This window comes from Amia ocellicauda, unplaced genomic scaffold (assembly GCF_036373705.1).
Source record: "Amia ocellicauda isolate fAmiCal2 unplaced genomic scaffold, fAmiCal2.hap1 HAP1_SCAFFOLD_26, whole genome shotgun sequence".
Classification (NCBI taxonomy): domain Eukaryota; kingdom Metazoa; phylum Chordata; class Actinopteri; order Amiiformes; family Amiidae; genus Amia; species Amia ocellicauda.
In genome coordinates this window covers 769966-830913 of record NW_027102823.1, presented here as the reverse complement: position 1 = coordinate 830913, position 60948 = coordinate 769966, and the positions used below count along the sequence as shown (strand labels likewise).

Genomic DNA, 60948 nt, shown 5'->3' with positions numbered 1-60948 from the left:
CCTCTCGCCAAGTCCATTCTTGGATGGAGAGGCAAGGGTCCATGGTCTGCGATAGGTTTCAACGCTTGTGCAGAGCATTAGTTAGGGACTATTCCAGGTTCATTGATCCAGTGGCAGCAGTGACTGCCGCACACCAGATCAAACAGGGTAAGCATGAGTCCCCCCGTGATTACTATGAAAAGCTTAGGAAAACCTATTTTGCGGGTCAAGATCGACCCGGGGCCGAGGAAGAGGTGAGCTTTAAAGGGTTGTTTGTTGCTAATTTGTTCCCAACGATTAAGGAAATGATCATATTACATGCAGACGCAACGTATATGAACATAGCTGAAATTCGAAAAAATGGCACAGAAAGCTTGGGAAAGCAAGTACAATAGCACCTCTGATCGTAAAGATTCAAGCACCCAAGTACTGGCAAGGCGCTCTGAGAGCCCTATTTCTCCACTGGAGTTAGAGGGGACAGAGATTCAAAGAAGGAAAGAACCTCCCAAGGATGGAATCCAAGACACCCAGGCTTACAATAAAAAAAAGAAATCTGCTCCTAGCCTAGGTGGGTTAACTCAGTCTCTGAGCAATGTTGCAGTTTCTGAGCTACTGCTACGCTTAGCTCTGCTCCCTTTGCCCCCTCTTCCCAAACTGGAAGTTAGTAGCCAGGGTAAAGGGCCGGACTCGCCACCTAAGGAATGACTAGCTCTGGAACCACCCCCTGTCCCCGCCTCTGTGTTTTTGATTGGATGTGAGGAACAGCAGGGGGGTTTCTCTGACACATCAGCCCACTGGGACCTCCCAGTGGGGGAAGTTGCCTGCAGGCAAGCTGAACCTTTGGTGATGTTACTGGGTGATCTGACACAGAGAGGCAGAGCCAAGCAAGTTTACATAGAAGTGACCATTGAGAATGTGTGGGAGTGAGGAGCCTTGTTGGACACTGGGGCTGAAATTTGTTTAATGTCTGCCACCACAATGGGCAACCTGAAACAAATTATGGAAACCTCAGACCAACGACTGAAAGTGGAAGCTTGTAGTGTGAACATTACAAGTTACACAGAGACTAAGGCACAGCTCACTCAAAAGGCATTGTTAGAGTTCACCTTTGGGAAGATTAAGTTGGTTCATCCAGTTTATATTTCCAAATTTGAAACAGAGAAGTTGATCATTGGTCAGGATCTATTGAACAGGTTGTGGGCTCAAGTTGAATCACCAAAGCCGGTGGAATTGAATGACAGATATGATACAGCCACCAAGGTACAACTTCCCAATGAGACCATTTTTTGTGCATGTCCCTAAAGGGGGCACCGGCTTACCATGTAAGCCAACCATTCGAACCCAGGTCCCTACCAACTATTATAGACATAGTGAAGGTCAGGTGCCTGAATAACACCTGAATTCCCAGTCACCTCCCTCTGTTAATCAACTTCCACCTATTGGTTACCGTCAGTAACCATACTCAATACTGAGTAATACCAATTGTTTTTTTGTTTTAATGTACTTGTGTTATAATATGTAACCTGTATATGTGCTAGTATAGGATTGTCAATTTGATTGGAATACATTCTGCTTAAATAATGAACTATTAGTTTGTTTTCTTTGATTTCTCGGGGTCATGAATGGTGAAGTCCACTGTTGAATTCTGTTACATAACTTTGAGATAAATGCTTAACGTCTTATTTTGTCTTGAAGGGGATAACGTCCCAGTCGACCTCAGTCCCATTCAAGAAAGGGGGTATGTAGCGTTATGTTGGGTGTATTTGGATAAGAGTATTTGGGCTCTGAGCTGAAGCACGGATCTAAAGAAGACCTCTCCCCCCCAAAGTTATCAGATTTCCTTAGCTCATCAGCTTGGAACTGGTTTGCATCAAAGTGACAGTTTTGGGGAGGATGGCACCGAGAAGAGGCCAAATAGTTTGTTATTCTGCTATGAGATGTCTGGAGAAAGGGGCCTGTAGGTGATAAAAACTCTTTGAAGTGGATGAGAGCCGAAATCCCGACATAGAGCTACGAACCCAGGCCAACCGGCATTTCCAAAAGATGGCATGGATTGACATCAGTCATAAATCAAGCCCCCCTCCAATAGGACACTGGGGGCTGAAACCGAAATCCAATCTCAAGAACTCAGGAACCAATCACCTATTGATCTGACAGACTATAAAGGACAAACACGGCCTTTCTTTCTCTCTCTCTCTCACCTGAACCAGTAACTCGCTGCCACAGCTCAACCTGTAGCTCTGTTGCCCGAACCGGAACCAGAAACCAACCAAGTCTTTGCCGGCAACAGAAGAGTTAAACTGGGAGAAGGAGATTGAGCCGTACAAAGAATTCTTTTAAAGGACTTTATTAAATAAAGAACTTTACAGACTGCGCTGCCCGCCTGTGCCCACCTGATCAGTGGAGTTTTACAGCTGGACAAATGACTAAGTCGACTGAATACGAAAGTGTCAGTCATTTAAATAGCTATTTGAGTTTTAAGAAACTTGACCCTTGGAACAAACAGGGCCCTGCTTTCCTCAAAGACTTTGTCTTCAAGTAACTACGGTGGAACCCTGCTTACAAAGAAGATTTTGTGCACAACCTTGGAGCCTTCAAACCAGTGGAAAATCTGTTTGGAAACGACTCTACTTTCGCGAAACCCCAACTTCCAGGTGCATCGACTGAGTGGAAGTTCTTGGACAAAGCCGAACCGGACTGCCTTTGTTCCAAACCACACGGACCTCGTGCCGTGTGCTGTTATCTGAGCCCGAAGGCAGAGAGGCCTCTCTGCGACGAAGTTCAGATAAGTTTAACAGTTTGGAGTTCATGATTCATGACATTTGAGAAATCAATTAGAAATGTTAATCTGTGATTCATAACTCTAGAATGTGTAATATCATTTAGTTTTCTTAAATATAAATGTGTGTTGCATTAAACTGTTTTGTTGATAATTTTAGAAATAAAATCTGTCAACGCCGAGAAATATCTTCTCATTCCTGTTTAACTGTTTAGTCTGAAATTGACACAAGTTAATAGACACCAGATTATAGGTGGCCCTGCCTATCCTTAATCATTGAATAATAATCAGTTAAGGGAAATTGTGGTAACAAGTAATGATAGGATCTTTCTCTCCACCTAAACGTTAATGAGACTGATATATATATAACGAGAAGTTACCTGACATAAATACTAACCTGCGTAGTTATTTAATGTCTGACTAATAATACTAACAAGAGACTCACCTTCATCTTACTAACTGGTATTGTAGTCAATGTGTTTATAACCTCTTTTGTTTAACGATTTGTGTTATCATATGCGATCCCATGGTCTTTGATTTGGTCACGGAAGTGATTTGTCTTTGATTTGTTGATATAGAGTTGAATTTTAATTAGTTTTTCCCTTTTGTATAATTAGTGTAGTGCTACATTTAGTCTTTGTTTTGAATAAATTTGACAATTTATATCTTTGGAATTGGTGTCTGCGTCCAATTATTACAGAAATTGAGTTCTACAAGATTCCAGGATTCGTGATAAGGTGATACTATAAATTCACTTCTTTAATTGAAATTTATAAGTGTACCTTACGCTACAGGTGGAACGGGAGCTTCGTGCCCTGGATGTGCATCCCACAAATCTCCATCAACTGCAAGATGCTATCCTATCAATATGGGCCAACATTTCTAAAGAATGCTTTCAGCACCTTGTTGAATCAATGCCACGTAGAATTAAGGCAGTTCTGAAGGCGAAAGGGGGTCAAACACAGTATTAGTATGGTGTTCCTAATAATCCTTTAGGTGAGTGTATATGGAAAAGGAACAATATGTGTACATCTCTGCATATGGTGCCCTAACAGATGTGCAAGTTACATGACAGACAGACACTCACACACACTTTCAAAGACAGACAGACAGACAGACACTCACACACACTTTCACACACTCACTTTCACAGACAGACAGACACAGACACAGACACACTCACTTTCACACAGAGACAGGCACATTTTCACACAGAGACAGACACACAAACACACACAAACAGACACAGACACACATACTTTGACAGACAGACAGACAGACACATGCATATTATGGGTCTTTGGTGGGTAGTGAAATGGGTAGCATCAGTCGCAGTGTGGGTAATGTCAGGGAGCCAATCATAGTCCCTGTTATTTGCATATCGTGGCGCAAAGCATTCTGGGAAAAGCAACTAAACACGTTTAGTCATGTATTTGTCCATAGTTTACACATGAGATGAAAGAGACAGTATGACGTATTGAGCACCTAAGATTCCTCATGTGTATGTGAGGGGCAGAGGAACCGGATCCCAAGTGTGTGTCCCAGGTGCTATAGGTTTCAAAGCATGCAGGGGAATAGGCACCCCACCCTGACACCTATAGAAGACTGGATAGGGAGATATAAATAGCAATAGGGAGACTCTTGTACTTGGTGTGGCTCTATCCATATAGTGGGGCCAGCAGCCACTTAGCAGGTGCAGCAATAGAAGCTCAGCCTGGGGAGACTGGATTTAGCATTTCCTCTCCATTTTGATAACTATCCATAATCATTTCTGCAAAATACTTCTATGATACCTATGTATGTTTTTTACTTGTACTATATTATACTATCAAGTATCAGTGTACACATACAATGTGACCTGTTACATTAATACAGAGGCCACGGAAGGCCAGATCACTAATAGCCACTGTCCCCTGATATTACACTTTTTTACAATCACTTTGGCACTCATTTCAGAACCTTGATGTCATTTTTCAAAACTCTAGACACTAAACTCACACCCGATGATCAAAATGCACATTTTTCAAAACTCTAACACTTTTTTACAATTGCTTGGATACAATACACATCAACCTCAGATCATTTGTTCATTGAACTAAAATGACACAACTTAACATCAAAGTATTACCATTTCAAAATGCAATTCACACATTACATCTGAGATCACTGTCTATTCATTTCATTACAAAGATCTAACTATCAATTGATACAGCTGCTCAAAATGATAAGTGACTGTTGCATTACTCTTAATGCATAGTTTTATGGAAACTGACAAACAGTATTCCATGTTTCGATCATGAAAGTTTCAGGATAATGAGATCCATTGACACCAATAACCGAGGAGCATGGTTTCTTAGGGTTACCATAGACTTGACTGTGTCTTCTTGTTTGTGAAGGAACAGGACTGTGTTTTCCTGTCTGGGTTCCCGCAGGCTTAAGTGTGTTTGTAAACTGCAGCGTAGGTTTGACCTACTATAAGAAAAAAAAAAAAAAAGGAGCGCTAATTAATTGTTCAATATCTGATACGCCGGTGATAATATAAAATAACGTGTTTATAGTTTATAGAAGTTTATAGTGTTTATGGTAAATGAAGAAAAGTCATTAAGTTATATACAAGTTCTATAAATGCAAACATTGAAAAGCATGTTTGTTGTTATTCCTATATAGGATTTAGTATTATTTGTGTTTTCTTGTTTTTTGCTATGTTTTCTCCCCTGTCGTTTATTGTTATTTTGCGGGCTTGCACGCCTTGGTTGTTGTGTACAAAACGATACATAGAAAATGGGAAAACGTGTTACTGTGTGGGAACAGCTCTAGTAAGACGGGCGACCCGCCACTTAAAGGTACACATGTAAGGTACATGTATGATAACTATGGAGTGAAGCGGTGCGTTTGACTGGACAATAGGTGACAGAAAATTAAGGTTTCCAGAAGATGGGACTTTTGATTCAGATAGACTTGAGCACCTAAAAACGGTTTTGCAAAATAGGAATACAAAGCATTAAGAAATGAGAAACCAAAGCTAGCTATCTTAAAACATTTGTTAGAGAAAAGAAAGAAAAGACAACAGGCATAATTCAATCTGAATGCCCCGAAGACAAATTAAAAATATATATATATATGTTTTTCAGTATAAATGACAGTCCTCAAGATACTGAAGGAAAATTACTAGATAAGTAATAAATAAGGGTAGTTTGAGACACTGCAGGTCAATATAACATGCCAACCAAAACCATGGTATCTGAATTTACTATGGATATAAATTAATATGTGTCTCTTTGTATGTTTGTACGTTTTCAGTTTGCGCAAGGTAAATGTCCATATTTTGACTTTTTCATGTACTGTATAGTCCAGAATATGACTAAGAGAGTCATAAGTCACAAATAGTTACAGAATGATAGCTAAAAAACGCCAGTTAAATATGTTGTAATAACAGACCTACAAGAAAGTCAGCATTTAACTGTACACAGAATGCTATTGCAAACAGAAATAATAATACAAAATTAAGTTATTTAAATAGGTCTTACGAATACAGAAGTTAAAAGTAACATGTTAGAAATGGAATTAGAGCCAAATTTAGAAATAGGAATCCGAGGCAACCACAAACATTCGGTGAAGGTTTCTTACATATTGATAAATAGATAACCAGATACTCCAGGAAATTAACGATGTGCTCATTTGGAAGCTATGAGTTCCACAATGAAGAGTTTTTAAATCCCTAGTAATAGATCCCTAAATACAATGTGTAGGTAAGAAATTAACTATTGATCAGTTCAATCTGGATTCGGGAACAGTTCTTCTGAACCTGTACTGGTGTAGATTGGACTTCAATAGGAGGAAGTGACACAATAAAGACATGAGCCGCGCAGGAGGACAGTCTTAGTGCCCACGCAGGTTCTTAGTTGGGGAAATCATTGACTGGACACATTTTTTGAAAATGTGCTTTCCTGAAGTACCTGGACATCATTATTCAGATCAATGAAAAGGCTTATTTTCCAAAGATTAAATACATTCATTAACTACAATAATGTAGTGAAATGTATATAAATAGTAATAATACAAATCGATCAAATATAACTTGCATTTTCTTGTAAGAAATTAGGAATAGGAGAAAGAACAGCTGTTGGGATGCAGTGCGATGTTATCCAAAATTGAAAGCGGTTGAGAAAGGAGAGTTTGTTCTGTGTGAGACAAATGTACTGCCACGAGAGACTCTGATGGTGATTGACTGGAATATGAGGGAAAATAATGAAGTTACTACAGGTATAACTAAAGGTGTAACATAACTAATTTAATGAAACATAGTCATGGCAAGTTATAAAACTGTTTGGAAATAGTCCTTTCACAAACAGAAATACCCTATCAATTAGGAAGAGGGGGGCAGGGGGCAAGGGCCGTATGTGCTCCTCTGCTCCCCCTGTTCGCCTGAGCAGACAAGCAGCCTGAGATGAGAGAGAGAGAGAGAGAGAGAGAGAGAGAGAGAGAGAAGTCAGAGACAAGGCAGAGACTGTAAGTACGTGTAAGGGTTCATAACTTATTACAAACAGAGCAAGAGTGTAATGAATGGTAATTTACACTGCTTGTATTAATAATGATAATAATATTGATGTTGATACAGACGAATACATCACATACTAGATGACAACCGCATAAAACTAATAATAATGAAAATAGGAATAATAGGAGTATGGAAATAATTTCAAATTATGGTTTATTGGTAAAAAATGAATTGAGAAACAAAGATTAATAACTGCCATCATTTACCCAACTACTATTAACTATGGTGTTGAAGGAGCTGCTGTAATAGTTATTGTAATGTTCTCAGGTATTTAAGTTAGATAAAAGGACAAAGATAAGCACATTGTTTTGAAACTTTGACAACTCCACACAAAAAGAGTATCTACACTAGGAAGTAAAGCTGATTCAATAAACACAGGAGATATGATGCTGCTGACGACAGCTGAGTGCTGTACTGAAATAATTTGATAAATGAGATAAATTGGAATCAAGATTATTATTATTTTGAATTGTCCCTTTACTAGAAACCTTATAGATTGTGCGAATGTCAACTAATGTGATAGAGATGCCTTTTATAAGGACGATCTCTGATGTTGTGTGAACCACACATTGTGTCTTCAGACTGATTTATTCCACATGGCAGATATGCATATTATGAATCGTGTCCTGAAGGAACCGATGTCTGACCCATATGGAGAAGATGCTGGTGTTCTTGTTGAGACACAGTAGGCCGAGGGCGCGGCTTTAAAGACAGCCTCACAGCAACTTGAACAGACCAATGCTGAGGTCCACTACGCTGAAGTGATGCTTGACTCAGTGGAGAAATAAGTTAAAATACTATAATTAAAGGTTTTCCAGATTATAGGAATCTACAATATATTGTGAAACTGCTCAGATGACGTCCGCAGTAGCACATATTCTTCTATTGATAGTTTAATTTATAATGTACTATTAGTGGAGATGTCACATTATTCAAATGAATAGAATGACAGCCATGAAGTCAGAATCAGTCCATTGCCCTTCACTTAAGATTTGTACAATGTATAATGTTTATAAATCAAAACGCAACAAATATATGTACAATACAGTTTACAAACTGAATTTGTAAAAAAGAATGTTTTGCTGAATTTTGTATTCTCTTTGAAGCAACAAAATGTATGTGTTATGTATGTCGTAACTAGGGTTTGACTTTTATGACCTGGGGCTGGATGAAATTTAATTTGAGATGCACTGTAAAAGCTCCAGGAAATTGCAACTGGCCACTGCACCTTCCATAAGAGAGCTCAAACATTTGCTAATGCATTGGTTGCCTCACAGGCACTCTTTCCCTGGTTTGCCCATGTGGCGCATGGTGTTGGCCACACGGGCAATGGGGGGATGTGTGCATCAGTCTTTTAAATTGGTTTGCCCCAGGTTTTATAGTAACAGCTTAGCAATATTGTAGAACTTGCCACATTTGTCAAGCTCATAATCCTGCAATATGCAAATAGATTGTGTTCAAAAGCTTAAATGTTGTGGATATGAATATATACTTGTAATAATATATAGGTGTTCTAAATGGGTTGAAGCCTATCCCGTAGGAAGGCTGAAGTAGTAAAAGTAGCAAAAATACAGTTAAGGGATGTTATATGTAGATTTCGCATTCCAGGGAAATTTCCAGTGATAGGAACACTCACTTCACTGGGACAATAGTGCAGGAACTATGCAAAGCCCTGCGAGGTAAACAACATTTTCACTGCCCCATCAGGCTCAGTCAGCTGGAGCAGTGGAGAAACAAAATGGGATATTAAAGAATAAGCTGTCTAATATATGCAAACAAACAGGACTCAAACGTCCAGATCCCCTTCCTATAGTCCTAATGACAATGAAATCGTCAGCAAATTGAGAAAAACAGGTCTTTCTCCGTGTGAGATTATTATGGGATGACTTATGAGACTCTCCATCACTCCTCCATTGTCTGTAAGGGAAATGGACATCCACTTGATGGATGATGCTATGTTGTCTTTTTGTATGGGACTAACACGTGCTTTCGAAGCTGTCCATTCACAGATGAAAGCCGCCCAGACTGAACCATCCCAGCAGGTTTACCACCCCTTCCAGCAAGATGACTGTGTATATCAAAGCACACAAGAGAAAGTCCTCCCAACAGCCCAGGTGGACAGGGCCCTACCAGGTGCTCCTGACCACCCACACAGCTGTGAAGTGCCTAGGAACGACGACATGGATCCACTCCTCACACTGCAAACTTGCCAATCGAGGCGATCAGCACAACCCTGGTGGAGAACAGAGGGATAAAGGAATTGTTCTTCCACATCAGATTTGACATTACTGTATGTATGCAGGCCCTTGTAATTGCTTTTCCAATACTGCCAACTGGTTATTGATGATTGATTTCACATTGTGGTACGAGTATCGAGTGAAATGCGTGCTATCCACCTCAACAACACAGCGATAACATGGAGCCGGCAGGTGATCCAGGTCACAATAGAGGTCAAGCAGTGGGAGGAGGAAGACGTGGTGGTCAAAGGTGTAGCGTAAGGTACACTTATAAAATTCAATTAAAGAAGTGAATTTATAGTATCACCTTATCACGAATCCTGGAATCTTGTAGAACTCATTTTCTGTAATAATTGGATGCAGACACCAATTCCAAAGATATAAATTGTCAAATGTATTCAAAAACAAAGACTAAATGTAGCACTACACTAATTATACAAAAGGGAAAAACTAATTAAAATTCAACTCTAGATCAACAAATCAAAGACAAATCACTTCCGTGACCAAATCAAAGACCATGGGATCGCATATGATAACACACAAATCATTAAACAAAAAAGGTTATAAACACATTGACTACAATACCGGTTAGTAAGACGAAGGTGAGTCTCTCATTAGTATTGTTAGTCAGACATTCAATAACTACGCAGGTTAGTATTTATGTCAGGTAACTTCTCGTTATATATATATCAGTCTCATTAACGTTTAGGTGGAGAGAAAGATCCTATCATTACTTGTTACCACAATTTCCCTTAACTGATTATTATTCAATGATTAAGGATAGGCAGGGCCACCTATAATCTGGTGTCTATTAACTTGTGTCAATTTCAGACTAAACAGTTAAACAGGAATGAGAAGATATTTCTCGGCGTTGACAGATTTTATTTCTAAAATTATCAACAAAACAGTTGAATGCAACACACATTTATATTTAAGAAAACTAAATGATATTACACATTCTAGAGTTATGAATCACAGATTAACATTTCTAATTGATTTCTCAAATGTCATGAATCACAAACTCCAAACTGTTAAACTTATGTGAACTTCGTCACAGAGAGGCCTCTCTGGCTTCGGGCTCAGATAACAGCACACGGCACGAGGTCCGTGTGGTTTGGAACAAAGGCAGTCCGGTTCGGCTTTGTCCAAGAACTTCCACTCAGTCGATGCACCTGGAAGTTGGGGTTTCGCGAATGTAGAGTCTTTTCCAAACAGATTTTCCACTGGTTTGAAGGCTCCAAGGTTGTGCACAAAATCTTCTTTGTAAGCAGGGTTCCACCGTAGTTACTTGAAGACAAAGTCTTTGAGGAAAGCAGGGCCCTGTTCGTTCCAAGGGTCAAGTTTCTTAAGACTCAAATAGCTATTTAAATGACTTTCGTATTCAGTCGACTTAGTCAATTGTCCAGCTGGATGGCTGGGCACAGGCGGGCAGCGCAGTCTGTAAAGTTCTTTATTTAATAAAGTCCTTTAAAAGAATTCTTCGTACGGCTCAATCTCCTTCTCCCAGTTTAACCCTTCTGTTGCTGGTAAAGACTTAGTTGGTTTCTGGTTCCGGTTCTGGCAACAGAGATACAAGTTGAGCTGTGGCAGCGAGTTACTGGTTTAGGTGAGAGAGAGAGAGAGATGCCGTGCGTTACCCTTTATACGCCTGTCAGATCAATAGGTGATTGGTTCTTTAGTTTGTGAGATTGGATTTCGGCTTCAGCCCCCAGTGTCCTATTGGAGGGGGGCTTGATTTATGACTGATGTCAATCCATGCCATCTTTTGGAAATGCCGGTTGGCACGGGTTCGTAGCTCTGTGTCGGGATTTCGGCTCTCGTCCATTTCAAAGAGTTTTTATTTCCTACAGGCCCCCTTCCCCAGACATCTCACAGCAGGGATTCCAAGCTATTTGGCCCATTCTTGGTGCCATCCTCCCAAGACTGTCACTTTGATGTAAACCAGTTCACATGCTGATGAGTTAAGGAAATCTGATAAATTTGGGGGGGAGAGGTCTTCTTTAGATCAGTGCTTCAGCTCAGAGCTAAAATGCTCTTATCAGAATACACCCAACATAACGCTACACTGGTTAATTCTGTTCTGGGAAAACCACAATCCTGCAGGTTTAATAAGTCTCTCTACACATCAGTCCCTGAGTACCTTCAACCAATGGTCATTTTGACCAATTAAGCCCAAGAATTGAGTCAATTAAGTTGTCAAGGACTACCCAGTGAAGACGTGAACTCACGACTAGGTCACACTGTGAGCTCACCAGAGCAGACATTACACTGAGCTCACTGTGAGCTCACTTAGCGCTTTTCCAGCGACATGGTGCCGGTGCTGGAGCCGGAGCTGCTGCTCGGCCTGGGATCCAGCTGATCTTTTTTGAACCGGCCCGCTTTTCCACCGGTTTTGACGTCACTGGATGTGGGCGTTCCCAAGCATGGAGTAGAAGTGGAGAAACACAGCAATAGTAATCAGCACCGAGGCGACTGCGTCTTTAAACCCCATTTAACATCACAATCAAACTCATTCCGCGTCTATGGCAAATCGTAACCCTAATGTTACAAATGTTCCCTAAACACCTATTTTGCAGGATCAATAAAAAATTATTAGGATTTTTTAAACTTTTACTGACACACATAGTTAATAGCAATGTGTTATAACTTTACCGAAAATAATAATCTGTATATCTTTAATTGTTTAGACGTTATTAAGATATAATGCATCTTTCACATAGGGAACATTTGTAACATGTTAGGAAAAACAAACAAATGATTTGAAAATATTCATAATTACAGCATACAATTTGTCAGGCTTCATAACAATGGTATTTATAACATACTCTGTAAAAATCAAGCAAATAGCATTTGTGGTTCACGAGAAAATATGTATATATAATCAAAGCTATCAGACTATAGCAGCCGGTGTATGAAGACACATACGATTATACAGCATTATTTGGCAGCTTCGCAAGACCTAATTTGAAACGTTGTTGGTAAGTTAGATAATTAGTGGGGACCCTCTATTTGCAGTTCTTCCCCTCCATAATTGCTAAAATAAAGTTTTACTGACATTTTATTGACCCTACCACTGCATAGGGCACATCTGTAACATGAACGCTACTGAATGGCACATACATTGAAAACTACGGAGAACTGAGACAAATCCACTTTACACTTCATAAATAATCTTAAAACGTTTCCAACCAAGGCAACACCCACTTGAAATACGTTCATTCTCATTTTTGGTAAACAAAAAGAGAGATTGTTACATATGTTCCCTATGATGCATCTACAGAGAGAGAGAGACAGACAGACACTAACACTCTCTCTCTCTCTCTCTCTCTCTCTCTCTCTCAGCTGGGAGTGTGTGGGAGGGGTCTGCAGTGAGCGGGAGTGCTGCTGAGAGCTCTGTCCTTTGGCTGCGTTTTTTTGTTGCTTTACTTTTTTCAGTTTGTTTATTTTGTCTTCTGTTTTCAGTGCTTTTCTTATTGTGGGGGAACAGGGGAGGGGAGGGGGGAGTACCGGTAGTTCTTCCCGGGTCGGGGGGTCGGACCCCCTGAATGCGTCTTTTGAAAAACTGACCCGACGCCATGGAGTCAAGATCGCTCCGGTGCAGTTCTGCCCCCTAGAGCAGTGTGTGTTAGCGGTTGGGGAGGTAGCAGGGTGTGAAAATATCAAGTCTGCTGCCATTGTTATCTTCTTAAAAACCACTGATCTGCTCAATCAGCTAGTGGCTAATGGCACAGTGTTAGACGACACTTTCACCCCGGTGTTGCCGCTCGCTGCTCCTGCCCGGAAGGTAACGCTGTCTAACGTCCCTCCGTTCATCCGCACCGGCTCGGGCAGCTGATGTCCGGCATTAAGAGGGTCCCGCTGGGCTGCAAAGCCCCGCAACTGAAACACGTCGTGTCCTTCCGAAGGCAGCTGTATATGATCCTCAATAACATCAATGAGGATCTTAATGTCTCCGAAGTTGGATCTCTCTTGCTGCCACCACCACGAAGATTGCTCTTTAGTAATGTTGGAAAGTCAAAGACAGCAACCGTCAGGGTTCTTGCATATGACGTATTCGTGCTGCACCTCTCTGCAAGGATCCAGGACAGTTTGTCAATGTAAACTCCAGTGCCTGGGAATATTTCCACCTAAAAGACAATGGTAAATAAAAAACAAGTTTATCCCCAAACTATTCTTATATTATGTTAAGTGGAATACATTATCAGTAAGGCTGTGATTTTGTTACAGAAATGTGTTATTAAAGACCACAGTATGTCTCAATTCTAAGTTTATTAATTTACAGACATAATAAAGTCAGTGAATCTGTGACACCCATAATTCAATTACATTCTTATTATCAACTATAACTATGAATATAACTGATAATGTAGCATCATTAGATTGTTTACAACCAATATTTGTTTTCAATATATATATTTTTACCTTGTCTTTGTAATATTGTAGACCAAGAGTGTTATACCTGTTTTGGTGATTCTTTGTCAGATTCAGAACAATTTGCTGTGGGGCTGTCAGAACCACTTGATGGTGACACACTTTTGTCTTCATCGCTGATAAATGTGGCTTTTGTTACAATTTTTTTCAGATTGTCCAAAAGGTCTGGAATCTCTGGAGAAAAAAACCTTAGTATTAAATGATAATCATTTCTAGTAATATATTTAATACAAAGTGAAAACAAAACCATCAATGCCTGCAATTATACTTGAGAGACTTGCTCTATGTTATTGGCAAACTGACCTTTTTGTGGGTCATTAACATTAGCTACGAAAAAAATAAAAGAGATAAAATACAAGAATTACCAGGTCTAATGTAATGCATATAGTCATTAATGTAGGATTATGAAGTTATGTTGAAAAACTTTATTTAATAATCAGTATTATTAAACTATTAGACAGTGCACATTAAGAGTCTGTATTGTGGTTCTAGATTACTTCAGTATGATCAACTATAATACATTACTCTGGAATCTAAATTACTGAAGAATAACATTTATCAAGGTAAGGAATTATTTGCTATAAATAAAAAAACTTACCATCAACCATACGGTTTCGAAGACATTGGTTTTCATTTTTAAGTCTTGTGTTTTCCTTTTCGAGCTGCTTAACGTTTTGCTGTAGCTCAACTTCACTGGACTCTTTAAATGTCTGTAGAATATGACGGGATCTAATTCTTGAAGCTCCATCGGTTTTCTTTCTTATTTTGTGCTGTATTCAGAGAGAAAAAGAGTTTAAAATGAACTGATAAAATGATATATATATATATATATATATGAAAATGATTTAAAAAACACAATCCTGCAATACATTTATTTAATATTTGCAGTAATTATCTCACCGGTAACTGTGGTTCATCAAGGTCACTATCATCTGAAATTTGAAGTTTTTTGTTTGGTTTAGGTACTGTCTTCATTTTAGGACAGGGCATTTTTGTTAGGTCATTAAGTTTTCTTCTTAGTTCGCCTTCTTTTCCTAAAATAAAAATAAAATAAATAAAACCCTGCATTATGTCCACAGATATTTGGGGATTATATTTATTTGTCATAAAAATACTGTGCTTTGACCATACAAATTAAGATGAACAGCCAACACTGAATCAAAACTGAAGTTAAATTATATCTGGTTTAATTTATTTTGTGATTTGGGGGATTTTATTGTAAAGCACAACACACAATAAATCGTTCTTACAAATGCCAGTCAAGTATGACGAGTTTTTAGCGCCCTCACCACCACCTACCATGTTATAAGAGTATGTTAGAAGTACAACACATTAATAACTTAAACATTCATTTCAAATATACTGTGATTGTATATATCAAATAGCATGTAAAGACTTTAATGTTTTTTTTTTTTAAATAAACATTGTTACCAGTCATAATGATCTGCGCTTCATGGACAGGCCATCCACCTTTTGGAGGTTTGTTCGTGTCTCTCCACTCTGCTCTGAAGTTTCGAGTCGTCTCTTCGTCATCATCAGCAATGCTGAATAAATCAAAATTGCGAAAGCAAGCAGTGGGAATCACGCTGTAAGAGTCTTTGTCGACCCCGCTTTCCCACTTCACCAACGCGTGCATCACCGCCATACTACCTTCACCTTCTCGTCCGTTTTTTCTGCGCGTTTTTCCCCCGACAAGTCACGGCACAAAAAACAGTCCCGCTCTGCATTCTGGTACTTGGCGCTCTTAATAACACCAACAGGGTGTAATCGCATAGACCACTCGAGTATAAAGTACTACATATCTCATCTGTTACAGTTTTTTTTCTTCTTCTGAAACTGCAAGCGCACTACATAAAGTTTGGCAAATGAAGAAATTTGGATGATGAGTTTACAATCTTATAAACAGTATTTAAGTAAACCTAGATATGCAATTCCAAAAAGAACAGCATCGAGATGGAGAAACAGGATACAAAAATAATAATACAATGTTTATACTTTTTGTATTTTAATTACAGTATGTAATTATTGCCTTTTGATTTACATTTACAGAAAAAGAACGGCGGCAAACGTGGACTACCCAACAAGAAGCAACAAAGTTACTAAAATATCAGATTCTCAGGTAAGCTTCATGCAGCCATACATGTATAATTATAAAATCAATCCAAAAAATAGACCTTGTTTACCCTACAACTGATTTGAGTGTTAATTCTATTTAAGATATAAAAAAATATTTTGTTTTCTGAACTAATAATCTGTGAACATTCTATTATCTCTATAATTTTAATTAATACATTTATTTTATTATTGGTGGAACATTATATTTTTCAGCTCAGATGATTTCACGTACCATCAATTTTTCTGTTAATAAATGTGCAAAAACAAATCAGATGGATAGGCCCCTACATATGAACATTAAGTTAAAGGCCTAGAGTGAGTGTTCTTCACTTCCAGTCATGGCGGGCCACAATCCAGCTCTTTGTAACTCATCAACAACCAAAGACCTGGGAAAAGGGTTAAATGGCTTCAGTTAAGCCAATTAGGTAATTAAGAGCTCAACTGGAAAAAAAACAGCAGGCATAGGGGTACTTTAGGACCACAGTCACTGACATAACCTACAATGTTGTTGTAATGAAAATCAGCAGACAGTGGGCCTCCTCCAGGACTAAGGTTGAGAAGCACTGGTCTTGAAGACCACAATAACAATCGACCTCAAGGGCTAGGGATATTCGAGGTGATGCTAAACCAGTCCTGAATGTTTAAATATAATGTTATTTTCTTGTAGTGTGCCGTTGCTGTTAATGCAACCAGTTATATTGAGCCATCAAATACAGAAGCTGACGAAAGACATCAACATGTAAATTTAGTTGTAAATTTAAAGTGTGTGTGAAAAGTATTTTGTATATGGAGATTAACCCATAGTTTCACAGATAAATTGTGGACCAGTGATATTCAGGATCTTCAAAACAAGTCCTGAATGCTCAAACTTAACACTTCTTTTTTTAGAGTGTCGTTGCTGTCAATCCAGCCAGTGATGTGGAGCCATCAGATACAGAAGCTGATGAAAAACAACATGTAAATTTCCTAAATTAATATGGTGCATCAAAATACTTATTTAGCACTTTCAACTGTTTCTTTGTGATTCCTAAAATTACTTTACAGGCTGGGGCTGGGGGAAGACACTGCGCCCGCCTGGAGAAGCCTGTACAAGCCCCCCTCAATAAGAGAGCTGGCAATCTGCAGTGGAGGGTGTTACACACCATTATTGCTGTCAATTCTTTTATTACTGTTCTTAACCCTGCTGTGTCCGACGCCTGCCCATTCTGTGCTCAGAGAGAGACCGTGTTTCACTGTTTCAGCACTTGCTCTCGGCTGTCACCCATTTTTAGTCTTTTAACTCGTCTTTTTACTGATCTTAACCTGATTTTTAACACAAAGGTTTTTATTTTAGGGGCGCGATACACCAGAAAGACCAAACATGTGGACCAGCTGGTAAACTTCTTGCTGGGCCAGGCTAAAATGGCCGTCTATAAGACTAGGAAGAACAGAGTGTGTGGGGAGGGCAGTGAGGATGCAGTGAGAGTGTTTGCCATGCTGGTCAAGTGCAGAGTCAGACTAGAGTTTAACTATTACAGGCTGATGAATGATTTGGAGAGTTTTGAACAGGTCTGGTGTATTAATGATGCCCTTTGTGAATTGTATGATGGGGAGTTGGTTTTTATTATGTAATTCATTTATAGGGTTTAGTATTTGATGGTTGTTTTGTTGTGTGTATTGGGTTGCTTTCTTTAAAAGTGTACAGATCAGTGGCGGAGTTAATGCTTGTTGGGGGGAGACAAACAAAGGGGAACACTATTTTTTATTTATTTATTTATTTTTTTTTGTATGAATTATTGCGTGTTGCAAACAGGCAATGAAGTCTGATAAAAGTCAAAAAGTCTCTCTCTCTCTCACACACACACACACAGCCAGCAAGACACACAGAGCCAGCCAGCTCAGCGATGACATCACAAACATCTCTCTCAGGTGACTCCTATGACATCACAGAGCACGTACATTCCGTTGCTTGCCGTCTGTCAACCACTCAGTCACTGCCAGCCAGACTGGCTGGCTGACTGGATGGTGGGGCTGCTTGCTGCTGCTGCGTACCTTAGCAAGCTTATTTGCTTGACCGGCCTTCCTCCTCCGCCCACATGCCCACCTATGTCCGATCTGCTGTTCACCTGGATCACAGCTCCGCCCCAACAAGGCAGAGCCTCCCAAGAATGGTACAAACTCACCCACGTTCCCTCCACGGAAAGCTATAGCAAAAGGCAAAAGCATTATACGTAATGAGGAGGAACCCGAGTCCAAGACGCATCCGACCAGCCATACATATTTGTGTGTATTAAAGATCACATTTTATTACATTTAGATTTTCTGTACTTTATTACATCTTTTTGTGATTTTTAAATGTATTGTTTCTTTTCCTTATATATGTATGTATGTATGTATGTATGTATGTATGTGTGTGTGTGTCTGTGTGAAAGTGTATGTGTTTGTGTGTCTCTGTGTGAAAGTGAGTGTGTGTGTGTCTGTCTCTGTGTTTGTGTGTCTGTCTCTGTGTGAAAGTGAGTGTGTGGGCGTGTGTCTGTCTGTGAAAGTGTGTGTGTGTGTGTGGGTGTGACAGTGTGTATGAGTGTCTGTCTGTCATGTAACTCGCACATCTGTGAGGGCACCATTTTTGCAGAAAGAGATGTACACATTTTGGAGCAACATATGCTGCCGTCCAGACATCGTCTTTTCCAGGGACGTCCCTGCATTTTTCAGCAGGATAACGCCAAACCACATTCTGCCCAGATTACAAGCGCATGGTTGCGTAGGCAGAGAGTGCGGGTGCTAGCATGGCCTGCCTGCAGTCCTGACCTGTCTCCGAATTGAGAATGTGTGGCGCACTATGAAGTGCAAATTAAGACAATGAAGGCCCTGTGCAGTTGCGCAGCTGAGGAAATGCATAATGGATGAATGGGGGGAAATCCCACTTGCTAAACTTAACCAAGTGGTGTCTTCAGTGCCCAAGTGCTTAATAAGTGTTATTAAAAGAAAAGGTGATGTTACATAGTGGTAAACAGTCGACTGTCCCAACTTTCTTGGTTTCTTTTCACTGCTAATGAGATGCTGTAGAGTGAGTTAGTTATATTGCTTTCAGGAGCTCTAATCGTATTGATGAGTTCATGCAGCATTTGTAATTGAATTTCAAAAAGAAATCCTTGCTGTCTGGCCTGTGTGTATGAGATGTACTCTGTCAATCTTTGGCTAACAACTGAAACATTGGTAGAACAGAAATGGCAACATAAAAAAGAAAAGTACATTTTAAAAGAGCACATTAAATAGGATGAATATACAGTTTTTTACAATCACTTTGTCACTAATTTCAGAACCTTGATGTCATTTTTCAAAACTCTAGACACAAAACTCAAAACGGTCATCACTTGTAACACAGGCTGTCCAATGTTCAAAACATTGCATTGTGCATTCATATCTTTAAAGAAACCTAGCACTTGCAGACTTGTTGGTTCAAATAACTCATTTATCATGAAATACCATAGTAACATAGTAACACAGAAGATACCGATAGTTTCACTGTGTAGTTGTTCGTACAATCATTAAATATTGTAGTACAAAATATGTGATACATGTTTCATTATGGTACTACACATAAATACATCACTGTAAAAGGACTAGTAGAGAGAATACTACAGACACAGTGGAATCATTGAACAAAATCTGAAATGTATTGATGCAATACAATCAAATCACACCATAGGTTTCTTTGAAGCCATGCAACAATAATTAGCTACAAAAAAGAACAAAACTACAGTAAAATGTCAACTGCAGTGTTCCTCACTTGGCTTAGTGTAAAACAAAGGATTGATTACTGTACTTCTGAATTTCCATCAGCCCTGTGTTCAGGTTCAGGTTCTCACAACCATTTTTCACAAGAGGCATCTTGAAACTGAACATACCTGAACATACTCAGTCATCAGCTGCTTCACTCTGTCTGCATTTCTTTCAAAAGGCACACTATACTCTGTGCTACACATTGGTATGCAGTATACAGTCATTTGACAATTGAGAGTAGCCTAATGTTTAGTGCATGCTGAAGACTTGCCGCTTCTCAGTACGGACATTTCTGATGATTGAGGCCACAGTTGATCCTGAGTTGATTCTGAGGTTTGATTGAATCATTGTAGCTGCCTCAGTCATGGTCATGCCATGATTTACAACATGCTCTACAACTATTTCTCGGATTTCACTGGACACTATTTGCTGTTGCTGCCGCTGTCTGGTCCGTGGCCTTGTCCTCTACCACGTTCCCCCAACACCTCTCAAATGAGGCCCATGGCTGCCTCTCTGGTGAGGCCTAAGCCCTCCTCTATGACGAGGCCCACGACCACCTCTCAGAAGGGGTGCATGTCCCCTTCCATTCCTTTGACCACCACGTCTTCCTCCTCCCACTGCTTGACCTCTATTGTGACCTGGATGACTTGCCGGCTCCATGTTATCACTGTGTTGCTGGGGTGGATAGCACTCATTTCACTCGATACTCGTACCACAATGTGAAATCAATCATCAATAACCAGTTGGCAGTATTGGAAAAGCAATTACAAGGGCCTGCATACATACAGTAATGTCAAATCTGATGTGGAAGAACAATCATCTTCAACCAGGTTGGAGCGTTAGTTGCAATGACTTTAATACACGCAGCGTGGAGAGGAACAGTGACTCAAGTAGATCCCAAAGTCGCTCTGCCTTCATTTTAACAGTCAGAGCTTTTATACACAAAAATCAAAGAGCTGGTTATAATCAGAAAGTCATTACTATGTTATCTTAAAAGTTAGCTAAGCAGAATTTATATCATTATAGGACAGAGTTCATAGATCAACACATGGATTAGGGAGCAGGCACTTCAATCATACTGTTTGACATTGTCTCCAAGATTCTCATCGTAAATAACAAACAGAAATCAAACTACCTTCTGGCCTGACCTTCTAGCTTGACCTTATCTTTCTTAAGTATACAAGAGAGAAAAACAGGTATTAGAGAAAAAATTTCTAACTTTCCTTCCACACTGCAAACATGGTGTGGAAAAGTGCTACATGATGATGAATGATGATGAAATATTACATCCATAGATAATGTAGTCCAACTGGTTCATGCTCCTCGTTTATTGATGTCAATGGATCTCATTATCCTGAAACTTTCATGATCGAAACTTGGAATATTGTTTGTCAGTTTCCATAAAATTATGCATTAAGAGTAATGCAACAGTCACTTATCATTTTGAGCAGCTGTATCAATTGATAGTTAGATCTTTGTAATGAAATGAATAGACAGTGATCTCAGATGTAATGTGTGAATTGCATTTTGAAATGGTAATACTTTGATGTTAAGTTGTGTCATTTTAGTTCAATGAACAAATGATCTGAGGTTGATGTGTATTGTATCCAAGCAATTGTAAAAAAGTGTTAGAGTTTTGAAAAATGTGCATTTTGATCATCGGGTGTGAGTTTAGTGTCTAGAGTTTTGAAAAATGACATCAAGGTTCTGAAATGAGTGCCAAAGTGATTGTAAAAAAGTGTAATATCAGGGGACAGTGGCTATTAGTGATCTGGCCTTCCGTGGCCTCTGTATTAATGTAACAGGTCACATTGTATGTGTACACTGATACTTGATAGTATAATATAGTACAAGTAAAAAACATACATAGGTATCATAGAAGTATTTTGCAGAAATGATTATGGATAGTTATCAAAATGGAGAGGAAATGCTAAATCCAGTCTCCCCAGGCTGAGCTTCTATTGCTGCACCTGCTGGCCCCACTATATGGATAGAGCCACACCAAGTACAAGAGTCTCCCCATTGCTATTTATATCTCCCTATCCAGTCTTCTGTAGGTGTCAGGGTGGGGTGCCTATTCCCCTGCATGCTTTGAAACCTATAGCACTTGGGACGCACACTTGGGATCCGGTTCCTCTGCCCCTCACATACACATGAGGAATCCTAGGTGCTCAACACGTCATACTGTCTCTTTCATCTCATGTGTAAACTATGGACAAATACATGACTAAACGTGTTTAGTTGCTTTTCCCAGAATGCTTTGCGCCACGATATGCAAATAACGGGGACTATGATTGGCTCCCTGACATTACCCACACTGCGACTGATGCTACCCATTTCACTACCCAACAAAGACCCATAATATGCGTGTGTCTGTCTGTCTGTCTGTCAAAGTATGTGTGTGTGTGTCTGTGTGTGTCTGTGTCTGTCTGTCTGTGTGTGAAAGTGTGTGTGTGTCTGTCTGTCTGTCTGTCATGTAACTTGCACATCTGTGAGGGCACCACTAATGCAGAAAGAGATGTACACATATTGTTTATTTTCCATATATATGTATGTATGTATGTATGCATGTCCAATTGCTTTGACAATACAAATGAATTGAATTGAGAGGGAGAGAGAGAGAGTAAGAGAGAGAGAGACAGACAGACAGACAGACAGACACACACACACACACACACACACACACACAGAGAGCCAGCCAGCCAGCTCAGCGATGACATGACGAGCCTCTCTCAGCTTACTGCTATGACATCACAGAGCACGTACATTCCGTTTAACAAATCGTTAAACAAAAAAGGTTATAAACACATTGACTACAATACCGGTTAGTAAGACGAAGGTGAGTCTCTCGTTAGTATTATTAGTCAGACATTAAATAACTACGCAGGTTAGTATTTATGTCAGGTAACTTCTCGTTATATATATATCAGTCTCATTTACGTTTAGGTGCCGAGAAAGATCCTATTTGTTACCACAATTTCCCTTAACTGATTATTATTCAATGATTAAGGATAGGCAGGGCCACCAATAATCTAATGTCTATTAACTTGTGTCAATTTCAGACTAAACAGTTAAACAGGAATGAGAAGATATTTCTCGGCGTTGACAGATTTTATTTCTAAAATTATCAACAAAACAGTTTAATGCAACTCACATTTATATTTAAGAAAACTAAATGATATTACACATTCTAGAGTTATGAATCACAGATTAACATTTCTAATTGATTTCTCAAATGTCATGAATCACAAACTCCAAACTGTTAAACTTATGTGAACTTCGTCGCAGAGAGGCCTCTCTGGCTTCGGGCTCAGATAACAGCACACGGCACGAGGTCCGTGTGGTTTGGAACAAAGGCAGTCCGGTTCGGCTTTGTCCAAGAACTTCCACTCAGTCGATGCACCTGGAAGTTGGGGTTTCGCGAATGTAGAGTCTTTTCCAAACAGATTTTCCATTGGTTTGAAGGCTCCAAGGTTGTGCACAAAATCTTCTTTGTAAGCATGGTTCCACCGTAGTTACTTGAAGACGAAGTCTTTGAGGAAAGCAGGGCCCTGTTTGTTCCAAGGGTCAAGTTTCTTAAGACTCAAATAGCTATTTAAGTGACTGACACTTTCGTATTCAGTCGACTTAGTCAATTGTCCAGCTGTAAAACTCCACTGATCAGGTGGGTCTGTGAAGTTATTTATTTAATAAAGTCCTTTAAAATAATTCTTCGCTCAATCTCCTTCTCCCAGTTTAACTCTTCTGTTGCCGGCAAAGATTTGGTTGGTTTCTGATTCCGGTTCTGGCAACAGAGCTACAGGTTGAGCTGTGGCAGCGAGTTTCTGGTTCAGGTGAGAGAGAGAGAGAGAGAAAGACTGTCCGCTGTTCCTTATAGTCTGTCAGATCAGTAGGTGATTGGTCCCTGAGTTCTTGAGATTGGATTTCGGTTTCAGCCCCCAGTGTCCTATTGGAGGGAGGCTTTATTTATGACTGATGTCAATCCATGCCATCTTTTGGAAATGCCGGTTGGCCTGGGTTCGTTGCTCTATGTCGGGATTTCGGCTCTCATCCACTTCAAAGAGTTTTTATCACCTACAGGCCCCTTTCTCCAGACATCTCATAGCAGAATTCCAAACTATTTGGCCTCTTCTCGGTGCCATCCTCCCCAAAACTGTCACTTTGATGCAAACCAGTTCCAAGCTGATGAGCTAAGGAAATCTGATAACTTTGGGGGGGGAGAGGTCTTCTTTAGATCAGTGCTTCAGCTCAGAGCCCAAATGCTCTTATCCAAATACACCCAACATAACGCTACATATGTATGTATGTATGTATGTATATATGTGTAGAAGGAAAATTAGAAATTATTTTCTTACACCTGTTTTTCTCTCTTGTATACTTAAGAAAGATACGGTCAAGCTAGAAGGTCAGCCCAGAAGATAGTTTGATTTCTGTTTGTTATTTACGATGAGAACCTTGGAGACATTGTCAAACGGTATGACCTACGTGCCTGTTACCTAAAACCATGTGTTGACCTATGAACTCTGTTCTATAATGATATATGTTCTGCTTAGTTAGCCTTTAAGATAACATTGTAATGACTTTCTAGCATGTATGGATGTATGTATGTATGTATATATATATATATATATATGTATGTATGTATGTATGTCCAATTGCTTTGACAATACAAATGAATTGAATTGAGAGGAAGAGAAAGAGAGAGAGAGAGAGAGAGAAAGAGAGAGAGAGAGACAGACAGACAGACAGACAGACAGCTCAGCGATGACATCACGAGCCTCTCTCAGCTGACTGCTATGACATCACAGAGCACGTACATTCCGTTGCTTGTCGTCTGTCAACCACTCAGTCACTGCTAGCCAGACTGTCCCTAAGACAAAGTGTACAATACTTCAATTATATCTCCTCCAGACAGATAAAGAGTATTAAGAGCTACGATGAAGTTACCCAGGAGACGTAAAAAGCTTGCATCACCTGGTATTTCCTGGAGGTCACCCATCCAAGTACTAACCAGGCCCTGGCCCGTTTAGTTTCCAAGGTCTGACGAGATCGGGCACGTTCAGGACGGTGTAGCCGCAAGCCGAGATGCCTGGCTGCATGATGTCTCTTAAAGGCTGGCGGGTATTGACGGAATTTCCAGCAAAAAATAAAAAATAAAAAAATAAAAAAATGGAGGGAAAAATAACAGTGCAGGAAAGGGTGTTGAAAGTAGCCGGGAACGTGTACAATTCTTCAATTATATCTCCTCCAGACAGAAAGAGAGTATTAAGAGCTACGATGAAGTTACCCAGGAGACGTAAAAAGCTTGCAGCACCTGGTATTTCTAGGAGATCTCCCATCCAAGTACTGACCAGGCCATGCCCCGTTTAGCTTCCGAGATCTGACGAGACGGGGTGCGTCCAGGACGGTGTAGCCGCAAGCCGAGAGGCCTGGCTGCATGATGTCTCTTAAAGGCTGACGGGTGTTGACGGAACTTCCAGCAAATAAAAAAAGAAAAATGGAGGGAAAAATATCAGTTCACCAAAGGGTGTTGAAAGTAGCCGGGTACGTGTACATTTCTTCAATTATATCTCCTCAGACAGAAAGAGAGTATTAAGATCTACGATGATGTTACCCAGGAGACGTATAAAGCTTGCAGCACCTGGTATTTCCAGGAGGTCACCCATCCAAGTACTGACCAGGCCCTGCCCTGTTTAGCTTCCGAGATCTGATGAGATCGGTCGCGTTCAGGACGGCGTGGCCGCAAGCCGAGAGGCCTGGCAGCATTAAGTCTCTTAAAGGCGGGCGGGTTTTGACGGACCTTCCAGCAATAAAAAAAAGAAAAAAGAAAAATGGAGGGAAAAATATCAGTGCAGCAAAGGGTGTTGAAAGTTGCCGGGTACGTGTACATTTCTTCAATTGTATCTTCTCCTGACAGAAAGAGAGTATTAAGAGCTACGATGAAGTTACCCAGGAGACGTAAAAAGCTTGCAGTACCTAGTTTTTCCAGGAGGTCACCAATCCAAATACTGACCAGGTCCTGCCACGTTTTGCTTCCTAGATCTGACAAGATCGGGCGCGTTCAGGACGGTGTGGCCGCAAGCCAAAAAGCCTGGCTGCATGATGTCTCTTAAAGGCTGGCGGGTATTGATGGAACTTCCAGCAAAAAAAAGAAAAATGGAGGGAAAAATACCAGTGCAGCAAATGGTGTTGAAAGTAGCCGGGTACGTGTACAAATCCTCAATTATAACACCTCCAGACAGAAAGAGAGTATTAAGAGCTACAATGAAGTTACTCAGGAGACTAAAAAGCTTGCAGCACCAGGTATTTCCAGGAGGTCTCCCATCCAAGTATTGACCAGGCCCTGCCCCGTTTAGCTTCCGAGATCTGACAAGATCGGGCACGTTCAGGTCAGTGTGACCGCAAGCCTAGAGAGCTGGCTGCATGATGTCTCTTAAAGGCTGGAGGGTATTGACGGAACTTCCGGCAAAAAAAAAAAGAAAAAAGAAAAATGGAGGGAAAAATATCAGTGCAGCAAAGGGTGTTGAAAGTAGCCGGGTACGTGTACAATTCTTCAATTATATCTCCTCCAGACTGAAAGAGAGTATTACGAGCTACGATGAAGTTACCCAAGAGACGTATAAAGCTTGCAGCACCTGGTATTTCCAGGAGGTCACCCATCCAAGTACTGACCAGGACCTGCCCCGTTCAGCTTACGCGATCTGACGAGATCGAGCACGTTCAGGACGGTGTGGACACAAGCCGAGAGGCCTGGCTGCATGATGTCTCTTAATGGTTGGCGGGTATTGACGGAACTTCCAGCAAAAAAAAAAAAAAAAAAAACGGAGGGAAAAATATCAGTGCAGCAAAGGATGTTGAAAGTAGCCAGGTACGTGTACAATACTTCAATTATATCTCCTCCAGACAGAAAGAGAGTATTAAGAGCTACGATAAAGTTACCCAGGAGACGTAAAAAGCTTGCAGAACCAGGTATTTCCAGGAGGTCCCACATTCAAGTAATGACCAGGCCCTGCCCCGTTTAGCTTCCGAGATCTGACGAGATGGGGCGCGTTCAGGACGGTGTGGTTGCAAGCCAAGAGGCCTGGCTGTATGATGTCTCTTAAAGGCTGGAGGGTATTGATGGAACTTCCAGCAAAAAAAAAAAAAAAAGAAAAACGGAGGGAAAAATATCAGTGCAGCAAAGGGTGTTAAAAGTAGCCGGGTACGTGTACAATTCTTCAATTATATCTCCTCCAGACTGAAAGAGAGTATTAAGAGCTACGATGAAGTTACACAGGATACGTAAAAAGCTTGCATCACCTGGTATTTCCAGAAGGTCACCCATCCAAGTACTAACCAGGCCCTGGCCCGTTTAGTTTCCAAGGTCTGACGAGATCGGGCGCGTTCAGGACTGTGTGGCCGCAAGCCAAGAGGCCTGGCTGCATGATGTCTCTAAATGGCTGGAGGGTATTGACAGAACTTCCAGCAAAAAAAAATGAAAAAAGAAAAATGGAGGGAAAAATATCAGTGCAGCAAAGGGTGTTAAAAGTAGCCGGGTACGTGTACAATACTTCAATTATATCTCCTCCAGACAGAAAGAGAGTATAGAGAGCTACGATGAAGTTACCCAGGAGACGTAAAAGCTTGCAGCACCAGGTTTTTCTAGGAGGTCTCACATTCAAGTACTGACCAGGTCCTGCCCCGTTTAGCTTCCGAGATCTGATGAGTTCGGGCGCGTTCAGGACAATGTGTCCGCATGCCAAGAGGCCTGGCTGCATGATGTCTCTTAAAGGCTGGAGGGTATTGACGGAACTTCCAGCAAAATAAAAAAGAAAAAAGAAAAATGGAGGGAAAAATACCACTGCAGCAAAGGGTGTTGAAAGTAGCCGGGTACGTGTACAATTCTTCAATTATATCTCCTCCAGACAGAAAAAGAGAATGAAGAGCTATGATAAAGTTACCCAGGAGACGTAAAAAGCTTGCAGCACCAGGTATTTCCACGAGTTCTCACATTCAAGTACTGACCAGGCCCTGCCCCGTTTCGTTTCCGAGATCTGACGAGATCGGGCGCGTTCAGGTCTGTGTGTCCGCAAGCCGAGATGCCTGGTTGCATGATGTCTCTTAAAGGCTGGCGGATATTGATGGAACTTCCAGAAAAAATAAAAAATAAAAATAAAAATGGCGGGAAAAATATCAGTGCAGCAAAGGGTGTTGAAAGTAGCCGGGTACGTGTACAATTCTTCAATTATATCTCCTCCAGACAGAAATAGAGTATTAAGAGCTACGATGAAGTTACCCAGGAGACGAAAAAGCTTGCAGCACCTGGTATTTCCAGGAGGTCACCCATCCAAGTACTGACGAGGCCCTGCAACGTTTAGCTTCCGAGATCTGATGAGATCGACCGCGTTCAGGACGGTGTGGCCGCAAGCCAAGCAGCCTGGCTGCATGATGTCTCTTAAAGGCTGGAGGGTATTGACGGAACTTCCAGCAAATAAAAAAAAAAAAAGAAAAAAAGAAAAACGGAGGGAAAAAAATCAGTGCCGCAAAGGGTGTTGAAAGTAGCCAGGTACGTGTACAATTCTTCAATTAAATTTCCTCCAGACAGAAAGAGAGTATTAAAAGCTACGACGAAGTTCCCCAGGTGACGAAAAAAGCTTGCAGCGCCTGGAATTTCCAGAAGGTCTCACATTCAAGTAATGACCAGGCCCTGCCCAGTTTAGCTTCCGAGAGCTGACGAGAGGGGGCGCGTTCTGGACGGTGTGGCCGCAAGCCAAGACGCCTGGCTGCATGATGTCTCTTAAAGGTTGGCGGGTATTGACGGAACTTCCAGCAGAAAAAATAAATAATAATAAAAATAAAAAAATTGATGGAAAAATATCAGTGCAGCAAGGGTGTTGACAGTAGCTGGGTACGTGTACAATACTTCAATTATATCTCCTCCAGACAGAAAGAGAGTATTAAGAGCTACGATAAAGTTACCCAGGAGACGTAAAAGCTTGCAGCACCAGGTATTTCCAGGAGGTCTCACATTCAAGTACTGACCAGGTCTTGCCCCGTTTACCTTCCGAGATCTGATGAGATCGGGCGCGTTCAGGACGGTGTGGCCGCAAACCTAGAGGCCTGGCTGCATGATGTCTCTAAAAGGCTGGCGGGTATTGACGGAACATCAAAGAAAAAAAATAAAAAAAAATAGAAAAATGGAGGGAAAAATATCAGTGCAGCAATGGGTGTTGAAAGTAGCCGGGTACGTGTACAATACTTCAATTATATCTCCTCCAGACAGAAAGAGAGTATTAAGAGCTACGATGAAGTTACCCAGGAGACGTAAAAGCTTGCAGCACCAGGTATTTCCAGGAGGTCTCACATTCAAGTACTGACCGGGTCCTGCCCCGTTTAGCTTCCGAGATCTGACGAGATCGGGCGCGTTCAGGATGGTGTGGCCGCAAGCCGAGACGCCTGGCTGCATGATGTCTCTTAAAGGCTGGCGGGTATTGACGGAACTTCCAGCAAAAAAAAAAAAAAAAAAAAGAAAAATGCAGGGAAAAATATCAGTGCAGCAAAGGCTGTTGAAAGTAGCCGGGTACGTGTACAATTCTTCAATTATATCACCTCCAGACAGAAAGAGAGAAATAAGAGCTAAGATGATGTTACCCAGGAGACGTAAAAAGTTTGCAGCACCTCGTATTTCCAGAAGGTCACTCATAAAAGTACTGACCAGGCCCTGCCCCGTTTAAATTCCGAGATCTGACGAGATCGGGCGCGTTCAGGACGGTGTGGCCGCAAGCCGAGCTGCCTGGCTGCATGATGTCTCTTAAAGGCTTGCGGGTATTGACGGAACTGCCAGCAAAAAAAAAAAGAAAAATAGAGGGAAATATACCAGTGCAGCAAAGGGTGTTGAAAGTAGCCGGGTACGTGTACAATTCTTCAATTATATCTCCTGGAGACAGAAAGAGAGTATTAAGAGCTACGATGAAGTTACCCAGGAGACGTAAAAAGCTTGCAGCACCTGGTATTTCTAGGAGGTCTCCCATCCAAGTACTGAGCAGGCCCTGCCCCGTTTAGCTTCCGAGATCTGACGAGATCGGGCGCATTCAGGACGGTGTGGCCACAAGCCGAAAGGCCTGGCTGCATGATGTCTCTTAAAGGTTGGCGGGTATTGACGGAACTTCCAGCAAAAAATAAAAATAAAAAAAGAAAAAAGAAAAATGGATGGAAAAATATCAGTGCAGCAAAGGGTGTTGACAGTAGCTGGATACGTGTACAATACTTCAATTATATCTCCTCCAGAAAGAGAGAGAGTATTAAGAGCTACGATAAAGTTACGCAGGAGACGTAAAAGCTTGCAGAACTAGGTATTTCCAGGAGGTCTCACTTTCATGTACTGACCAGGTCCTGCCCCGTTTAGCTTCCGAGATCTGACGAGATCGGGCGCGTTCAGGATGGTGTGGCCGCAAGCCGAGATGCCTGGCTGCATGATGTCTCTTAAAGGCTGGCGGGTATTGACGGAACTGCCAGCAAAAAAAAAAAAAGAAAAATAGAGGGAAATATACCAGTGCAGCAAAGGGTGTTGAAAGTAGCCGGGTACGTGTACAATTCTTCAATTATATCTCCTGGAGACAGAAAGAGAGTATTAAGAGCTACGATGAAGTTACCCAGGAGACGTAAAAAGCTTGCAGCACCTGGTATTTCTAGGAGGTCTCCCATCCAAGTACTGACCAGGCCCTGCCCCGTTTAGCTTCCGAGATCTGACGAGATCGGGCGCATTCAGGACGGTGTGGCCACAAGCCGAAAGGCCTGGCTGCATGATGTCTCCTAAAGGTTGGCGGGTATTGACGGAACTTCCAGCAAAAAAAAAAAAAATGGATGGAAAAATATCAGTGCAGCAAAGGGTGTTGACAGTAGCTGGGTACGTGTACAATACTTCAATTATATCTCCTCCAGACAGATAGATAGTATTAAGAGCTACGATAAAGTTACCCAGGAGACGTATAAGCTTGCAGCACAAGGTATTTCCAGGAGGTCTCACATTCATGTACTGACCAGGTCCTGCCCCGTTTAGCTTCCGAGATCTGACGAGATCGGGCGCGTTCAGGATGGTGTGGCCGCAAGCCGAGATGCCTGGCTGCATGATGTCTCTTAAAGGCTGGCGGGTATTGACGAAACTGCCAGCAAAAAAAAAAAAGAAAAATAGAGGGAAATATACCAGTGCAGCAAAGGGTGTTGAAAGTAGCCGGGTACGTGTACAATTCTTCAATTATATCTCCTGGAGACAGAAAGAGAGTATTAAGAGCTACGATGAAGTTACCCAGGAGACGTAAAAAGCTTGCAGCACCTGGTATTTCCAGGAGGTCACACATCCAAGTACTGACCAGGCCCTGCCCCGTTTAGCTTCCGAAATCTGATATGATCGAGCGCGTTCAGGACGGTGTGACTACAAGCCAAGAGGCCTGGCTGCATGATGTCTCTTAAAGGCTGGCGGATATTGACGGAACTTCCAGCAAAAAAATAAAATAAAAAGAAAAATGGAGGGAAAAATATCAGTGCAGCAAAGGGTGTTGAAAGTAGCCTAGTACGTGTACAATTCTTCAATTATATCTCCTCCAGACAGAAAGAGAGTATTAAGAGCTACGATGAAGTTACCCAGGAGACGTAAAAGGCTTGCAGCACCTGGTATTTCTAGGAGGTCTCCCATCCAACTACTGACCAGGCCCTGCCCCGTTTAGCTTCCGAGATCTGACGAGATCGGGCGCATTCAGGACGGTGTGGCCACAAGCCGAAAGGCCTGGCTGCATGATGTCTCTTAAAGGTTGGCGGGTATTGACGGAACTTCCAGCAAAAAAAAAAAAGATAAATAGAAAAAAGAAAAATGGATGGAAAAATATCAGTGCAGCAAAGGGTGTTGACAGTAGCTGGATACGTGTACAATACTTCAATTATATCTCCTCCAGACAGAGAGAGAGTATTAAGAGCTACGATAAAGTTACCCAGGAGACGTAAAAGCTTGCAGCACTAGGTATTTCCAGGAGGTCTCACTTTCATGTACTGACCAGGTCCTGCCGCGTTTAGCTTCCGAGATCTGACGAGATCGGGTGCGTTCAGGATGGTGTGGCCGCAAGCCGAGATGCCTGGCTGCATGATGTCTCTTAGAGGCTGGCGGGTATTGACGGAACTGCCAGCAAAAAAAAAAAGAAAAATAGAGGGAAATATACCAGTGCAGCAAAGGGTGTTGAAAGTAGCCGGGTACGTGTACAATTCTTCAATTATATCTCCTGGAGACAGAAAGAGAGTATTAAGAGCTACGATGAAGTTACCCAGGAGACGTAAAAAGCTTGCAGCACCTGGTATTTCTAGGAGGTCTCCCATCCGAGTACTGACCAGGCCCTGCCCCGTTTAGCTTCGGAGATCTGACGAGATCGGGCGCATTCAGGACGGTGTGGCCACAAGCCGAAAGGCCTGGCTGCATGATGTCTCCTAAAGGTTGGCGGGTATTGACGGAACTTCCAGCAAAAAAAAAAAGAAAAAAGAAAAATGGAGGGAAAAATATCAGTGCAGCAAAGGGTTTTGAAAGTAGCCGGGTACGTGTACAATTCTTCAATAATATCTCCTACAGACTGAAAGAGAGTATTAAGAGCTATGATGAAGTTACCCAGGAGACGTAAAAAGCTTGCAGCACCTGGTATTTCCAGGAGGTCTCCCATCCAAGTACTGACGAGGCCCTGCCCCGTTTAGCTTCCGAGATCTGACGAGATCGGGCGTGTTCAGGACGGTGTGGCCGGAAGCCAAGAGGCCGGGCTGCATGATGTCTCTTAAAGGCTGGCGGGTATTGACGGAACTTCCAGCAAAAAATAAAAAATTAATAAATAGAAAAATGGAGGGAAAAATATCAGTGCAGGAAAGGGTGTTGAAAGTAGCCGGGTACGTGTACAATTCTTCAATTATATCTCCTGGAGACAGAAAGAGAGTATAAAGAGCTACGATGAAGTTACCCAGGAGACGTAAAAGGCTTGCAGCACCTGGTATTTCTAGGAGGTCTCCCATCCAAGTACTGACCAGGCTCTGCCCCGTTTAGCTTCCGAGATCTGACGAGATCAGGCGCATTCAGGACGGTGTGGCCGCAAGCCGAGAGGCCTGGCTGCATGATGTCTCTTAAAGGTTGGCGGGTATTGACGGAACTTCCAGCAAAAAAAAAAAAAAAAAAGAAAAATGGATGGAAAAATATCAATGCAGCAAAGGGTGTTGACAGTAGCTGGGTACGTGTACAATACTTCAATTATATCTCCTCCAGACAGATAGAGAGTATTAAGAGCTACGATAAAGTTACCCAGGAGACGTAAAAGCTTGCAGCACCAGGTATTTCCAGGAGGTCTCACATTCATGTACTGATCAGGTCCTGCCCCGTTTAGCTTCCGAGATCTGACGAGATCGGGCGCGTTCAGGATGGTGTGGCCGCAAGCCGAGATGCCTGGCTGCATGATGTCTCTTAAAGGCTGGCGGGTATTGACGGAATTTCCAGCAAAAAAAAAAAATAGAAAAATGGAGGGAAAAATATCAGTGCAGGAAAGGGTGTTGAAAGTAGCCGGGTACGTGTTTAATTCTTCAATTCTATCTTATGGAGACAGAAAGAGAGTATTAAGAGCTACGATGAAGTTACCCAGGAGACGTAAAAAGCTTGCAGCACCTGGTATTTCTAGGAGGTCTCCCATCCAAGTACTGACCAGGCCCTGCCCCGTTTAGCTTCCGAGATCTGACGAGATCGGGCGCATTCAGGACGGTGTGGCCACAAGCCGAAAGGCCTGGCTGCATGATGTCTCTTAAAGGTTGGCGGGTATTGACGGAACTTCCAGCAAAAAAAAAAAAAAAAAAAAATAGAAAAATGGAGGGAAAAATATCAGTGCAGGAAAGGGTGTTGAAAGTAGCCGGGTACGTGTACAATTCTTCAATTATATCTCCTGCAGACTGAAAGAGAGTATTAAGAGCTACGATAAAGTTACCCAGGAGACGTAAAAGCTTGCAGCACCTGGTATTTCCAGGAGGTCTCACATTCAAGTACTGACCAGGTCCTGCCCCGTTTAGCTTCCGAGATCTGACGATATCATGCGCGTTCAGGACGGTGTGGCCGAAAGCCGAGAGGCCCGGCTGCATGATGTCTCTTTAAGGCTGGCGGGTATTGATGGAACTTCCAGCAAAAAAAAAAAGAAAAAAGAAAAATGGAGGGAAGAATATCAGTGCAGCAAAGGGTTTTGAAAGTAGCCGGGTACGTGTACAATTCTTCAATAATATCTCCTACAGACTGAAAGAGAGTATTAAGAGCTATGATGAAGTTACCCAGGAGACGTAAAAAGCTTGCAGCACCTGGTATTTCCAGGAGGTCACCCATCCAAGTACTGACCAGGCCCTGCCCCGTTAGCTCCCGAGATCTTACGAGATCGGGCGCGTTCAGGACGGTGTGGCCGCAAGCCAAGAGGCCTGGCTGCATGATGTCTCTTAAAGGCTGGCGGGTATTGACGGAACTTCCAGCAAAAAAAAAAAAAAAAAATGGAAAATGGAGGGAAAAATATCAGTGCAGCAAAGGCTGTTGAAAGTAGCCGGGTACGTGTACAATACTTCAATTATATCTCCTCCAGACAGATAGAGAGTATTAAGAGCTACGATGAAGTTTCCCAGGAGACGTAAAAAGCTTGCAGCACCAGGTATTTCCAGGAGGTCTTCCATCCAAGTACTGACCAGGCCCTGCCCCATTTAGCTTCCGAGATCTGACGAGATCAGGCGTGTTCAGGACGGTGTGGTCGCAAGCCAAGAGGCCTGGCTGCATGATGTCTCTTAAAGGCTGGCGGGTATTGACGGAACTTCCAGCAAAAAATAAAAAATAAATAAATAGAAAAATGGAGGGAAAAATATCAGTGCAGGACAGGGTGTTGAAAGTAGCCGGGTACATGTACAATTCTTCAATTATATCTCCTCCAGACTGAATGAGAGTATTAAGAGCTACGCTGAAGTTACCCAGGAGATGTAAAAGGCTTGCAGCACCTGGTATTTCCAGGAGGTCACCCATCCAATTACTGACCAGGCCCTGCCCAGTTTTTCTTCCGAGATCTGACGAGATCTTGCGTCTTCAGGACGGTGTGGCCTCAAGCCAAGAGGCCTGGCTGCATGATGTCTCTTAAAGGCTGGAGGGTATTGATGGAACTTCCAGCAAAAAACAAAAGAAAAAAGAAAAATGGAGGGAAAAATATCAGTGCAGCAAAGCGTGTTGAAGGTTGCCGGGTACGTGTACAATCCTTCAATTATATCTCCTCCAGACAGATAGAGAGTATTAAGAGCTACGATAAAATTACCCAGGAGACGTAAAAGCTTGCAGCACCAGGTATTTCCAGGAGGTCTCACATTCAAGTACTGACCAGGTCCTGCCCCATTTAGCTTCCGCGATCTGACGAGATCGGGCGCGTTCAGGACGGTGTGGCCGCAAGCCGAGATGTCTGGCTGCATGATGTCTCTTAAAGGTTGGCGGGTATTGACGGAATTTCCAGCAAAAAAAAAAAAAAAAAAAAAATAGAAAAATGGAGGGAAAAATATCAGTGCAGGAAAGGGTGTTGAAAGTAGCCGGGTACGTGTACAATTCTTCAATTATGTCTTCTCCAGACAGAAAGAGAGTATTAAGAGCTACGATGAAGTTCCCCTGGAGACGTAAAAAGCTTGCAGCACCTGGTATTTCCAGGAGATCTCCCATCGAAGTACTGACCAGGCCCTGCCCCGTTTAGTTTCCGAGATCTGACGAGATCGGGCGCGTTCAGGACTTTGTTTCCGCAAGCCGAGAGGCCTGGCTGCATGATGTCTCTTAAAGGTTGGCGGGTATTGACGGAACTTCCAGCAAAAAAAAAATAAAGAAAAATGGATGGAAAAATATCAGTGCAGCAAAGGGTGTTGAAAGTAGCCGGGTACATGTACAATTCTTCAATTATATCTCCTGCAGACTGAAAGAGAGTATTAAGAGCTACGATGAAGTTACCCAGGAGACGTAAAAAGCTTGCAGCACCTGGTATTTCTAGGAGGTCTCCCATCAAAGTACTGACCAGGACCTGCCCCGTTTTGCTTCCGAGATCTGACGAGATCGGGCGCGTTCAGGACGGTGTGGCCTCAAGCCAAGAGGCCTGGCTGCATGATGTCTCTTAAAGGCTGGAGGGTATTGACGGAACTTCCAGCAAAATAAAAAAGAAAAAAGAAAAATGGAGGGAAAAATATCAGTGCAGCAAAGGGTGTTGAAAGTAGCCGGGTACGTGTAGAATTCTTCATTAATATCTCCTCCATACTGAAAGAGAGTACTAAGAGCTACGATGAAGTTACCCAGGAGACGAAAAAGCTTGCTGCACCTGGTATTTCCAGGAGGTCACCCATCCAAGTACTGACCAGGCCCTGCCCCGTTTAGCTTCCGAGATCTGACGAGATCGGGCGCATTCAGGACTTTGTGTCCGCAAGCCAAGAGGCCTGGCTGCATGATGTCTCTTAAAGGCTGGTGGGTATTGACGGAACTTCCAGCAAAAAAAAAAAAAAAAAAAAAAAAAATGGAGGGAAAAATATCAGTGCAGCAAAAAGGGTGTTGAAAGTAGCCGGGTACGTGTACAATACTTCAATTATATCTCCTCCAGACAGAAAGAGAGTATTAAGAGCTACGATGAACTCACCTAAAGGATTATTAGGAACACCATACTAATACTGTGTTTGACCCCCTTTCGCCTTCAGAACTGCTTTAATTCTACGTGGCATTGATTCAACAAGGTGCTGAAAGCATTCTTTAGAAATGTTGGCCCATATTGATAGGATAGCATCTTGCAGTTGATGGAGATTTGTGGGATGCACATCCAGGGCACGAAGCTCCCGTTCCACCACATCCCAAAGATGCTCTATTGGGTTGAGATCTGGTGACTGTGGGGGCCAGTTTAGTACAGTGAACTCATTGTCATGTTCGAGAAACCAATTTGAAATGATTCGACCTTTGTGACATGGTGCATTATCCTGCTGGAAGTAGCCATCAGAGGATGGGTACATGGTGGTCAAAAAGGGATGGACATGGTCAGAAACAATGCTCAGGTAGGCCGTAGCATTTAAACGATGCCCAATTGGCACTAAGGGGCCTAAAGTGTGCCAAGAAGACATCCCCCACACCATTACACCACCACCACCAGCCTGCACAGTGGTAACAAGACATGATGGATCCATGTTCTCATTCTGTTTACGCCAAATTCTGACTCTACCATCTGAATGTCTCACCTCTTTTTCCTATTTGTAGTGGAGATGAGTGGTACCCAGTGGGGTCTTCTGCTGTTGTAGCCCATCCGCCTCAAGGTTGTACGTGTTGTGGCATCACAAATGCTTTGCTGCATACCTCGGTTGTAGCGAGTGGTTATTTCAGTCAAAGTTGCTCTTCTATCAGCTTGAATCGAGTCGGCCCATTCTCCTCTGAGCTCTAGCATCAACAAGGCATTTTCGCCCACAGGACTGCCGCATACTGGATGTTTTTCCCTTTTCACACCATTCTTTGTAAACCCTAGAAATGGTTGTGCGTGAAAATCCCAGTAACTGAGCAGATTGTGAAATACTCAGACCGGCCCGTCTGGCACCAACAACCATGCCACGCTCAAAATTGCTTAAATCACCTTTCATTCCCATTCAGACATTCAGTTTGGAGTTCAGGAGATTGTCTTGACCAGGACCACACCCCTAAATGCATTGAAGCAACTGCCATGTGATTGGTTGATTAGATCATTGCATTAATGTGAAATTGAACAGGTGTTCCTAATAATCCTTTAGGTGAGTGTATATGTATGTATGTGTATGTATGTCCAATTGCTTTGACAATACAAATGAAATGAATTGAGAGAGAGAGAGAGAGAGAGAGAGAGAGAGAGGGAGGAATATGAGCTCCTAAAAAACATTTGTTTTTATACATAAGCGGATTTAATTTGTGATTTACAAATGAATATATAGCACTATAAACATACACAGAAGACATGGAATAGAAATTCAGAAGAAAAAGTATTCAAAAAATAATAATTTTAAGAGAAACACAAAAAGAAGAAAGCAGAGGGACAGTTCAGGAAGAAAAGTCAGAAAAGAAAAGCTGAAGACAAGAATTGGAGGTAAGAGACAAATAATTAAACAAAAAAATATGTATTAATAAAATAAATAAGCATTCTCAGTAGTTGACTCAGCCAATGTAAATGCAGAGCTCCGATTTGAATAGAGTGACAGTAGGAGAGAGCCCAACTGCCACTGAGACTGATACAAATCTATCGAACAGCAGTCTGACTGCAGAGCTGCCCTTTGAAATCCGATACCCTGAAGACATTCGCTCTGCACAGGCTAAGAAGGACTACAAACAAGCTGTGATGAGAGCATCTCCTGAGACCCTCATCCTAGACTACACCGGTAAAGGAGAAAACAGGGTCAAGAACAATCTACTGTTCTACAGCGCCTTTCACAAAACCCTGTGCCAGACATACCCCAATAACAACAAGAGTGGCATTAGCAGAGGCAGGCAGATCTCAGTGCTGGTAGAGAAAGACACAGACAGTGTGATGCTCACTTTTAATGTATACCACAACGGGACCATCATGGTGCAGGGCAGCGAGAGCAGCCTGGACCAATTAGCTCTCGGCTTCCACACCTCAAAGCAGCAGACTGAGGTAGAGAAACAAGAGCCAGAGCCGGCCACCCTGCAGTCTGCCCCCAGCCACACGGAGCCAGACAGTGCCCCATCTCCCACAGACTGCCCCCCTGTCTCCCCAAAACTCTCCAGCAACATTAAAACACTAAAGGAATGCCTATCAGTGCTGGAGCTGGAGTTTGCGGAGTTCAGGGAGCAGACCTTGAGCACCCTGGCCCAGACCTCCTTGTGCGATCAGCTCCGGGATGAGATGCACAGACTAAAGATGCAGCACAAGGCTGAGATCCATGAGCTGAGAGCAGCAGTGAGAGACCTGGAGGAGCAGAGCCAAACCCTGAGGACGGAGCTGCGCAGAGCGAGGGAGGAGCTGACCAGGACACCCCAGCACAGCCAGCTAAGGAGCCTGCAGAGCCAGCTGGAGGAGCTAAGAGAGGAGCTACACATCACTGGAGCACAGAGACTGCACTGCACTGACCCCACAACACCTCCAACCCCTGACGCACCCACTGATCCACCCACACTCCCCACCACTCCTGACACACCCACTATCACCAGACCTGCCACTAATACACAACCCCCTGAAACGCCACTCCCCCAAAACACACCCGCTGCCCCCACCACTCCCGACGCAAACCCGGAGTGGCAGGTCAACGCAGAGGTGGTCATTCTGAGCGAATCCAATGGGAAGTTCCTGGTTGAGAGGCGCCTCTTCCCTGGGCGAAAAGTGAAAAAGCTTTGGTGCTCCACAGCACAGAGAGCCCTGGAGCTGCTCTCCAAGAGGAGGCTTTGCCAAGTCAAACACATCCTCATCCACACCGGCACTAACGACCTGAGTGCCCGCAGGGGCGATGTGGCCTCAGCCCTGAGACAGGTAGCAACGAAAGCCACAGAGGAATTCCCAACTGCCAAAATTTCCATCTCCACACTGCTGCCCCGCACAGACGTGCCCCTGCACATCATCCAGGCCATCAACGCAGAAGTGTCCCGAAGATGTGCCCTCCTCCCCAACGTCCACCTGGCACACCACTGAGACATCCAGCCACATCACCTGTATGACCACGTCCACCTCAACAAGACGGGTGTGAGGATCATCTCAAAGGTCCTCAAGGACACAACCCTGGGCCGAAACCCCACACACCCCCACCTCGAGACCAGGAGCAAACCCCCCAGCCCCCGGCCACATCCCCAGCCACCGGCTCCACCCCAGCCCCAGCCCCTGAGACCCCGCGGCCCCATTCCCCACCCCCCCATCCCCAGAGGGCCCGTCCAGCACAGCAGAGCGGACAGCCGGGGACCAGCACAGCCACACAGCCACGCAGCAGCGGCTTCCAGAGCCTGGAGGCCCGATGCTGCCCAGCTGGCCCAGATAAGGCAACTCCTCAGTGTCATCTGTACCACACTGCTGAGTTAACTGAGCCTCAACACACATATATATGGTTGTGGAGATGGAGAGTAAGAAAAAATGTGATTTAATTATTCTGATATTTTGATGCAAAGATAAAATCTGTGAGTGATTATTATGTATATCCATATATAATTATTAATAGTAATATAATATCAGTTGTAGACCACAAATTAAACTTTCTTATGTAGAAGAGACAAGTATAATAAAATATATTAACATGTCCTTTAAAATAAGCAGTTGGAATATGCAGGGTTTACGCTCCTCAACTTTTGGAATGAAGAGCACAGGCCCTGAACTGATCAACACTGTAAATAGTTCAGATGTTTTCATTCTTGTAGAGACTTGGTGCTGTGCAGATATGTCTATACACTGGATGGATACAATGGATACAGGGAGCTGATTGTGCCCTCCTATAAAAAACCCAAAGTCAGGTGTGGCAGGGCCTCGTGGGGGATTATCGTGTGGTACAGGGAGGAGCTCCGAGCAGCCCTATGCCCAGTACAGAGAGGAGACACACACCTGTGGATGAAAATCAGAAAAGACACCCTACAAAATAACACAGATATATACCTATGTGCAATTTATATGCCACCCGCAGACTCCCCCTACTATAATGAGGAAGGCTTTCATGAGCTTCAAAACGAAATCTGCCACTTCCAGACCCTGGGCTCTGTACTGCTGTGTGGCGATCTCAATGCCAGGACTGGCAGAGAGATGGACTACATCAATACAGAGGGGAACACACACCTGTTCGGAGACTCCCCGCTGTGCCACACACACACCTCCACACTGACACAGCCACGACAGCGTGGTAAACAAGAGCAGGAAGCAGGTAGTGCGCCTATGTAAAAGCCTGGGTCTATATATCATCAATGGCAGGACCAGGGGGTACTCTCTGGGGAGATTCACATACTGCTCGGCTCTGGGCAGCAGTGTGGTGGACTACGCCATAACTGACCTGGACCCACAAGCCAACAATGCGTTTATAGTCAGACAACAATCTCCACTATCAGACCACAGCCAAATAACACTTTACCTAAAAAGATCAGCGCAGCCACAAGTCAGAGCCAAACTTCCCACAAAACTGGTCTCCCTGCCACCCAGTTAGAGATGGTCAGAGCCCAGCACAGAGAACTACACAAGAGCCCTGAATAGTGATGAGATTGAAAACATGTTAGACAGATATCAATCCTCACACTATCAAATAAACCAAAACGGAATAAACTCAGCCACCAAAACACTGAATGAAATATTTGAGAGACTGGCTTTAAAATCAAACATTAAAACAATTAAAAACCAAAATATGAAATCGTCTAAAAGAAAAAAAGAACAGTGGTGTGACCAGGAGTGTGAAACTTCTAGGAAACACCTGAGACATCTCTCCAACACTAAACACAGAGAGCCCGACAACCAGGAGGCTCGCCTCAGCTACTGCCAGGCCCTGCGGCACTACAAGCAACTCCTCAGTAAGAAAAAAGACCACTATATGGGCAGAATAAATACCCCAAAAACAAAAAATGAAATACCAATTCAAAATGGAGAAATCTGGAAAACACACTTTGAAAAACTTTACCAAAATGTTGAAAACAATCCAAAGCCAGAACAGGTTAAAATATTAAAAAACCTAAATAAATTGGAAGAAATCATTAAGAATAACCAAAATCCCTTAGATAACCCATTTACAATACAGGAACTAAAACATCAACTCAAAATCCTCAAACCCAGGAAAGCCAGCGGCCCCGACAGCATCAGCCCTGAGATGCTGAAGCACAGCAGCCCGCAGCTGCAGGAGGCTCTGCTCAAACTCTTTAACCTGGTGCTGAGAGCCGGGTGTTTCCCTGAGGTCGGGAATCAAGGATTGATCACCCCGATTTTTAAAAGTGGAGACAAATTAGACCCCAATAACTACTGGGGCAGCTGTGTGAGCAGTAACCTGGGGAAGGTGTTCTGCAGTATCATCAACGCCCAGATACTGGCCTTCCTTACCAAGCACAGTGTCCTGAATAAGAGTCAGATTGGCTTCCTACCAAAACACAGCACAACCGATCATATTTACACTCTACACACCCTCATAAATAAATATACCCAAAACAATAAAGGAAAAATATTTGCCTGTTTTGTAGACTTTAGAAAGGCATTTGACTCAATCTGGCACAAGGGATTATTTTATAAACTTCTACAGAGTGGTGTAGGGGGTAAAGTTTATGACATCATTAAATCAATGTATTCTGAAAACAAATGCGGAGTTCAAATTGGCAACTCAAGAACAGAGTTCTTCACTCAGGGGCGGGGAGTGAGACAGGGCTGCAGTCTGAGTCCAACACTGTTCAACATCTACATCATCGAGTTGGCCACAGTGTTGGAGCAGTCTGACGCCCGCAGCCTAACTCTCCATGACACAGAGATCAAGTTCCTGCTCTATGCAGACGACCTGGTGCTGCTGTCGCCCACAGAGCAGGGGCTTCAGCAGAACCTGGCGCTGCTAGAGCAGTACTGTCAGAAATGGGCCCTGGCAGTCAATCTGGACAAGACCAGAGTTATGGTTTTCCAGAAAAAAGCCCCATCTCAGGGAAACAGGTACCGCTTCACTCTGGGCAGCACTGGATTAGAGCACTGCACCAGATACAACTACCTTGGCCTGACCATCAGTGCGTCAGGGAGCTTCAGCCTGGCTATAAACGCATTAAAAGACAAGGCACGCCGGGCATTTTATGCCATAAAGACACAATTTGGGAAAACAACAATACCAATAACTATTTGGATTAAAATATTAAACTCCATCATCCAACCAATCCTGCTATATGGGAGCGAAGTGTGGGGTCCCCTCATGAACCTCAATAACAGCAATTGGGACAAAAGCCCCATGGAAATATTCCACCTAGAATTTAATAAAAACATCTTACACGTACACAGAAACGCCCCCACGGCTCTGAGGCTCACAGAGCCCGAACACACAATGAGCAAAACAACAACAATTGGGAAAATTGACATGTACCTGAAAAGCAAATACACAAAAGATTAGAGACACGAATTAGAATTACAAAACAAATTGGAATGCTACCGGGCCCTGAATAGAAACATTACATTGGCTGAATACTTAAAAATCCAAAATATAAAAGAGAGACAAAATCTAACTAAATACAGGCTCAGTGACCACAGCCTCGCCATTGAAAAAGGCCGCTACAGAAAATTCTGGGTTGCCAGAGAAGAGCGGCTGTGCAGCCAGTGTGACCTAGGGGAGGTCGAAACACAGGCGCATTTCCTGCTGTCCTGCCCTAAATACACAAAAATCAGGGAGACATACTTTAAAATATTAAAAATGCATATCCCTGAGTTCAGCATGATCCCCGATTGCTGCAAACTCCCCGTCCTGCTGGGAGAGGAGGAGCGCACTGCCTTCTTAGCAGCGCAATATGTATCCACCTGCCACAGCCTGCGAGACAGTGTGTAGACACCAGCCTGTGGCACTCCATTTGCAAAACAAAATAAAAACAGTGATTTTTCTGATGTCATGACACAAATTTTGATACAAACAACAAATATGGTTTATATCCTACTTAATTTTATTTCAATGTGTACTATATTTGTTCCACTGAATCTTGTATTGCAATGTTTTGTCTTGATTGATAGAACATTTGTATCTGCTTTGGCAATATTGTGATAGATCATGCCAATAAAGCACCTTTGAATTGAATTGAAATGAATTGACAGACAGACAGACACACGCACACACACACACACACACACACACACACACACACACACACAGAGCCAGCCAGCCAGACAGCCAGCCAGCTCAGCCATGACATCACGAGCCTCTCTCAGCTGACTGCTATGACATCACAGAGCACGTACATTCCGTTGCTTGCCGTCTGTCAACCACTCAGTCACTGCCAGCCAGACTGGCTGGCTGGCTGGATGGGGGGGCTGCTTGCTGCTGCTGCGTACCTTAGCAAGCTTATTTGCTTGACCGGCCTTCCTACTCCTCTGCCCACATGCCCACCTATGCCCGATCTGCTGTTCACCTGGATCACAGCTCCGCCCCAACAAGGCAGAGCCCCCCAAGAATGGTACAAACTCACCCACGTTCCCCTCCACAGAAAGCTTTAGCCCAAAATAAGGGACACATTCTGCCCAATATGTCAGCGCCAACCACAGCCTGAGGGACACAGTGACACACGAGCACCGGCTGTAAATATAATGTAAATACTCGTTTGTAATGCATGTCATTGTATTTCAAAAAAGGAATCTGGAAATGGTATACCTATTTTCTTTATTTGTATGTATTAAAGATCACATTTTATTACATTTTCTTTTTCTGTACTTCATTACATCTTATTGTGATTCATAATTCTATTATTTATTTTCCGTGTATATGTATGTATGTATGTATTGTGACAAACCAAGGGGCAGGGTCATACATGGCAGATATGTCAGGCCAGGTCTGCTGCAAGGTGTGTACTCTAGGGTAGAATACCGACCCTAGGCAACTACACTCCCCAGAAACCCTCAGGCAGCCATTCTAGCACCTAATGTGGTCACTTGGTGTTACTTCCTCAATTATTCACCAGGTATATAAGGCGGGCCTGAGAGAGAGAGAAGTGAGAGACAATAGGGTGAGTTATCTGGAAAACAGAGGTAGCTCATAAGGAGAAAGCCAAGACTTATTTATTCCAGACTTTGTTTAAAATAGAATGATTATGTAAGATTAGTTACAACTCCAGTGTGAGTTAGGTTTTGTTTTCAGATTTGTTTTGTTTGAAGTAAACATACAGGCACAGCCCTGTATTTGCAACCTCCTCCCTGGGTCATGACTGGTTTTTACTCCTAAGAAGATCACAGAGAAGACCCGCACATGTGTACAGCCAAGGCGTTTTGTCACATTTGGTGTAGAATGCGGGCAGCACCTCATGAAACCCAGACTGGCTGAGTGAATTTTTTTATCCAAAAAAAAAACAACTACAGGCTGTAATAGCCCAACAGGAAGCGACCAGGGTGCAGCAGGTGGCTCACCAGGATGCTATGCGGATGCATCAGGAAGCACTGCAGGTCCAGCATGATACAAATAAAATGTTTAGAGAAGAGCAGGAAAAGGTGACTAAAGAGCTGAAAGAGAGTGTTGAAGCACTTGCAACCAGGATTGGGCCACAGGGGGCTGCAACCCATTCCACTCCCCGCACCAATCACTTTCTGCAGAAAATGACAAAACAGGACGATGTTGAGGCCTTCCTTATGACCTTTGAGAGGACAGCAGAGAGAGGGATGGCCAAAAGATTCCTGGGCAGGGCTTGTGGCACCTTATCTGGCAGGGGATGCACAGAAAGCGTACTTTGATCTGGAGCTGAAGGACGCCCAGGACTATGATAAATTGAAAGCGGAGATAATGACCCGATTGGGCGTGACCACCGCAGTGAGGGCACATCGGTTTCAGCAGTGGGCCTACCAACCAGGACAACCAATCCGAACGCAGATGTTTGATCTGATCCATCTGGCCAGGAAATGGCTACAGCCAGAGGTCCATTCATCAGCCGAGGTGGTGGAGGCCATAGTCCTTGACAACTACCAACGCTGTTTGCCCAAGGACGTTCGACGCTGGGTTGGCCAGAATGAGGTGCTGTCCGCTGACACCTTGGTGGCCATTGTAGAGCGGTTCTATACAGCCGGAGCAGCAGAGCATGTACCGGAGGTTAAAAACTCGTTCCCCAGGCCATGACGAACCAGCGGACCGGGTAAGATGGTTCCAAAGTACTCTGGGAAACATGACGCGCTGGATTGGAAGAAAAGAGCAAGACTGGGGGGGGCAAAGGTGGGGCCTAAAGCCGAGACTAAGGGTTATAGGGGGTCACCATCACAACCAATTGTCTGCTACAATTGTGACAAAGTAGGACATATTGCGGCCCACTGCCCAGGTAGAGAGGAACCAATGCAATGTAATGTGTGTGATATGGGGAAAGAGAAACCGGTATTTTATGCCTGCCCTGTTGGGACGGATGTTTTCATAGGCGGAGTACCTAATCCAAAACACATGTGTACAGTGATAGTCGATGAGAAAGAAGTGGCTGCTCTACTCGACTCTGGCAGTATGGTTACACTGGTCACAGAAAAATTAGTAGCGACCAACAAGCTGGATAGACATCAGGAGCTCAGTATCACATGCACACATGGTGACACACGCCCCTATCCCACAGCCCTTGTAAACATACAGACAGAGGCCGGGAAACTAGATTACGAAGTCGGTGTGGTACCCAACATGCCATATGATGTGATACTGGGACGATATTTTCCTAATTTTGGAAAACTAGATAGAAAACATAGTAAATTGGAAATGCACACTGAAAACTGTAAGCCAGAAGTTGCCTCGATCCCACAACTAGAGCTAAAAGTAGACCTGGTTCCAGTTGAGTCGACAGTGAAGGTTTTGGTTGGGGAAAATTAAACTGAAAACATAGGGGTGGAATGTAGTGACGTAGATGACCCTATGGAGGGTGAGGAACCCAGCACTAGCAGGGTGGGTGAGAATCCATTCATAGAGACCCCTGAAGCTGACAATGTAGAAGTGTCAGTGTTAGAGGGACTCCCCACTGATTTTGGCAGCGCACAGGTGCGAGATCTCACTCTACACTATGCTAAAGAAAATGTGAAGGTAGTAAATGGGACCCCTATGACTACTGCAGACCCGCCAACAGCTTATCCTTATTTTATGGTAAAAAATGACCTATTGTACCGTGTAAATAAGATAGGGGTGGACATTGTGGAGCAATTGCTAGTTCCCACCCCATTCAGACGAACAGTTCTCAATCTGGCACATGGGCATATCCTGGGGGGACATCTGGGGATGGACAAAACCAAGGATAGACTCCTGAGGAGGTTTTACTGGCCAGGCGTACATGCAGACGTGACAGAACATTGTAGCTCATGTCCTGAATGTCAACTACATGCTCCTAAACCAGCCTTCAGAAGCCCACTGGTCCCTTTGCCCATCATAGAGACCCCCTTTGCTAGGATAGCTATGGATGTGGTGGGACCTCTCCCGAAATCAGCCAGAGGGCATCAGTATATACTGGTTATTTTGGATTATGCCACCAGGTACCCAGAAGCCATTCCACTGCGGACCATGGCTTCAAAAGGTATTGCAAAAGAGCTAATGTTGATGTGTAGTAGGGTGGGGATACCGAGGGAGATATTAACAGATCAGGGCACACCCTTTATGTCTAAGGTTATGACCGATCTGTGTAAATTGTTGCAGGTTAAGCAGTTGAGAACATCAGTCTACCACCCACAAACAGATGGGTTGGTTGAGAGATTTAATAGGACCCTGAAGTCCATGCTAAGGAAGGTAATCGATAAGGATGGGAAAAATTGGGAATTCATGCTGCCCTACTTGATGTCTGCCATTAGGGAAGTCCCACAGGCTTCCCTGGGCTTTTCGCCTTTTGAACTGTTATATGGGAGGCACCCCAGGGGGATATTAGACATAGCCCGTGAAACGTGGGAACACGAGTCCACTCCTTTCCGGAGTGTAGTCGAGCACATCAATGCTATGCAAGAGAGAATAGCCACAGTCACTCCCATTGTGAGAGAGCACCTAAGGCAGGCACAGGAACACCAACAATTCGCCTATAAACGTCAGGCTACACTGAGGGTGTTCCAGCCTGGTGATAGGGTGTTGGTGTTGGTTCCCACTGTAGAATGTAAATTTCTGGCTACGTGGATGGGACCTTATGAGATTATAGAGCGAATACGGGAAGTGAACTATAAGGTTCAGCAACCCGGCCGCCGACCCCCAGAACAAATATATCATGTCAACTTAATAAAAGCCTGGAAGGACAGGGAAGTGTTGATGTTGACTTACCCCCCTCAGCCACTAGGGACACCGAAGGTGAATATTGCAGCTGCCTTGTCACCTGACCAGTTGAAGGAGGTGAACGACTTGATAATACGTAATAGGGAAGTTTTCTCAGGCATACCGGGGCGTACCCATTTAGTCTCTCACAACATTGTGTCTCTCCCAGGAAAGAAGGTAAATATGAGGCCTTACAGGGTACCAGAAGCTCGCAGGAACACTATTAGAAATGAGGTTAAGGAAATGCTGGAGGCAGGGGTTATTGAAGAATCCCACAGTGAGTGGTCCAGCCCTATAGTCATGGTTTCCAAACCTGATGGCTCCTGGAGATTCTGTAATGATTTTAGAAAGGTTAATGAAATTTCAAAGTTTGATGCATACCCAATGCCCCGAGTAGATGAATTGTTAGAGAATATTGGGAATGCTCGCTATATTTCAACTATTGACTTAGCCAAGGGCTACTGGCAGATTCCCTTGACCCCGGGTGCCAAAGAAAAAACAGCCTTTGCAACCCCAGATGGTCTGTTTCACTACACAGTGATGCCCTTTGGCCTGCATGGTGCTCCTGCCACCTTTCAAAGGTTGATGGACCACATACTTAGACCACACAGGACGTATGCGGCAGCATATTTAGATGATGTGGTCATTCACAGTCCAGATTGGGAATCACATTTGTCTCAGCTCCAAGCGGTATTGGATTCAATACATGCAGCAGGCCTGATGGCTAATCCAACCAAATGCAATTTGGGGTTGGAAGAGGCCAAATACTTGGGCTATAAAGTAGGGAGGGGTATGGTGAAACCCCAAATATCCAAGGTTGAAGCCATAAACTCTTGGCCTAGGCCTGTCAATAAAAAGCAGGTTAGGGCATTTTTAGGGTTAACTGGGTATTACCGGAGGTTTATTCCCAACTATGCTACCTTAGCGGCCCCTCTGACTGATATGACTAAGGCTACAGAACCCAATATGGTTAGATGGGGTGATACAGCAAACCGGGCTTTCCGGAGCCTACAGGAGGCGCTCTGCCGCAACCCCGTTTTAATGGTACCTGACTTTCAGAAAGAATTTATAGTCCAGACGGACGCCTCTGAGGTGGGGATCGGAGTGGTTTCGTCCCAAAGAATGGGTGATCACGAACACCCGGTGTTGTTCCTTAGCAGAAAGTTGGAATCCAATGAAATAAATTATTTGGTAGTTGAAAAAGAATGTTTGGCAGTGAAGTGGGCTTTGGACAGTCTTCGATACTATTTGTTGGGCAGGCACTTCACCCTGATCACTGACCATGCCCCCCTCACTTGGATGCATCGTTCGAAAGACAGGAATGCCCGTGTGATGAGGTGGTTTTTGAGTCTCCAACATTTTCATTTCACCCTGCAGCACAGGCCAGGGAAGGCCATGGGGAATGTTGATGGGCTGTCCCGGGTGCATGCTTTTTTGCGGCTGTCGCTCGACCTATGGGGTCGCAGCTGGGGGGGAGGATGTGGGACAAACCAAGGGGCAGGGTCATACATGGCAGACATGTCAGGCCAGGTCTGCTGCAAGGTCTGCACTCTAGGGAAGAAAACCGACCCTAGACAACTACACTCCCCAGAAACCCTCAGGCAGCCTAATGTGGTCACTTGGTGCTACTTCCTCAATTATTCACCAAGTATATAAGGCGGAAAGATAGAGTCAAGCTAGAAGGTCAGGCCAGAAGCTAGTTTGATTTCTGTTTGTTATTTACGATGAGAACCTTGGAAACAATGTCAAACGGTATGACCTACGTGCCTGTTCCCTAAAACCATGTGTAGACCTATGGACTCTGTTCTATAATGATATATGTTCTGCTTAGTTAGCCTTTAAGATAACATAGTAATGACTTTCTAGCATGTATGCATGTATGTATGTCCAATTGCTTTGACAATACAAATGAATTGAATTGAGAGGGAGAGAGAGAGAGAGAGAGAGAGAGAGAGACAGACAGACTGAAAAACAGACAAACAGACACACACACACACACACAGACATACACACACACACACAGAGCCAGCCAGCCAGCCAGCTCAGCGATGACATCACGAGCCTCTCTCAGCTGACTGCTATGACATCACAGAGCACGTACATTCCGTTGCTTGCCGTCTGACAACCACTCAGTCACCGCCAGCCAGACTGGCTGGCTGGCTGGATGTGGGGGATGCTTGCTGCTGCTGCGTACCTTAGCAAGCTTATTTGCTTGACCGGCCTTCCAACTCCTCTGCCCACATGCCCACCTATGCCCGATCTGCTGTTCACCTGGTCACAGCTCCGCCCCAACAAGGCAGATTCTCCCAAAAATGGTACAAACTGATCCACGTTCCCCTCCACGGAAAGCTTTAGCCCAAAATAAGGGACAAATTCTGTAACAACATAATGGATGCCCACCCAACCTGTGACAAAACTGAGAAAAAAGAAAAACGCCAGTCCTCCTGGGGGAGGGACACACAGCCACCCTGGCTGCCCAATATGTCAGCGCCTACCACAGCCTGAGGGACACAGTGACACACGAGCACCGGCTGTAAATATAATGTAAATACTTGTTTGTTATGCATGTCATTGTATTTCAAAAAAGGAATCTGGAAATAGTAAACCTATTTTCTTTATTTGTATGTATTAAAGATCACATTTTTTTACATTTTCATTTTCTGAACTTCATTACATCTTATTGTGATTCATAATTCTATTATTTATTTTCCGTGTAGATGTATGTATGTATGTATGTATGTATGTATGTATGTATATGTATGTATGTCCAATTGCTTTGACAATACAAATGAATTGAATTGAGAGGGAGAGAGAGAAAGAGAGAGAGAGAGAGAGAGAGAGAGAGAGAGAGAGAGAGGAATATGAGCTCCTAAAAAACATTTGTTTTTATACATAAGCGGATTTAATTTGTCATTTACAAATGAATATATAGCACTATAAACATACACAGAAGACATGGAATAGAAATTCAGAAGAAAAAGTATTCAAAAAATAATAATTTTAAGAGAAACACAAAAAGAAGAAAGCAGAGAGACAGTTCAGGAAGAAAAGTCAGAAAAGAAAAGCTGAAGACAAGAATTGGAGGTAAGACCTTTCACCTATAGAGACAAATAATTAAACAAAAAAATATGTATTAATAAAATAAATAAGCATTCTCAGTAGTTGACTCAGCCAATGAAAATGCAGAGCTCCAATTTGAATAGAGTGACAGTAGGAGAGAGCCCAACTGCCACTGAGACTGATACAAATCTATCGAACAGCAGTCTGACTGCAGAGCTGCCTTTTGAAATCCGATACCCTGAAGACATTCGTTCTGCACAGGCTAAGAAGGACTACAAACAAGCTGTGATGAGAGCATCTCCTGAGACCCTCATCCTAGACTACACCGGTAAAGGAGAAAACAGGGTCAAGAACAATCTACTGTTCTACACCGCCTTTCACAAAACCCTGTGCCAGACATACGCCAATAACAACAAGAGGGGCATTAGCAGAGGCAGGCAGATCTCAGTGCTGGTAGAGAAAGACACAGACAGTGTGATGCTCACTTTTAATGTATACCACAACGGGACCATCATGGTGCAGGACAACGAGAGCAGCCTGGACCAATTAGCTCTCGGCTTCCACACCTCAAAGCAGGAGACTGAGGTAGAGAAACACGAGCCAGAGCCGGCCACCCTGCAGTCTGCCCCCAGCCACACGGAGCCAGACAGTGCCCCATCTCCCACAGACTGCCCCCCTGTCTCCCCAAAACTCTCCAGCAACATTAAAACACTAAAGGAATGCCTATCAGTGCTGGAGCTGAAGTTTGCGGAGTTCAGGGACTAAAGATGCACCACAAGGCTGAGATCCATGAGCTGAGAGCAGCAGTGAGAGACCAGGAGGAGCAGAGCCAAACCCTGAGGACGGAGCTGCACAGAGCGAGGGAGGAGCTGACCAGGACACCCCAGCACAGCCAGCTGAGGAGCCTGCAGAGCCAGCTGGAGAAGCTAAGAGAGGAACACAGAGACTGCACTGCACTGACCCCACAACACCTACAACCCCTGACGCACCCACTGACGCACCCACTGATCCACCCACACTCCCCACCACTCCTGACACCCCCACTATCACCAGACCTGCCACTAATACACAAACCCCTGAAACGCCACTCCCCTAAAACACACCCGCTGCCCCCACCACTCCCGACGCAAAACCCGGAGTGGCAGGTCAACACAGAGGTGGTCATTCTGAGCGACTCCAATGGGAAGTTCCTGGATGAGAGGCGCCTCTTCCCTGGGCGAAAAGTGAAAAAGCTTTGGTGCCCGACAGCACAGAGAGCCCTGGAGCTGCTCTCCAAGAGGAGGCTGTGCCAGGTCAAACACATCCTCATCCACACCGGCACTAACGACCTGAGTGCCCGCAGGGGCGATGTGGCCTCAGCCCTGAGACAGGTGGCAAAGAAAGCCACAGAGGAATTCCAAACTGCCAAAATCACCATCTCCACACTGCTGCCCCGCACAGACGTGCCCCTGCACATCATCCAGGCCATCAACGCAGAAGTATCCCGAAGATGTGCCCTCCTCCCCAACGTCCACCTGGCACACCACTGAGACATCCAGCCACATCACCTGTATGACCACGTCCACCTCAACAAGACGGGTGTGAGGAAGGTCCGTTTTTAGTGTTTCTCTGAACACATCCAAGCTTACCTAGGCGCTACATATTATTTTCAATTACCCGTAATTCTGATCTGTATTTTGGCTTGTTAATAGAAGTTATTGAAGTTGGACTCCTAATTCAAAATAACCAATATGTATCTCAACGTAATTTACTGACAGACATCACTCTTTATCACTTTCACTTTTGAAGGAACTGCTTTGTATTCTGTGTATTGTTTTATTGTAGTGCTGCTTCCTTTCTTGGCCAGGTTTTACTTGCAAAAGTGATTTTATTCTCAATGTAAGCTCAAAGTCAAATAGTTTAAATAAGAAAACAATGTATTGAAATGAGAACATCATGAACCTGTGTAATTGTGCTGAAGGACAAGCACTGAAAGCAGAGAGAATTTTGTGTTTGGCATTGAATAGCCTTAAAGAAAACTATGCCGTTTTTGGAAACTTTCATATTTAAGTTGAATGTAGGCAAAAACATTCCAGTCACTCTGAAGAGAGAATACAGTTTACTGTTCGAATAAGTAGCCCCTGAATTGAAGATAAAAATCAAAAGTGCTGTTCGTAATTAGTTTACACTTTTACATCAGATGTCTTGTTTTTGCGTTCCAAATTGAGGAGTTGTGGCATATAATGTAAATGAAGTTACTTCACTAGTAGTGCGATTTCTACGTTGTGTATGTGTGTTTGTATATATGAACTCATACATTTTTTAAAGATTGTATTTGGAAAACAAATTCAGGTATAGCACGTGTCCCCCTTTTGAATGGGTTCTATATATAACATTTTAAAACGAATGGTTCTGTGTAGAACGCTATGTTTGGGGGTTCTTCATGTAACCCCTTTGAAGGGGTTCTACATAGAACCATAAAGGGATCCACCAGAGCGATTACTCGAGGAACCCTTTATGGTTCTGTGCAGAACAATTTCTTCTAAGAGTGTGGAGTGTCGCCACACAATTTCTCTCAGAGGGCTTTTGACCAATGGCAATCCAATCCTGAATGACGTCACCACTATCCTGTTGTACTTTATGGGAGAGATGTATTAAGTAGTTTATAATGAGAAGAATAACAATAATCACCTGTTTTTCATAGGTTTTGTATCCATGGTCTCCTTCATATTAGGAAAGGAAGTTGATCCATAGCCTACTCAGAGACAACTGAGAGTTGGTCTCTGAGCAGCAGCACAAAGGGGTCGAGTCTCTCAATGTCCGTGTGTTGGAGATATTCCACCATATTGGTCCCAGCCTTTAAAACAATGTTAAAGAAGATGTTAAAGATATTGTAGAAATATATTGCAGAAGAGCAGAACTACAATCACACTTTTTCAATGCTATTGCTGTTTTCTACCTCCCTGGTGAGGTACCAATGCGGGAAGTTTGAGAGAGTATTTCTAAAATGTGTATGATCCAATACACACAGTTATTTAAAAAGCTGACGTCTTGTACATGCTCACCAGAACCAAGCCTAATTAAATAACACATTTAATATTAAATAAGTACATGTGCAGTAGCCACTTGGACAATTACAGATCCCCAGGTCAAAACACAACAGAAAGACATGGAAGATCGTATTTTCAAATCACATCTGTGGCCCCCATAACTGTAATTTGGTATTAGTGGGTCAAAGGATTTATTTGGTTCAAGTGATAATAAGATCATATTTTGAAAACAAACACTACAGGATGTCATATTTAAAATGACTGTGAGTACCTTTCTTTAGTGACGGTTCTGAGGGGGGCAGGGATTAGTTGAGTGTGCTAATTGGAGCTGTGAAGTGTGCAGAGAAAATACAAATGTTTTCTTTTAATATGAAAACAAAGAACTTTTTTTTAACACCGACCTGGGATTGTGTTTCTTTCCAAGTTTCCTTATTGTTTCTGAGAAGAGACTGTTCACTTGCAAAGTGAACTGGACCCGTGTGACTCGCAGGTAAGGAGAGCCCGTGTTGAACTAAGATGGCTACAGTGAGTTTTCCTGGACAAAGCTCGGGCAAAGGATAGCGCAGAGTGCACCTGCACCTGAGATTGTGTTGAGAAGCTTTGTGATAAGAGCAGGTAAAGAGGGAAAAGAAACACAAGTATTTTCTTTGTTTGAAGAACACATTTTGTTTTAACTGAAACGGGACTACAACTTTTGAAAGGGAAATAGTTGCTAGTGCACTGTATTTTTATTGAGTTTATTAGAAGAAAAAAGCTTATATTTTGGACAGAACGAACTCGTTTGGCATGCAACTAGCAGCAAACGATGTGAAGCAAACAAAACAGTTAGCAAGTTAGCAAGTTAGCAAGTTACAGTCTGTCCTAGGTCCGGGGGTGCTTATGGTTGTTTATGGGTTCCCTTACCTTAGCCAGTGTCATGTACGGGTGTCCGTACCTTACTGGAGTGTTTGTTTTTATTATAATATATATACATAATATAATATATAATAATGTAATATTTCAGATAAATCGTCACAGTGAGTGACACCAGCATTATTGGTTTTTTGAGAAATAAAAAAACAGAATGTAGAGAAGAAAATGTTGGAAGGAAGTTGGGAGAAAGACTGGTCTCCGAAGGAGCACCGGGACTGGTGGAAGCAACAACAACCAGATAAGACAGAGAAAGGAATTGTGATATTGTGTCAGGTTGGTGAGAATCAAGAAAAGAAAATAACAGAAATGGAAGATCATCATAAACAGTAATGTGAATTGAGAAAAGAAGTTGTGAAAAATACGATAGAATTAATAGAACTACAAGGCAAATTAGAAGGGCAAGAAAAGTGGTCAGAAAAGGTGAAGGTGTAGGTGCGCGATGTGCTGCCGTGTTAGGAGCGCGTCGCGACACAGATCACTCCGAGGACGACAGGCCCGATTGGGATGATTTAGATCGCAAAGCATGGGAATATGAAAAAGGAGGTTTTGCTAGCGCTCCTCCCCCATATAATCCGGAATATAAATCAATCACTGATTTTGGTTATAATAATACATTGTATCCAGATCTGACCGCTCTGAAAACGGTCCCAGCTGCACCCATGCAAGTCAAAACTAGACAGAGTAAAGAGGAAGGTCAATCAATAGTCTATACGACTAAAACCCATGTCCCCTTCTCCCCAGGAGAAAAAGAAATGATATGGGCGTCCCTCCCAAAATTAAAACCAAACCAGGGTAACACAACTTTTTGGGATATTCTAGATGAAAAGATGGTTATTCACCTCCTTCACCCGCACGATGTACACATCATCGTGAAGGCTAAATGTCCGCCCAACATTTGGATACAGTTACTACGAGAATATCAGACCGGGGAGTGGGCTAATGTAGCCTCTACAGATGAGGAGGAAATAACAGAACTTTTTCACAATGGATCAAGAAAACTGAGATAGTGAAATAATGAAATAATCGAGTGGGATTATTTGACATTTTATTCTAAATAATCATAAGCTTAAATAATAAGTTATAAGGGCTGTTTGAGACACTGCAGGGTCAATAAAACATGCCACAGATCGGATATCTGAATTATCTTTAGATATCAATGTGTATGTGCTTTGTGTGTTTATGAATATGTATAGTTTGAAGGTGATATAAGGTAAATGTCTATGTTTTGGCAATCATTTTAGAATTATATTTAAAAATGTAACAACAGATTTATCATATTCATGAGGATCTTTGGCTCTATACAGAGTACCTCAAGCATCAGAAATCAGAAAGAAAGACTATTATAAGAAAAGTAATCCAAAATATACATTGAATAAACAGATGGATAATAATAGTAATACATAAATAGTCATGGTGTCTCCACAAGAAGAACCAGAATTTGTTTGTTAAACATCATGTTATGGACAAGCTCTGTCAAAAGTCAAATTCAAGGAAACGAAAGGCTAGAAGAGAGCCTGGTGCAGCCCTGACAGCCTGTGAAAGCAGGAGAATGTAAACAGTCTGGTGACATGTTACAGTCTTTCAGAAAATGTTTGGTTATTGGTGCCTAGCATATAATACCTGAAATGAAAGTCAAAGTAGACCATGGTTTTAAGATGAGTGATGTAGGAAAAGGGTAAGATACCGCAGAAGTATAAGATTACAACTATAGAATAAGTAAGCTCAAGTAATATAAAATGCTTTACAGGAGAAAAGTAAGAATGGAAAGGAAGAGTAAAAGAGAAGGTGTCCTAGGATTATGGGAATCATTATTGAGATCAATGGCCTATTGGCTAATATTTTGTTAGGTACATATATGACTTCAATAAACGAATAATGGAGTGACATCTGTATAAATATAAATAAAACATATTGATAAAAAAACCTGAATACATTTCTTGTAAGAAATTAAGAATAGGAGAAAGAATAGCTGTTAGAATGCAGAGCAATGTTAACCAAAGTTGAAGAGCGTTTGAGTAAGTTGACGAGGGTCTGAGTAAGTTGATAAGGCTTGGGAAGCAGGAAAAGGCGAGTTTGATGTGTGTGAGACAAATGTGCTGCCACTTTTAGCACAGAGAGCTTCTGATGGTGATTGAATGAAACGTGGGAAAATAAATAAACTTGATGTAGGATAAATGAATAAATAATTGAATGAGATATGAGCCGCAGAGACCTCCCACATTGGAAAGTGGACTACAGCAGATAATCCTCTCCTCTCCCAGGGCAGGGTGATTAAGTGGGGACGCGTGTGAAGAGTGCAGGTGGACCCAGGTGAGTTGTGAAAGAAAGAAGAAACAAAAATAATAAGGCACGCGTGCAAACAATCAAAATAATACTAAGTGAATAACAAATTAAACAATAAAGTGAAAGATAATCAACACACAAAATAATGGCAATATAGAACCAAACAAAATACACAAGCCATATTGCATAAAGTGAAATGAAATATAAATATAATAAGTAATGGTGATTAAGGAGCTAATTAACACCGTCCGTGACATTTACATTGGTTGGGTGTGTGGATACCAGTAATAATTTTTGTTTTATTGAAATACAAAATAATTCTATTTTTCCGAAGTGCTGAACTTTAATACAGTCTAGAAAGATTAATATTTTTTGTCTTGGGCTATATTATTATTACCATAGTTTTTCTATTGTATAAGTATCTTGGAGTAGAGGCATAGGTGGGCATGTGGGCAGAGGAGTAGGAAGGCCGGTCAAGCAAATAAGCTTGCTAAGGTACGCAGCAGCAGCAAGCAGCCCCCACATCCAGCCAGCCAGCCAGTCTGGCTGGCAGTGACTGAGTGGTTGACAGACGGCAAGCAACGGAATGTACGTGCTCTGTGATGTCATAGCAGTCAGCTGAGAGAGGCTCGTGATGTCATCGCTGAGCTGGCTGGCTGGCTGGCTGGCTGGCGGACTGGCTGGCTCTGTGTGTGTGTGTGTTTGTGTGTGTGTCTGTTTTTCTGTTTGTCAGTCTGTCTGTCTGTCTCTCTCTCTCTCTCTCTCCCTCTCAATTCATTTGTATTGTCAAAAGCAATTGGACATACATACATTCATACATATATATATATATATATATATATACATACATACATACATGCTAGAAAGTCATTACTATGTTATCTTAAAGGCTAACTAAGCAGAACATATATCATTATCGAACAGAGTTCATAGGTCTATACATGGTATTAGGGAACAGGCACGTAGGTCATTCTGTTTGACATTGTCTCCAAGGTTCTCATTGTAAATAACAAAGAGAAATCAAACTACCTTATGGCCTCCTGACCTTCTAGCTTGACCTTATCTTTCTTAAGTATACAAGAGAGAAAAACAGTTGTGAGAAAAGAATTTCTAACTTTCCTTCCACACATACATACATACATACATACATACAAACCAGAGGCATGCAAAAAAATATAAAGAGGAAGAAAATGTTGTATAGCACATTCAAAAGGGATGGTGATGAAACAAAATACATAGAATATGTTGAGCTGCAAAGAGATCTTAAGAAAGGGATCAGGAAAGCAAAGAGGGAAATAGAAAGAAACATAGCTCTTGGAGCTACAACCAATGCAATGAGCTTTTTTCAAAATTACAACAGCAAGCGGTCAATTAAGGAGGAGGTGAAACAGATAAAGGGCAAAAATGGAGGTATCTTGGAAAACGAACAAGATGTGGCAAATATTCTAAATGAGTATTTCACAGAGGTTTGTACAAAAGAAAAAACAGATGACATGCCACAGGTTGACAATCAATCCAGTCAAACCCTAAGAGAGATCAGGATAAATGAGGAGGAGGTACTAAAGGGACTAGCAGAATTAAAATCAAACAAATCACCTGGGCCAGATGGGATATTTCCAACAGTACTTAAAGAAATGAGGGAAATTATGTATAGGCCGTTAACTCGATTATTTCAAATGACACTTAGAACAGGGGATGTTCCCACTGACTGGAAGACAGCAAATTTCATACCAATCCACAAGAAAGGGCACAAAACTGAGCCAGGAAATTACAGACCAATCAGTCTCACCTGCATCACCTGTAAAATGTTGGAAAAAATGATTAGACAGAAAATAGAGGAGCATCTCAATGAAAACCATATTCTTGGAGATAGTCAACATGGGTTTAGACGAGGCAGATCATGTCTTACTAACTTAATACATTTTTTTGAACATGCAACTGCAGCTGTAGATCACGTGAAAGCATATGATATGATATACTTAGATTTCCAAAAAGCTTTTGATAAGGTTCCACACCAAAGACTGATCCTCAAATTGGAAGCTGTAGGCATTCAGGGTCATGTAAGTAGATGGATTATGAACTGGTTGATGTATAGGAAACAGATTAGAGGAGTCACTTCTAACTGGAGTGAGGTTGTTAGTGGAGTTCCACAGGGATCAGTACTAGGGCCTTTGCTTTTTCTAATCTATATTAATGATCTGGACTCTGGGATACTTAGCAACCTTGTCAAATTTGCAGATGATACTAAAATAGGTGGCTTAGCAGATACAATCTTGGCAGCACATGCTATTCAGAGGAACTTAGATAAATTCAGTTGTGGGCTGACACCTGGCAAATGAAATTCAATGTGGACAAGTGCAAGGTAATACATGCAGTAAAACAAAAATGTCCACTATAATTACACTATGGGAGGTACAGATCTAGATGAAGTAATGCATGAGAAAGACCTAGGAATCTATGTGGATTCACTTTCTCCATCCAAACAATGTGGGGAAGCAATACAAAAGGCATACAGAATGCTAGGGTATATCGTCAAAAGTGTAGAATTTAAGTAATGTTAAGACTGTACAATGCGCTAGACCTCATCTGGAATACTGTGTACAGTTCTGGGCACCACACTTCAAGAAGGATATTGCTGCTTTAGAGACAGTTCAGAGGAGAGCAACCAGACTTATTCCAGGTCTGAAGGGAAAGTCCTACTCGGAGAGACTGAGGGAACTGAACCTTTTCACCCTGGAACAGAGGAGATTACGTGGGGACTTGATCCAAGTCTTCAAAATCATGAAAGGTTCCTCAAACCAGAGGAGCTTTTCCAGATCAGCAGGGACACACGCACCAGGGGACAACAAATGGAAATTGGGCTTCAAGGCATTCAAGATGGAAAGTGGTAGAAGCTGAAAGTTTGGGAACATTTAAAAATAGACTGGATAGGATCCATGGATCACTTAGATATTAATGGACACCAAACGAGCATGATGGGTCGAATGGCCTCCTCTCGTGTGTAAACTTTCTTATGTTCTTATGTTCCTATGTTCTTATGAATGTTCCCTAAGCATGTTTCAAATGTTCCCTAATTTATGTTACAAATGTGCCTTAGCACCTCTCTCTCTCTCTCTCTCTCTCTCTCTCTCTCTCTCTGTCTCAATTCAGTGCATTTGTATTGTCAAAGCAATTGGACATGCATACATACATACATACATATATATGGAAAATAAACAATATGTGTACATCTCTGCATTAATGGTGCCCTAACAGATGTGCAAGTTACATGACAGACAGACAGACAGACACTCACACACACTTTCACACACACACACACACACACTTTCACAGACAGACAGACAGACAGACACACACACACACACACACACACACTTGTATACCTGACACGTATAGAAGACTGGATAGGGAGATATAAATAGCAATGGGGAGACTCTTGTACTTGGTGTGGCTCTATCCATATAGTGGGGCCAGCAGCCACTTAGCAGGTGTAGCAATAGAAGCTCAGCCTGGGGAGACTGGATTTAGCATTTCCTCTCCATTTTGATAAGTATCCATAATCATTTCTGCAAAATACTTCTATGATACCTATGTATGTTTTTTACTTGTACTATATTATACTATCAAGTATCAGTGTACACATACAATGTGACCTGTTACATTAATACAGAGGCCACGGAAGGCCAGATCAGTAATAGCCACTGTCCCCTGATATTACACTTTTTTACAATCACTTTGGCACTCATTTCAGAACCTTGATGTCATTTTTCAAAACTCTAGACACAAAACTCACACCCGATGATCAAAATGCACATTTTTCAATTGCTTGGATACAATACACATCAACCTTAGATCATTTGTTCATTGAACTAAAATGATACAACTTAACGTCAAAGTATTACCATTTCAAAATGC

General features: G+C 42.7%; 6 non-coding genes and 30 pseudogenes across 6 annotated transcripts; all 36 read right to left on the bottom strand.

Annotated features, from left to right (window-relative positions):
* Positions 1 to 18218: 18218 nt before the first annotated feature.
* On the bottom strand, positions 18219 to 18332 carry LOC136726894 (U5 spliceosomal RNA). The gene has a single exon (XR_010808273.1). It is a non-coding gene; the product is annotated as a U5 spliceosomal RNA (small nuclear RNA).
* Positions 18333 to 24823: 6491 nt separating this feature from the next.
* On the bottom strand, positions 24824 to 24942 carry LOC136727244 (uncharacterized; annotated as a pseudogene).
* Positions 24943 to 25163: 221 nt separating this feature from the next.
* Positions 25164 to 25282, bottom strand: LOC136726593 (uncharacterized; annotated as a pseudogene).
* Positions 25283 to 25490: 208 nt separating this feature from the next.
* Positions 25491 to 25609, bottom strand: LOC136726635 (5S ribosomal RNA). The gene has a single exon (XR_010808219.1). It is a non-coding gene; the product is annotated as a 5S ribosomal RNA (ribosomal RNA).
* Positions 25610 to 25825: 216 nt separating this feature from the next.
* Positions 25826 to 25944, bottom strand: LOC136726801 (uncharacterized; annotated as a pseudogene).
* A 205-nt stretch (positions 25945 to 26149) lies between these two features.
* LOC136727345 (uncharacterized) lies at positions 26150 to 26268 on the bottom strand (annotated as a pseudogene).
* A 216-nt stretch (positions 26269 to 26484) lies between these two features.
* LOC136726744 (uncharacterized) lies at positions 26485 to 26603 on the bottom strand (annotated as a pseudogene).
* Positions 26604 to 26815: 212 nt separating this feature from the next.
* Positions 26816 to 26934, bottom strand: LOC136726815 (uncharacterized; annotated as a pseudogene).
* A 214-nt stretch (positions 26935 to 27148) lies between these two features.
* On the bottom strand, positions 27149 to 27267 carry LOC136726559 (uncharacterized; annotated as a pseudogene).
* Positions 27268 to 27481: 214 nt separating this feature from the next.
* LOC136726789 (uncharacterized) lies at positions 27482 to 27600 on the bottom strand (annotated as a pseudogene).
* A 216-nt stretch (positions 27601 to 27816) lies between these two features.
* Positions 27817 to 27935, bottom strand: LOC136726714 (uncharacterized; annotated as a pseudogene).
* A 215-nt stretch (positions 27936 to 28150) lies between these two features.
* LOC136726555 (uncharacterized) lies at positions 28151 to 28269 on the bottom strand (annotated as a pseudogene).
* Positions 28270 to 28492: 223 nt separating this feature from the next.
* Positions 28493 to 28611, bottom strand: LOC136726857 (uncharacterized; annotated as a pseudogene).
* Positions 28612 to 28833: 222 nt separating this feature from the next.
* On the bottom strand, positions 28834 to 28952 carry LOC136726459 (uncharacterized; annotated as a pseudogene).
* A 217-nt stretch (positions 28953 to 29169) lies between these two features.
* LOC136727097 (uncharacterized) lies at positions 29170 to 29288 on the bottom strand (annotated as a pseudogene).
* A 218-nt stretch (positions 29289 to 29506) lies between these two features.
* On the bottom strand, positions 29507 to 29625 carry LOC136726605 (uncharacterized; annotated as a pseudogene).
* A 209-nt stretch (positions 29626 to 29834) lies between these two features.
* On the bottom strand, positions 29835 to 29953 carry LOC136726992 (5S ribosomal RNA). Its single transcript, XR_010808362.1, has one exon. It is a non-coding gene; the product is annotated as a 5S ribosomal RNA (ribosomal RNA).
* Positions 29954 to 30177: 224 nt separating this feature from the next.
* On the bottom strand, positions 30178 to 30296 carry LOC136726751 (uncharacterized; annotated as a pseudogene).
* A 211-nt stretch (positions 30297 to 30507) lies between these two features.
* Positions 30508 to 30626, bottom strand: LOC136726696 (5S ribosomal RNA). Its single transcript, XR_010808225.1, has one exon. It is a non-coding gene; the product is annotated as a 5S ribosomal RNA (ribosomal RNA).
* A 205-nt stretch (positions 30627 to 30831) lies between these two features.
* On the bottom strand, positions 30832 to 30950 carry LOC136726523 (uncharacterized; annotated as a pseudogene).
* A 210-nt stretch (positions 30951 to 31160) lies between these two features.
* Positions 31161 to 31279, bottom strand: LOC136726467 (uncharacterized; annotated as a pseudogene).
* Positions 31280 to 31495: 216 nt separating this feature from the next.
* On the bottom strand, positions 31496 to 31614 carry LOC136726912 (5S ribosomal RNA). Its single transcript, XR_010808289.1, has one exon. It is a non-coding gene; the product is annotated as a 5S ribosomal RNA (ribosomal RNA).
* Positions 31615 to 31838: 224 nt separating this feature from the next.
* On the bottom strand, positions 31839 to 31957 carry LOC136726688 (uncharacterized; annotated as a pseudogene).
* Positions 31958 to 32166: 209 nt separating this feature from the next.
* Positions 32167 to 32285, bottom strand: LOC136727081 (uncharacterized; annotated as a pseudogene).
* A 216-nt stretch (positions 32286 to 32501) lies between these two features.
* Positions 32502 to 32620, bottom strand: LOC136727185 (uncharacterized; annotated as a pseudogene).
* A 221-nt stretch (positions 32621 to 32841) lies between these two features.
* LOC136727047 (uncharacterized) lies at positions 32842 to 32960 on the bottom strand (annotated as a pseudogene).
* Positions 32961 to 33175: 215 nt separating this feature from the next.
* LOC136727262 (uncharacterized) lies at positions 33176 to 33294 on the bottom strand (annotated as a pseudogene).
* A 212-nt stretch (positions 33295 to 33506) lies between these two features.
* Positions 33507 to 33625, bottom strand: LOC136726684 (5S ribosomal RNA). Its single transcript, XR_010808224.1, has one exon. It is a non-coding gene; the product is annotated as a 5S ribosomal RNA (ribosomal RNA).
* A 220-nt stretch (positions 33626 to 33845) lies between these two features.
* LOC136726825 (uncharacterized) lies at positions 33846 to 33964 on the bottom strand (annotated as a pseudogene).
* A 216-nt stretch (positions 33965 to 34180) lies between these two features.
* On the bottom strand, positions 34181 to 34298 carry LOC136727102 (uncharacterized; annotated as a pseudogene).
* A 217-nt stretch (positions 34299 to 34515) lies between these two features.
* LOC136727179 (uncharacterized) lies at positions 34516 to 34634 on the bottom strand (annotated as a pseudogene).
* A 221-nt stretch (positions 34635 to 34855) lies between these two features.
* On the bottom strand, positions 34856 to 34974 carry LOC136726607 (uncharacterized; annotated as a pseudogene).
* Positions 34975 to 35189: 215 nt separating this feature from the next.
* Positions 35190 to 35308, bottom strand: LOC136726493 (uncharacterized; annotated as a pseudogene).
* A 222-nt stretch (positions 35309 to 35530) lies between these two features.
* LOC136726769 (uncharacterized) lies at positions 35531 to 35649 on the bottom strand (annotated as a pseudogene).
* Positions 35650 to 35861: 212 nt separating this feature from the next.
* LOC136727278 (uncharacterized) lies at positions 35862 to 35980 on the bottom strand (annotated as a pseudogene).
* A 215-nt stretch (positions 35981 to 36195) lies between these two features.
* LOC136726530 (uncharacterized) lies at positions 36196 to 36314 on the bottom strand (annotated as a pseudogene).
* Between the last annotated feature and the right edge of the window lie 24634 nt (positions 36315 to 60948).